The sequence below is a fragment of the Ixodes scapularis genome, unplaced genomic scaffold (assembly GCF_016920785.2).
Source record: "Ixodes scapularis isolate PalLabHiFi unplaced genomic scaffold, ASM1692078v2 PGA_scaffold2__306_contigs__length_199485367, whole genome shotgun sequence".
NCBI lineage: Eukaryota > Metazoa > Arthropoda > Arachnida > Ixodida > Ixodidae > Ixodes > Ixodes scapularis.
In genome coordinates, this window is record NW_024609857.1 from 175089884 (window position 1) to 175161972 (window position 72089).

The 72089-nt window shown below is 44.3% G+C and overlaps 2 protein-coding genes across 3 annotated transcripts in view; one reads left to right on the top strand and one right to left on the bottom strand.

Annotated features, from left to right (window-relative positions):
• Positions 1-18186: 18186 nt before the first annotated feature.
• On the top strand, positions 18187-47470 carry LOC120850302. Of its 2 annotated transcripts, XM_040498522.1 has the most exons (16): positions 18187-18275; positions 22719-22907; positions 23563-23784; positions 23871-23942; positions 24486-24569; positions 40347-40463; positions 41633-41847; positions 42880-43039; positions 44046-44156; positions 44772-44839; positions 45046-45100; positions 45310-45364; positions 45575-45629; positions 45839-45893; positions 46105-46159; positions 47395-47470. In XM_040498522.1, the coding sequence occupies exons 1-10, from the start codon at positions 18260-18262 to the stop codon at positions 44807-44809; spliced, it is 1224 nt and encodes a 407-aa protein (XP_040354456.1). In that variant the 5' UTR covers positions 18187-18259; the 3' UTR covers positions 44810-44839; positions 45046-45100; positions 45310-45364; positions 45575-45629; positions 45839-45893; positions 46105-46159; positions 47395-47470. The 2 variants fall into 2 exon arrangements, with proteins under 2 accessions (XP_040354456.1, XP_040354455.1); XM_040498521.1 differs by lacking the exon at positions 44772-44839.
• Positions 47471-67687: 20217 nt separating this feature from the next.
• Positions 67688-72089, bottom strand: part of LOC115320900 (BEN domain-containing protein 5) — a 6666-nt gene continuing 2264 nt past the window's right edge. Inside the window, exons 4-11 of the mRNA XM_040222727.3 lie at positions 71937-72089; positions 70556-70618; positions 69795-69842; positions 69007-69063; positions 68827-68901; positions 68369-68427; positions 68081-68303; positions 67688-68024 (exon numbers count right to left, since the gene is read on the bottom strand). The exon at positions 71937-72089 is cut by the window's right edge and continues 52 nt beyond it. Of these exons, the coding sequence (XP_040078661.1) occupies positions 67882-68024; positions 68081-68303; positions 68369-68427; positions 68827-68901; positions 69007-69063; positions 69795-69842; positions 70556-70618; positions 71937-72089 (821 nt within the window). The 3' untranslated portion in view covers positions 67688-67881. The remainder of the gene's footprint in view (positions 68025-68080; positions 68304-68368; positions 68428-68826; positions 68902-69006; positions 69064-69794; positions 69843-70555; positions 70619-71936) is intronic.

The following is a 72089-nucleotide window of genomic DNA, read 5'->3' on the forward strand; positions in this document are numbered from 1 at the left end:
TGAGGAATGAAATGCACAACTCAGATAGGCGTCAATCACTCACCTTGAAAACACTTGCCATGCGCGGCAAAGAGCAAACTTCTGGCCTTGATTGGCTGGGGCTTGCCACCAAGACCTGCATGTATAAGAAAGAACCCGGTCTTAGTCAAACTTGGGTGTTTTTGCAGAAGAGAGACAACAAAATACTAATGCAAGACCACTACACATAGGTTATGATATTCAAGAGGAATGAAATACAAAACTCATATAGGCGGGCAATAGCTCACCTTGAAAATATTTGCTCTCGGTGGCCGAGAACGAACTCGTGTTCCTGATTGGAAGCCATTTGCTGCGAAGAATACCTGTAGATATCCTAAAGAACCCAGTCTTAGTGTAACACAGATGCTTTGGCCGGACAGAATACAAAAGTCTGATACAAACCACAAAAAGCAGGAAATAGTGTCTGCGAGAGTTGAAAAAGACCCAAGTGGACAGGCTCGTTCTGCCTCACGTTAGTCAAATAGTGCAGCTCATTTTGCTAAAACGATGCATATTTGCTAAAAAAAGTATCTATATTTTGCCCCATTTAGCAGAGTTTACTGCCAAGGGTACCTGCACACCAGAATAAGTCAGAATTAGTCAGTTTTTTTTCTTCTTTTGATGAGCGACAACAGAATCCTAAACAGGTGATGAAACAAAATATGAACCCAGCAAGACAGGCTAGTTTGCCTTGATGCAAGCACAGTGCCTCGGCCAACCAAATGAGGTTCTATTCTTTATCACTTGTCATATTTGGTGGGAATAGTAAAGTAAATGAAAATAAGGCAATCTCTCTTGCAGCCGACAGCTGCAAACAAAATTCATATACCTCGATGAACGACCTGGAAATAAAATTTGGTGGTGGCTAAGTGGTTTAAGGTGTCAAATTTCAAACTTACAGACTGTAGTTTTGGTTTAAGTCCTCCTGGTGTATATTTTTATCCTTATAACTATATTTACATTTTTTTTTGTATTTTTGAGGCACAAGTACTTAATTTATACGCTAATTCACCTTTAGAAGCGTTTTAATTACACTCCATGCCTTTCTAGTGCTCGTAATTGATTCTTGGTGAAAGCGGTCTTAAATTTTTCTTTTCTTGCTGTCGCTGCTGCTTGCTTTCTCACCTTTAGAAGGCTGACAACTCGACACAAAAGTAATGAAAAATGTGTTTAAAATGTGATGAAGATCAGCATTTCCAAGCTTTACCCCTGCTTCATGCCCCGACCATGCCACCATACCATAGCTGAGTGCAGTGACAAATGGTCCCAGGTTTGTCACCCGACCGTATATGGGCTTACGGTGTGGCGCGACTCATGCAGCACCTATGCTTCGCAATGGAGCCAGTGAGCGAGGTGTGACACATGAGAGCTGTGCAAGCCAGAGCTTTACAGCCTGCAAAGCGTGGGAAGATCCCTCTCCCTTTGCAGAGCTGGCATTAGCTCACCGAGAAGCTATTGCAAGCACTAGAAAGCCACAGAGCGTGAATAAAAGCGCTTCTGAAAATGAATTAGTGTGTAAATTATGCATCTATATGTTAAAACTTAAAAAAGTATATATGTATATATATATATATATATATATATATATATATATATATATATATATATATTTAAATACTAAAAAAGAAAAAAAAGAAAAAAAAATGTTTCCAGGTGGGCTTGCACCCAGAGCTCCACGGCCCTTGAATTCAGTTCCCTAAAGCCCGCTTCAGACGGAACAATTTCGCCCAGCAACTTCATGTCGCAACACCAGCAACACGGGCCGCCCGCGTTCACATGCAGCAACCGAATTGCTACGACTTGCCATCGTCATCATGAAATTTTATTTTTCTTACAGTATTTAGACGCACAGTTATATCCTAAAAACATGTTTTTATATCTTTAAATTGCGCCGAGAATACTAACTCGTCTTTTTGAAACAGTTTATTTTCAAAAATGATCCATTTCAAACCAGAACTAAGGCCTCAGTTCTCATCATCACGACCACAGGGGTGTCACGTGAAAATATTGCATTCCTGATTGGCTACTGCCGCTTCAAACATCTCCGAGTAGTCAGAGTTCCTCGTCCGCTTCGAGCCGGACCCGATATCAGCAATTCATGTCGATCTAGGGAAAACTAGGGAACAACCCACCAGCAGCCCCAAAATTGCTGGAAAGGTTGCCCCGTCTGAAGCGATCCTATACTCTGTTTCATACATAGAGTGCAACGCAGTCAAAGCTAGCGCACCGGTTTGCATTGCTGACCGTGCCTACGTTCGCCCCATAAGATAGTGCGTCCCCTGCCAAAAAATTTTAAAAAGTCGAAAAATGTGCCTCCTCGGGGCTAGTAACTGATAGTGGCGTTATGATTTCAACGGAGCACAAATGTTTTTCAAGAAAAAGAAAAAGATAACGTAAACCACCCTAAATTATTTTCGTGTTCATCCGTGTGGCAGCCGCTGTGGGTTTTCGGGTTGTGTGGCACTGGCTGGTTTTGAGAAGATGGCGTCTTACGCAGCAAGCTTAAGTACCTCTCCTGCTCGGATGTTTTCGAAGATTCGTTGTGCGAAAATCTTGAAAGAGTGCAAGCAGATGATCGCCAATGTGTACGGGAGTATAAGAACACATTCCCCGGAGAATTCGGTCGTGAAGTCCTGGAGACGGCCAATAACGACACTGGAGTGTGCCCCGTACTGTCGCGAAGTGCAATTCGCAGTGCCTATCTGGCAAGGTGGCGTCCCCGAAGCAAAGACCTCGCAACGTGAAAGTTTCGAGCACGGGGACCGTCAAGCATGACGAGTTCACACAGAACGCCATTCGCCTGAAGGTGCATCGCAGGTGCTCCGAGAGGGAGATTCCTACCCTTGACAGCTATTTCAAAATAAACTGTACAGGCCACAACTATTGTCGATTAACGTCTTATTATAAATTTTGGGACAAGGCCGCTATCAGGGCGATTCCTCATTCCACGCTGCACGAAAGAAAAATATAACTCGGTGCTGGAGGCAAATAACACTTGCAAAGCGGCAGACCAGATGGTAGAAATCTGGCCTCTCGGCGACTTATAAATAAAAATGAAGGAGGAGGAACTGAAATATGCACTTCGTCAATGCGCACAATCTTGCACAAAAAGTATGTCTAAAAAGAAAAAAAAAAAAAAAAAAAAAACTTTGCGCTTAAAATGGGTTCGAACCACGGCCACCGAGACGTCAATATCACCAGAGCAGCGCCTTCTACCACTCGTGCACGAAACGCGCGGAGTAACACCTTTTCTATTTTTTCATGTGCACCACTTTAGTACCTTTGACAGCGTTGCACGCTAAGTATGAAACAGAGTATAAGACACCCTATTGTCTGGTACAGAGACCATTTATGAACGCTTGGGTGTTTAAACGATGTACTACATATTTTACAAAAAGAAAAAAAAACATTGGGTGTTTAAACGTTGTACTACCCTTTTTTCAATAGAAAAAAAAAACAGATTTCAGAAGAAAAAGTTAAGGAAAGGGAATGTACTCTTATGTTCAGTGAAGTTTGGTGACAAGACTCGGGACTCGAGCAGGAATGCAGTTATCCTTGGTGTGACCCCATGAGACTGTCTTGCTGCCTTTGCTGGGGTTTATCTAACTGAAGTACCTGTACGAAAAGTAGAACACATGTGCATAACACTCATTATTCACAAGAAGATTTGTCAATGTCCAAAATGACCCATGAAGAAAATAATGCGAGGAATTTTCAGGCTGCGTTGGCCGAGTCACCTCTCGTGGCCAATGTTTCATAGCAACTTTAATTGTAGTGAACAGTTATAGGGTATATTACGAACAAAGTGCAATTTGGTTTTGTAGGAAACTATAACACACAAAACGACACTTGAATACAGTATGTTGAGGTACCTCTAAACAAACTCCTGAGTTTCATGGCGCCTCCTTCAGATACCTGATGTTGAACATGAAATAAGTGCACCATGGAGTGAGCAAACAGCGACTTCAGATTTGTCTCTAACACCAGCGACGTGTCGACAAGGAGTGCAACGTGCAGAAGGTCGTCTAGAAGTGTGCCAAGATGAAAAAGCAAGATGTAACGATATCAGAATAAGATCACACCAACGAGGCACCAGTGTGGTGAGACAATCTACGATGTAGAGACAGTAATCGGGAGTCAACAGACGTACGGCCGCGATTTACTTTGCGGCGACTGAAATAAAACATGGCAAAAAAAAAATTAAAAACTATAAAACGCTTTTTTTTTTTACATTATTTGTTGAGCGCAGCCGGTAGCAGAGTAGTTAGGCGGCGTCACGAAAATCTGACAGACTCGCTAGCTTTTCTCAACTTCGTACGGCGCCAGTCGGCACCACAGATGAATGGTCGGCACTCTTAGTCTACCAGGGAAGAAAAAAGTACGAGCTCAGAGCCCAGCGTCGATCGCGACTTTCGTAAAGAGAAGCTCCGGTAACACTTCGGCGACTCGTGAGCGTTAAACAACGCCTCTTCGAATGAGCCCACGAATCCAACACGTCGAACGGTTTGCGCCGGTAAGCACGCTGGGAGCCAGGGGGCTGGAGGTTGAATATCCGAAAGAGACGAGGCGCTGGTTTCTACGTCTATTTCGCACATGAGATAACAAGATAGCGAAGCTAGCCGAGTGTAAACACTGACTGAAGTTACATCAGAGTACACGCAGTCGAAATGACGTCTGCAACAGAGCACAGCCAGACGCTTTGAGCAGGCGACGCATGCACTCAAATAAGCTGCGATTTCAAAACATCATGTCTCCCTTCTGTCCTTCAGTGTTCACTTTGATCTGTGTATACCAAAGCACTCAATGCTGCAAGTAATAAAGTCGTCTATACGTACTATCGTGGACACTGTTAGCTATAACACGGCAGCGACGGCCGTCCCGTACCCCCGGCGCCCCATAGCAGGCGCCGTCCAAAACTCCGCGCATACGCCGTGTGGAGCACTCGCTCTTCCCGTTTGCGAGCACACCCTCGCTTTGTCGTCTGCTAGGTGCAGAGCATGCGATGCCACAGTGCTGCTCGTTTGGTACCCTCTCCATAGTGAACTGGTCTCAAACTCATTTTCAACCGGCGATTTTTATTGGAGCAGATTGCAGAGTCATTAGAGCACTACCCCTGTTTAAGTTTTTGGTTTTTTTGTTTAGCTTTTTCAGAAACAGGCGTCCGCAATACCTTTTTACCAATATGCGTTCGCAAACCAGTATGGGCGCAGCAGGTGTGATACAGAAATAGACTGTTATGCTCCGTTTCATGTTAAGTCCGACCGCAGCGTACTCTGCAAAACGACAGAGCCAATCAAATAGCGGCAAAGGTGCAACGTCACGAAGTGCATCACCGGGGGACCCAAAAGGTGCAAAAAGTGCTTTTGTCGCTGCTTGGTTGGTCCTATCGTTTCGTAGCGTCCGCTGCGCTTAGACTTAAAGTGAAACGGAGTATAACTGCAAGTTTGTCCCATAAAAAAATTTAATCTACCGTGATGTTACATTTAGTGGCGATGATTTTCCTTAGCCAGCAGAGTCAGGGAATCAACCGTGTGGTGCACCTCTTACGCGGTGGTTCGCTGAACCGTATTCAGCGAAAATGGGCGAGCGCTGTGGTGTCGTCTCCTCTGTGCCTAGCAGACGGCAAAGCGAGGGTGTGCTCGCAGGCAGGAAGAGCAAGTCCGCCACACGGCGCATGCGCGGAGTTTCGGACTGCGCCTGCTATGGGGCGGTGGGGGTACGGGACGGCCGCCGCTGCCGTGTTATAGCTAACAGTGTCCACGATAGTACCTTTCGAAGCGATTGAAAGTGCGTTGATTTCACTTGGAAGTTGGAACCTACAAGCAAAGTGCGCGACGAACTTGACGAGCTGTCATCCGTCGGCCCCGCCATCGCCGCCGTCTCGCCCGGTTGGCACGGTCGCGGTCGCTGCGCAATGGCGCAGTCTCGCAATCTCGGCGGCTCGGGTAGGCTTGGCTGGATCGGCGGATTCGGCCACTCGGCTGACTCGGCGGCTCGCTCAGCCGCCCGTCTGGCTTGATCAGCTTGATCTCGCTCGGCTCGCCTCCTGGCCTCCTGGCCTCCCTTCGGAGTTCGAACTGCCTCCGAAGCTCGGCTCGAGCGCTCGAGCTTTTGCGCGCGCGGGTTGACGATGGAAATTCTTCTCATAAAACGAGTCTGTAACGTATCGTTTGATGGCGCAAATGCACGTATTTTTTCCGTCGTTTTTTTACAGTGCGTGAATCTTGCGAAACAGGCGACGAAGAGTGGTGGGTGAAATGTGCTCGTGTGTGGTTGTGGATTTTATGTACGACGTAGGATTACCCAGAAAGGTGGGTCAATATCGATAAATGTGCGGGTAAGAAGCACGTGACCTGTCAAGCCCATTAATCCTCATTATTTTATCGTGCAAACTGACATTGTCACGTATCGCGTTCGATTTGGGTTCCAACATCGGTAACCTAACTTTTGTTGCATTAAAACTGCAATAAACATTTGTTTGAAAACGATCGCTCCAATGAGCACGTCGTTATTGGGCTTTCTCATTGAAAGGTAGGTCGCGGGTGTCCCAGCTAGTTATTCTGAATGGTTTGGTGGTTGTCTAGCATTTCAAGCGCTCGAGGCTGTGTGTACTGTGTGCCGTACGTACACTTGCGCTTTCGATCAATGTGAATGTGTTCGCAACGCGGAACGTTTTTGTTCTATGTGTATCCACCTCCAATATCGTTCTCTCTCGTATTGCCGTATGGTAACTCCGGGCGATCAATACTGTGTTACGTATCCTCTTAGTCCGCGGTATATGCCGACGTAATTCATGTTGGTAACTTGGAATTCGTTCTGAGATTTATCCACGCGATATTGTATTCTCCTTTGGGCCCGTGATCGACGACCGATATTTATATATCGTGTGGCCGCACAGTATGTCCATGTCGGTCACCAATATGCACGCGGTGTCGTATTCTATTCCAATAACCGTAAGTTCTGTCGGGATATTGTGCTTCGATATCGTGTTGTATACCAATAACCGCAAGTTATATCGGGATATTGTGCTCCAATATTCTGTTGTATACCAATAACCGTATACTATATCGCGATATTGTGCTCCGATATGAATTCCCGTCATGCGTATTAGGTTAATCGGATAACAATAAGTTTTTATTGGTTTCCATCAACTTCATTGGAATACAATATTTCCAATACGCCGAGTTCATATTGGCCTTTTTCAATAGGGTATGCCTCCGAGACGCCGTGTTTCCCATTTCGCTACCTCGAAGAGACCATCAACAGACTCGTTCCCTTTTCAGACGAAACACCGAGGAAACGATACGTCTAAGTGTTTTCACTTCCGGTGGGGGCGGTTCGCCGTCTCCGTTCACATTTTCATAGGGAACTTTCGTCATTCGAGCCTCGACCAATCACACGCGATGTCGTCACTTCCGTTTCTTTTAGGAGAAACGAAACATTTGTCCAACATAGGTCCCCTGGATTATGCCGTGGACTTGGGACACGCTACAAAGCTGTTTCACTTGAACATGCTAAACAAATATGAAGAACGGGAATTTCAGACCTAACAACCGGAGGTGAGCCAGTGTGCGGTGCGGTGGTCACCATTGACAGGGAAGAGGAATGCGGTATGCCACTACTGAACCTCTAAAAGAAAGAAGGCAGCCTAGACGTGGTGATTTCTGACGGACTGACAGCAGCACAAAAAAGACGAGCCAAACGGCTAATTGCTGAGTTCGACACTGTGTTTCTGGACCTGCTTGGACGCACAGATTTGGCGGAAAGCAGGTTGGAGCTCAAAACAACCGCGATCAACGTCTGGCAATACCCGCTGCCTTCTGCCGTGCGTCAGACGATCAAGGAAGTGGAAAGGATGACCAAAATGGGCATCATTGAGGAGATCTAACTCGGCTTACAACTCCCCGTACTCGTCGTGAAGAAGTTGGACGGCACGCACCGGCTGTGTGTCGACTTCTGAGGAGTAAACAACATGCTGGTCTCCGTCGTAGACCCGATCCCCCGGGTCGACACACTTTTCGCTAATGTGGGTTCGAAAAGATATTTCACCAAACTGGATTTCTGCAAAGGATACCGGCAGATCCCTCTGACCGAGGAGTCGAAAGACAAAATCGCTTTCTTCACCGAAACCGGGTTATACCAGTTCCGCTTTATGCCCTTCGGCATCAAGACTGCCCCTGCGGTTTTCGCGAAACTCATGCGAGAACTGTTAGACAAAGTGCCGGAGGTGAAGTACTACTACGACAGAGTTTTGATTGCCACCGAGAAGTGGGAGGAACACCTGTTTGCACTCCGGCGGGGGTCGGAGAGAATCAGGGACCCCGGACTGACGATGGGGCCGACCAAATGCGAGGTGGGCAGGAGGAGGTGGCCTTTCTGGGACACCAGGTGGGCAAAGGCCAAATGGCTCCACTGGAGGGACTCGTCGACAAGATCCTAAAAGCAAAAAAGGCCCGAGACCTAGCGGCAAGTTCGTTCGTTCCTGGGACTGGCCGGATACTACCGGGAATTTGTTCCCGCGGTTACGCCGAGGTCTCCGCCCCCCTGACAGACCTAACTCCAAAGGGCGGCAGCAATCGGGTGGACTGGGAGGATCAGCCAGAGAGGGCGTTCAACAAGCTGAAACAGCTGCTAGCGCGTGCCCCTATTCTCAAGCTACCGGACCTCGAGAAACCATTGATCTTGAGGACGGATGCCTCTGATCACAGCATTGGAGCGGTCTTGCTTCAGGAGGACGGTGAGGCGTTCCACCCAGTAGCATACGCAGGCAGAAAGCTACTGCCGAGAGAGAATGCCTACGCGACAGTTGAACGTGAGGGACTGGAATTGGTATCGGCCATACAGAAATTCCACACCTACCTATATGGCAGACCGTTCGTGCTTCAGACGGATCAACAACCCCTACTGTATATTAATCGTACACACCATGCCAACGCTTGCGTTATGGGCTAGAGCCTCGAGCTGCAAGAGTATGACTTTCGCGTGCAACACATTAAAGGCAGAGAAAATGTGGGAGCAGATTACCTGAGTCGGCTTTAGGCGCTCTAGGCGCCCCGGCTGATATGCACCTCGAGGAGAAACCTTCCAAACTATCGAGTATGTGTATCACAACGTTTTGTCGCGTTTCGCAATATTTCTTTTTTGAGTGTTAAACAAATGTTCTGTGTGCATAGTATTTATCACCGGCAAACTTTGAGCTACAAAATATGTGCCACAATTTTTTTTTTGGAGGGGGGGGGGGGGGCTTTGCAGAGTGCTGTGTTACTACTTTGGCTGCAAGCGTTTCTTTTACTGCAGAGTGCAGAGATGCCGTTTCATTTAGTAGAGCTACTAGTTCCGTAGCATGTGTGGTGTGGGCCGTTTTCTTGTGCTGTTTCCTATATTCACGAGTGATATTTTTTAAGTAGGGGGTTGTGTCACAGAAACCGGCTGTTCCAGAAACTGGCAGGAGTCGTGCTGACATCTGCGGAAGAATAATGTCTAGGACAGTAAACGACCGCCTTCGAAGGATGAACTCGCGGCCAGGCGCGTGTCAGGTTACGCAGGGAGCGCTTCGTTGAAGCGGCCGCATGTTCGGTGTTTTCTTGGTATACACTGGGGTTACACACGTCTCTGCAGCCCGAGATTTACGAGACGAGCTGGCGGCTCGCTGTTGGAATGTGTTTTTCGCCAGCGCTCGAATTGCCTGGCGGGTCTTAGTGTTTCGAAGAACCCTGCTTTAGGGTCAAAGGTCAGACCGAGGGGGCAACAACCTACCGAGGGAGCAGAGAGAGTGCGGGAGCCGCGGGGTCGCCAGGACTGGCAGTTCGAGAGAGAACTCTAGGGCGGACGGACTCATCGCGACGTCGAGGGATGCGGCAAGACCTTGTCGACGGCCCCACGCCAGGCACCGGACGAAGCTTCCAGTGTGTGCGACCGCAAAAAGCGGGCGTGCGGGGCCAGTGAGCCGCGCCCCACGGTGTGCCAAGCCACCCGCCGGAACTTTTCCACCTATTACGGACCGCGCAGGGAGACGCCAGCACCTCTACGCCAGATGAGATTTTTTTGCACTCACCTATCCTCCTATTTTAGTGTACCATTTGGACTCTCTTCAACTTAGTATTTTTCTAGTACTGTCTGGGCAACCGCGAGCCTGAAATTGTAAACCGTTATACTGTGCGTACCTGTGCTCTCCGCCATTTGGTGTCTACGTGATTTTTCGCATATTATATAGCGCCTAATTATCTACTATACCCCTGTCAAATTAAACTTCATTTATATATCCGCCACACGCCTCCGTCTCTCTTCATTGGTAAGACTCTCCACCAGAGCGTGGCCCTATCGCTCGGTCAGCGGTCCACTTCTTTCACATCGTTACTCGGGAGGCCCACCGCCTTCCTGTGACAAATACGCCGATCGCGATCCAGTGTGCTGGTTGACCAGCTTCTGCATGTGAACATGTCGTGGAGCGATTTGGAGAACATGTTCCTCCAGAACCACGTAGATACAAGTCAAGTGGGGGGCTTTTGGATGTCGCCAAACTCGGCGATCTGACTTTTCAGCGTATGTTTCGCTTTGAGAAGGACGATTTTGAACTCCTAAATGACGCCCTGCTGATGACAAAGGTGGTGTGCAGCAGCCAAGCGGTTGTTGTTAGCGGGGAGGAGGCCCTCCTTATGCGCCTGCGCCGACTTGCTTACCCAAACCGCTGGTGGGATTTGGAGCCTATCTTCGGCCATCATTCGTCGGTAATGTCGAGCACCTTCGGTCAGGTGCTCACGCAGATCGACGGCGCCTTTGGCCACTTGCTGGACGACCTGACTGCCCACAGCTGGCTGAGCTTAGGCGACTTGGAACGCTTCGGAAGAGTATGTCTGCTCGTTAAAAGAGCGGCGTTTTTAAACCATTACATTTAAGAAAAACGCGCGCAGCATTTTACGACATTCCGAAAAAAGTCAACAATTGGATGTGCTTTTAAGTTTCGGTGTCCTATCAAAACGCATCTCCGAGCCAGCAGTCCTTTTCCCCGAGGTCAAAGCGCGCGACTATCTCCTCACCTTGCTCTTAGAAGCGTAGAGCACGTGGTCAAATTACGCACGGTAGTTGCTTAATTTGCCCACGAAGAACAGGACCGCCGACGTGCGTTCCCACAGAAAATCAGGACCTATAAATGCGCCCCAATTCCTATTTCAGTTTTCCTTTTCGTTTCTTTTTTTTTTTTGAGGGGGGGGAGGAGGATGTTGCGTGCATTTAATATTTCTATAAGGTACACTGGCTTGATGCTTTTTTTTTTATACCTAACGGTTTTAATGTTTTTTAATTAAAAAGAACCCAAAAGTAATAAGTGACATAGTTACAACAAAGTTTATTAGTCTTTTTAAATAGGCAGAGACCAATATAATAGCATTTTTTTTGTGCGATAAATACTCTTTGCTGGAGTGATTTGGCAGGCATTTTATCAAACGCCATGCAATAGTTAAAGCTTGCTGCGTCACATAATAATACTTGTCATTATTGGTGTTCAGTAGCCTAGCCACACTCTAAATTAAAGGGTATCACCTTACACCCTTTTGTCCCATATAATACACCCCAAAACTTCATTTCGACGTACAGCGCCCTATAGTCGAACAGACGGCCCCAAATTTTACGAGGGGTTTGATAACGGTGCGATATAACTTATTAAATTGCTAAAGTATGTATCAAAGACTAAAGAAAGAAAACACGGAGCTTTTGCAGTACGGCCAAGGAAACTCCGATAGTCTTTTTTGTAGTCGTACATCAGCTATCTTAATAAGTTGTACCACACGGCTATCAAGCCCCTCGTCAACTTTGGGGTCGCCTGTTCGATTATGGGGCGCTGTACGTCGAATTTAAGTTTGGGTGTGTATTATATGGGACAAGGGGTGTAATAAGACACCTTTTTTTCTGAGAGTGCAGTAGCTTTAAGCCCCCCCCCCTCTTCATATCCATTCAACCACATCATATACACATGCATTTCGACTCCCCTCCACCTTTACACCACGAACATGAACTTCCCAGCCCCCTCAGCCTCAGCCCTCTCCTATCCCCACTCCCCACTCCCCCTCCCCCCCCCCCTCCACCCAAACAAGTTCCTGCCGACCGCTGGCATTTCCAGATAAGGAGGTCAAATATGCTACCCAGAACTGCTGAACAGAACTAACTTAGAAAACATGTATAGAATAAAGAGGGATGTTTATTTAGTAAGAGATTTTATTTCACGAAACACTTGTATACTACAATAAACAACACTTCCTGTGCATGGTCGTTAATCTATTAATAAATATGCTACATATGCAAACTTCGGTAACACAACTAGAACGAAACATAACATATTGTGCCTTATCGCTTCAATGCGAACCCTTTTAAAATATTTTCTGTTAAATGTATTGAAGAATAGAACTGCCTATCCATGGAAGCTGTGATTAGTGAAAATGTGCGTGGATTTCTTGAAAACATTTTGAATACTTATGTGAGCTTATAGTTCTCAAATGCCTACCAACCTGATTTGGCCTCATAGCTGGGAATATGTTAAAATAAAAAAAAAATAAAAAGGTGCATTGAAACTTAGCAATATTACAAATAAGGAATACTGACACAAAGCAGTTGAAGAATAAAATTAAATATAAAAACAAGACACTTGATCAAAGCAAATCATGATTTAGACACCATGAGGGTCTCGCTAAGAATGTACCATTATTGCATGCCGTTCATGCCCGGGGTGCACCCCTGCCAAACTGCTGGGGTTTCGTGGAAGGGACAGCGAGGCCCATCTGCAGCCCTTCCACCAACCAGCGGATCTACTTTTCGGGACACAAGAAGCTCGACGCGTTGAAGTACCAGTCCATAATGTGTACAAACGGCATCATCTGCCAACTTGACTGTCCCTATCCGGGACACAGGCATGACGCTGGTGGGTGCGGCTGTTCTGGACCTGCGTGCTTCCATGTTTGATATTATCACTTCCCATTAATCAACATTCCAACTCTGTAGCAACACTGAATAAGCAGTCTTGCTATAGAGATAGCATCAAACCAAATACATATCACGAAGGTAATCATGTGCTCAATACAATTATTAATGCAATTCTTTCAAATGAGCTAGTCCAGTCGCTGTGCTCGAAATAACAAGCCCTGAATGCTGTTTTGCGCTTTATTTTTTGTTGACCTGCAGTGACATGTTCCGATTTAACTATCTATTTCATGCAGCACTTGCTTTCTTTGAGGTTCGCAACAACAATATTTACTTCTTAGCTCCGAAAAAGTGTGCTGTTCTACAGAGGACAAAAAATTATAATGCAGCATTCACACTACATTGCAAAATGGAGCATGCCAAATGAGCACACTGGCAAATGAATACCATGCAACTTTTGTTTTTAAAAGTGGTCGAAAGTACTATGCTTTCTTGTTTCTCTGTTTCATGCAGGCATTTTGCGCGAGAGTGACCTCTGCGAAAAGTTGGAAAAGCTTGCGCAGGGCCGCCCTTACACAATCTACGGCGACCCTGCGTACCCATTACGGCGGCTTCTCATGAGGCCGTACACAGGTACCATCCTCACTCAACAGCAAGTGCTCTTCAGCAGTGGCATGAGTACTGTGCGACAAGCTGTTGAGTGGGGGTCCGGCAAAATAGTATCTGAGTTCGCATTTCTAGACTTCAAGAAGAATCAGAAGCTGTACTTGCAGGATGTGAAGAAAATGTATTGAGTGGGGGCAATTTTTACTAAGCAAAAACAAAATTGTTGTGTGTATGCTTATACAGCCGGAAGTTAGTCTGGCACAGTGGGCGTCTGCTGTCTCAGCTGTAGATGAGCAATTTAGCCAATGGGGTACAACCGCTAGCCTGGGGTCTTTATAGTGCACCACGCAGTAGTGATGCACGGCCGCACGCCGGTACGATGCTCATCCAGATCGAAATGGGCAGGGGTTGGGATTGAACCCAGGATCCCTGGGCCAGTTTGCTGATCTTGCGGCCGCGGCTGCGGCTGCGGCCAAGAGGGATTTTTCTGACACGTGACCAGCTCAATAGGGACAAGGAAGTACCTAGCGTCCCTGCCTAATGGAGGAGAAATCCGTATCGCTTCTAGCACAAAAGCCTAATTTCGCTCGCAGAAACAGACTGCAGGGACTTTCAACTGGCGTCCAATTGACCGCCCCCTTATACTGTAGGAGCGGCAGAAAAAGTTACGGCCAGGAAGGGTAAAAATGAGCCAAAATAAAGGAAAAACCACTCGAGATGAAAGCGGTGGCAGAAAATTTAAATACCTCCGTCCGCGCTGGCGTCTCGCGCTTTCTACTGTGGTCGAGAGGTGTTTTTTTTTTCTGTATTTTTCGCGTGTCTTACTTTTTAATTGTGATCTTTTTTTAGGAATCATCCACTTCCACTACTGCGCCTTACACGGTATTTACTGTTAGTCCCACCTGTTCAATCGAAACACCGATAAGAAAAAAAAAAAGATCGAGGCAAGTTAACGCGCTAATACAATCATTTCATAATGTTCATTAAAAGGAAACCAAAGTAACAGCATCGGTATGGCTTTCACACAAACGGAGCCGAAACAAGCATCCTTTCCCCAGCAACTAGTTTTATGTGTTTTAAATATGCAACGCTCTTGCTACGACTCCTTTCAATAACAGGAGACGCCCGTTTAGTACTAATAAAAACTGCAGTTGTGACAATTAAAAAAAAATACTTTCACAAAATAAGCAAAAAGAAAACAAGACTAGCAACTGTGGATGCATTGATTGAGCGAAATCCTACAGGCAAAGCAGCAAGTCAAACGTCTGAGAAAGTAGTAAAACCGAAATAAAAGAGATCATACTTTTACTTGCATGGAATGTGATAAAAGGTATATTTTTACCCTTTACATTTTGTTGCGGCAATCGTCTTGTAATATTAGCACATTACTCGTTGAATTTTAGTTAGAATAGCAGACGATCGCAACCGAATGCAAAAATGAATCAGGCGTCGCCATCGCAAACCCCCTCTCTAACGCAAATACCTAAAATTACTTTGGATCAACAAATGAAAATAATTAGAGCAGTTGGAAAACGGAAACAACAAATTCTAGAGATATTCAGCAGCACAGTTACCTGGCGAACGAAGAGACGGGCATGGGAAGATAATGTCAACTTTCCGCCGAGTGTACGGCAGATGCATGAGGTGTGGCGGTAAAGGAAAGGAAGCCAGAGATATGTATGCGCTCTTCCGAGGTCATGAACAATGAACTGGTGAGACAGAAGTACCCGCCCAATGATTTTATAGAGTTCATAAGGCCACGTCAACATTCTGAGTAAGAGTGCAGTCAAATAGAAAAAAAAAGAATTACTGCCTCAATCTTTTTTTTTTTTTTTTTTTTTTTTTCTTACCGGTGTTTCAATTGAACAGGAGGGACTAACACTAAACACCGTGTAAGGCGCAGTAGTGCAAGTGGATGGTTTCTAAAAAGGATCACAGTTAAAAAGTAAAACACGTGAAAAAAAATACAAAAAAAAAAAAAGTTCCTAGCGCAATTAGAACCCGGGGCTTTCACGCCGTGACGATAAGTGCCGCCGCTCTAACCTCTCAACCACAGTAGAAAGCACGAGAAGCTGGCGCTGGCGGAGGTATATAAATATCCTGCCACCGCTTTCATCTCGAGTGTTTTTTTCTTTATTTTGGCTCATTTTTACCCTTCCTGGCCGTAACTTTATCTGCCGCTCCTACAGTATAAGAGGGCGGTCAATTGGACTCCAGTTGAAAGTCCCTGCAGTCAGTTTCTGCGAGCGAAATTAGGCTTTTGTGCTTGAAGCGATGCGGATCACTCCGCCATTAGGCGGGGACGCTAGGTACTTCCTTGTCCCCAAGGGTCTTGTCACGTGACAGAAAAATCCCTCTTGGCCGCAGCCGCAGCCGCGGCCGCAAGATCAGCAAACCGGCCCTCGTTCCTGCAGCGCTAGCTTTCGCTCCACGTGCTCCGAGCTAGTGTGCGCTAGACCACTCAGCCACCGATCTCCCCAATTTTTTTTTACAAATTTTTTTTTTGAAATTTTTACTAACTGTCATATATGCCTGTACGGTAGCTAGACTGGTATATTCTGTGGGCTCCGCGCACCCAATTTGGGGCAATACTTGGAACCATCTGTACGGGACAGACACAACCTTTAAGATGCTCTTGGTACAGTGCTCAGAAAACTTATATGGAACATTCAAACTGTGTCTTATTTTGTAAGATCAGTGTTCCATTACATAGCGCTCAATACAACAGCTTGAGAAGGGGAGGTCGCTCGCTCGATGCCAAAATTGTAGCTAGGCCAAGGAAAACATAGCAGCTTTGCTGGCCAGTCAATCTACACTTATCACCACCCTTTCGCATTAAGGTGCTTAGGTGACTGCCTCAACCGTCAGTGATTAGATGACTCAATCAGTGGGCGTTCCATGTTTTCACTGAATGAGCCATTCAATAACTGACGATTTCAGGAGTCACCTTTGGCCGCCACCTGCATCAAGCAGAATCGCCGTGTTGTCCCCGGCCCAGCTGCCATTTCAACTTTGAGCGGGCGACCTCCCCTGGTTGGGCGATTCTACTAAGCACTATATAATATATACACAGGGTGTCACAAAAGAAAATTTACACGGTCTTTTTTACCGCAAAAATAAACTAGGCATCGCCGAACGCCCATTCTCCGCCCAAAGGTAGCGCTGGAGGTCACAACCAGATGCCAAAGTTTCAGCCCGATCTGATTACTTAATCAAAAGTTATAAGTGATTTTCTGAAACTTTCAATGGGAAAATGGCGGCCGAAGGAGTTTTCAAACACATGGGGCTTTATGGCACTAGAAATCGAAAACGGGCAAAAATGGGCTCCATTTTCCCATTGAACTTTTTAGAAATCACTTATAACTTTTGATTAAGTTTTGGGATCGGGCTGAAACTTTGGCATCTGGTTGTGACCTCTACCTCTACCTTTGGGCGGAGAATGAGCGTTCGGCGATGCCTAGTTTATTTTTGCGGTAAAAAAAGACCGTGTAAATTTTCTTTTGTGACACCCTGTGTATATATATATATATATATATATATATATATATATATATATATATATATATATATATATATATATATATATATATACATGGCCAAATTGACAAAGTGCATCTGGCGCGGCCCAGTGCAGGACTGAGGCTTAATTTCAATCATATGGGGATGTTCCGAAATACAACACAAATTTCAATATCACGGCACTTTCTTTGCAATACGCCTCCGTCAGATTACGGGCAGCTTTACCAACATTCAAATCAACTGGGTATCCGTAGGCTGGTGCTTTGCCTCCATGAAACCGTCACAGCTAGCATTCCCATGAAATAAGACACAGTTTCATGTCTCGTATAGGCTTGGTGGGCCCTGTAAATTTGCCTACACGTGGTCTTTCTAGTCTTTTTTTAAGGGTGGCACATTAAGCGCTATTTCATGCAGCACGTCTTTAGTTGCTGTCAAGATATCGTACTCATGAGATTATACAGTTTGCATGTTCTGCACAATTTTGGTGACACTGTTCATTACCATAAAGTGGCCTTACCATAAAGTGGCCGAGTTAAAAGATGCCGTTGATTTTTTCTTTTGAACAAGTTTTCTTTGGCTATTGTAATCGTTATTGGAGCTTCCATTACAACATTCGTTTAAGTACTTATGTTATGGTAATTAGACAAATAAAGGTGAAAATTAAAAGCCTGCAGTCTATTTAAAGTTATTAGCAATTACTGATTGCACGAGCTCCAGCATGGCTTGCTGCTGTGCAAGACAAAAGTGTCTTTCCTGTGCACGATGTCGTTCCCAGACAACACACAATATCCCCAGGATATCCCTACAAGCTCCCAACCTACTGCTTGGGATATGACATCCCCAGTATGTCCCTAGGAGATTCCTATCGGTGCATCGTCTCACGTACCCACCAGATATTCTAGGGAGATCAAACGAGGATATGAAAAACGTACTTTATTTTCGTATTTGTTTAGACGCACAAAACACGTTAAATAAATACAATTTCAGCAATAATAAACATCTTAATCAATTTATTTTGTAGACCTTTAGCTGGAATAGTGTTTAAGAATTTTACTTTGAAATACGCAACTAGTGCCGGTGTATGAACGCTAGCGTTTTGCCGGTCGCCATCTTTATTGAGAACTCGCGCGCGCGGTTTGTTCGTCGTCACCGTGCTCGTCGTCATAGCTTGTTCACTCGTCGTTGGAAGAATTTGCAACTCTAAATAATGAACGACACCCACGGTATGGATCGTATACGTTCTATGCTCACTGTTTTAAATGTCTTGCATGAATTTGGATTTTGCATTTCTTGATGTGCTGTAGCGAGTAAACGGTCGGTACCTCGTAGCCTCGCACTGTTTGGTAATTCGGACAATTTATAAAGGCATTTCGGTCCAAACGGGCACTTAAAATCGACCTCTGGGCTTCAGTCTTTGAGTTAGTTGACGAACAGAGACATAATAAGGATTGTGAGGATTGCAATTTGGGCAAAAGGCCGGATTGAGTGTTGACTCTATGCACTGTTTTTCAGTCTTCTAGAATTCATTTGGTGTCATCAAAACTCTTAGTGTCGTGGAAAATGTGTGTTTGGGGCTACAAATTATCAGGAAAAAGTTCGTGCTTCTCGATATCCTATCTTGGTAATGTAAAAAAAAAAAAAAAAAAAGACGCCGAAGGCGTGCTTGGGCTGTGGCTCGCTGTGTGTGCGACAGCCAGCGCGTTGGTCACGCGCATTTTTTTTTTCGTAGTGTCTAGAGCACGACTGGTCGTGGTCTAGAATATCGTCCGACGGCACTCTTGCAGAGCGTTCAAGTGCTGTCCGACGGTACTCCACTCGCGCGTTCAAGTGCCGTCCGAAAGTCTCGTATAAAACAAGTGGTAGGATCTCTGTCTCATAAGCAAGTGGTCCCGGGTTCGTTCCCCAGTGCGGGCCTACTTTTTTGTTTTTGTTTTCTCGAAAATTTTATTTTGCCGACGCATTTGGCGATATTTACATTTATTTACGATTAACACAGGAAAAGCGAACGTTGTCGTCGAAACTTCGCTGAACGAAACGGTATGGGGCTTCATTTCCGGAGGTGCATCGGGTACAGCGGAACTTGGTCAGCCGGCAAACCAAATGGGTCAATAGTTTTGTAATTAGCTGCCGCATACTGTCGCCGCGAAGCGGCGTGAACGCAAGCCGGCCGGGGGGGGGGGGGAGGGGGGGGGGAGGGAGGGAGGGAGGGGGAGGAGGGAGGAGGAGGAGAGAGGAAGAGTAGGGGGGGGCTGTAGACGAGCTTTTCAGTGATATACGCACCATCCTACTTTTTCGGATGGCACTTGCAATGTAGGCGCGATTGGAGTGCCGTCGGACGGCACTGTAGACACAGCCCTTGTATTTTACCCCTATGAGCATGTTTGATGATATTAATATGGGAAGAAGTTGATGATCGCTTTTTCGTGCTGTGTCGCGGTCTAAACAGTTTAAGAACGCCTCCAATACAGAATGGAAAAAGTTTAGGAACGCCTCCAAAACAGGAGAAAACATAACTATTTCATAAGTATATATGTACAGTCGGGAGCAAAAGTTTGCGGGGCACGGGAGCGCGTGCCGAAATGCATCGCCGCGCCGTGCAACGGCGCCCCACCGAATTAAGAAGTCGCGTTTTGCGCATGCGCGCCCTTCGTGCTGGCAGTCATGTCTCTTTCGCTCATTTCTGTCCGACTCACTCCTGATAACCGGAGTCAGCACCAGGGGCGCAAGTTGCCGTTTCGCTGGCTGTCATGCCTCGTATCCTCTTCAGCTGCCTCGGCTGCCGCGCTTTGTGACGAAGCGCCTGGTCCCATCCCCCCACGGGAGCTCCGTCACAAAGCGCGGCGGCTGAGGAGGCTGAAGCAGACGCGCAGCATGACAGCCAGTAAGCGCTGGCTCGCGCCCCTGGCGCCGACTCGTGTTATCAGGAGTGCGTCAGAAAAAAACGAGCGAAAGAGGCATGATAGCGAGCACGAAAGGCGCGCATGCGCAAAGCGCTGCTTCTTGGTGCGACGGCGCGCCGTCGGACGGCGCGGCGATGCATTTCGGCACGCGCTCCCGTGCCCCGCAAACTTTTGCTCCCGACTGTACATACATACCAGATTCCACGACAGAACATTATCGAAATATGTAGCTGCGCTTTTACGACCGTCTCCAAAGGCTGTTGAAGGCCTTATATAAATCATTGTATCATCCGTGACTTTCAGGTACGTCCTTAGCCAAAAGGTTTGAAAACCAGATAATCTTTGCCCATTGCAGCAGTGCAGCTGCAGTAATCATAGGCTTTATTTCTAGATTTAGAACGAAGCTGCTGCATGTATACATTTCATGTTATTGAGGTGTCTCATGTCGTGTGTGAATATCCAGCCATTAAGGATGTATTTTTGTTTCATTTACAGACAATGCCAAAATCAAAACGTACCCTACGGCGTCATATTTCTAATGCAGTCAGAGATAGTGTCAACTTAGTTACAGCGTCAACTTTTGACAATGAGCTCTCCCTGCAAACAAACCCTGTCCTGTCAAACCCTGTCTTGTCAAACCCTCAGAGAGGTTATCTGAATGCTGCACTCTCCTCCGAGTCGGAGACGTGCTCTGAGCAGGAATCGAGTGAAACAGGCGATCCCTCTTCACAAGACCAACTGGGGTCCATCTCGGATGATTCTTGCATATCCTTTGACTCTAGGGAACAGCAGTTTTCTGCTGACATAAACCACATCACTGAGGAACTGGTGCCAAGCACATCTGTATCAGTGAGTGCTACACAGAAGAATAGTGTTGAGAGCTTCAAAACAATGCTCCAGACATGGGCTATAAGACACAATGTAACTCATGAGTGCTTGACAGATCTTTTGAAGGTTCAGCGCACACACCCTTGCTTTGCAGAGCTGCCAGGGTGCTCTAGAACCCTTCTTCAAACACCTAGAATGTGTATGGGCATTGTGAACATAGGTGGCGGCCAGTACTGTCATTTTGGTCTCGCTACTCAACTTCAGCAAAGCCTTGAGAATGTCCAACACTTTCCCGGAGTTCTGAATTTGCACATCAACATTGATGGACTTCCCTTGAGGAAAAGTACAAAAGAACAGTTTTGGCCAATTCTTTGCCAGGTGGTTAACTGTGGACCAGGCATACCATTTCCAGTTGGTGTGTTCTATGGGCATTCAAAGGCTCTGAAAGCAAATGAATTCCTACAACCACTCGTAGATGACTTAAACGCGGCACTTGACTCCGGCGTGACCATTAGGGATGTGACCGTCCAAGTGAAGCTTACAGCATTAGTGTGTGATGCTCCAGCTAGAGCCTACATCCTACATATCAAAGGTCACTCGGGCTACTCAAGTTGCAGTAGGTGCACTACTGAGGGAGTCTCGCTTGGTAGGATGTGCTTCCCCGAGTTAGACGCCCCTTTAAGAACAAATGACAGTTTCAGGAGCCATGTTGATGAGGGTCATCACACTGGTGTGAGCATACTTGAGAAACTACCAATTGACATGGTAGCACAAGTCCCGCTTGACTACATGCATTTGGTGTGCATTGGTGTCGTGCATAAGCTGATGAGGGTCTGGCTTAAAGGACCAAAAGCCTGTCGGATGGGGTCAAATGTAAAGGATGAGCTCTCCACCAAAAGCGAAGCACTGCGGCATTTTGTTCCATCAGATTTTAGTCGTCGGCCTCGAAGTTTTTGGGATATGGAGATGTGGAAAGCAACGGAATTCAGACTTCTTCTGTTGTACACTGGTCCTGTGATCTTTCCATCCACAGTTCGATCAGACCTTCAGGCAAACTTTATGATTCTCCATTGTGCCATAACAATCCTGGCTTCACCAAGGCTTTCAAAGGAGCTTGTTGATTATGCTGAAAAGCTTCTGCGTTACTTTGTGGAGACCTGCAAGTCACTGTTTGGAACCGAATTTATTTCATACAATGTTCATGGGCTCTTGCACTTGGAAAATGATGTCAGGGCACACGGTCATTTGGACAGGTGGAGTGCCTTTGCATTTGAAAACTACATGCAAAACTTCAAAAAGAGTTTGAGGAAACCAGAAAAGCCACTAGAACAACTCTGCAACAGGCTAGCAGAAAAAAAAAATGCCGTTGCTTTCAAGGACAAGATCCGACCAAGCGAATCAATAAAATTTTCCGGGAAGCATGAAGACTTTCCACTGCCATCACACTGTCGGAGCCCTCAGTACAGAAAAGTCGACATTCCAGGAAGGTTCTGTATTGCAACAAACAAACGAGACAACACATGTACACTTCTGGATGGTGGCATCATAGAGGTTCACAGCATTGCATTTTCATGCTTGTCCAAGAAGCCAGTGCTTGTTGGAAGGAGGTACTCTGTAGTAGAGGATCTGTACACATATCCATGCCGGTCGTCGCTTCTTAATATTTCTCTAGTTTCTTGCCCACACACAGTGTCATCATGGCCCCTACAAGATGTGGCATTCAAATGTGTTCGACTGCCTCTGGGTGACAAGTTTGCAGTCTACCCACTGTTGCATCTCAATTGAGCTATGTTAGACGAGTTCTGGGATGCTATGTTTGGCTTTGCTGTTACCTTTTCCCAAAGGCCACAGGAGCGACGATGTCGCTGCTGACGTGTCCGATTGGTTAGAGTTGCGCACTGGTAGATGTCTTAAAATGCAACATTTCATCCTTCTCAGAGAAACCATTTATTATCGCAAAGTTTCCCGATGAAGAGAATGGTGTGGCACTCATACATGAGAGCTGGTTAGACGGGGACATCTGCTATTGGCCAAAGGACACTGGAAAGATTCAATCCTTGGTCAAAAACGGTGAGCAGCCGACGTCCGAGTGGCGGCGACTTCGATGCATTCCCATTGGATGGTTTGGTGAGTATTTACTCATAGATTCATAGATTATTCCATTTCCACTTAGTGTTATCAGTCACTGTGAGGCTAACAATTTATTTTATCTTGAATCAAGTCTGTATTAGCACAGATGCCAACTGGATGAATATGTTTCTTATGGGTTTTTTTTGCCGCACCCGTGCACATGCTTTCACGAATGAAGCAATAAACTGTTTTTTTTATAATACTTAAAACAGAGTTTTAATAAGGCAGACTTGTGCCTACAAAATAAAAACAAAACAATTAACCCATACATCCTTTGACGGTGGTGGCACTACGCAGCCACGTGAAGTCCCTTTTGTAACCGCACTGCCTCCTGGCAGATTCGGTCTAGAAAGTTCGGTCCTCAAACATTCTGATCCCCAAGAAATGGTAAGATTTTCGATTTTACTAGAACATTACAGCAATGGGAAGAGGTAAAACGATAGCAGGTTTCAGGATTCGAGCCACGGGCGTGGAAGACGGGTTCATGCTGACTCAGCTGCGCTCGCGTCAACATGTTTGCTGTAGGCACTTTCAATTGGGGGCTTTTCTTGGTACAAGATATATAATGCCAAATTTGAACATGATGTATAACCATTGCATATACTTACGGCCTTTATGGAGCGACATCTAACTGCCATTCAATATTCTTCAGCATCATATGACCATGCACGGAAGAGGCTTCCTGAGGCTGAGGAGTTGTCAGACCTCTACAGTGAGATTGAACAGCCGAAGAGGCGGCGTAGGCGAGCCAGGCGCTATAGCACGGACTCGGACTCTGATGACAGCTACCAGTTTGCTGTATCCTTACCACTGCCATCGCCACCAGCATCTGCCTCGCCGTTGCATCCAAAGCAACGTCCTGATCGTAACACAGGTGACATAATTTTGTAAGCAACCGAAAATTAACCAAGTGTAACAGTTAATAGTCTTTTTTAATCACTGATTTTTTTTTTCTTGTAGAGCTACTAAACCGATCAACTCTATGTGGTACTCAAGACAGGAGCCACAACCAGGTCACAAAGGCCCGTCTAGGTCATTATTGCTTTTTATTTAATCCAAAAAATTGCCCTAGTTAAATGGAGTTGCACGTTGTATATCCTATGATTAATGCAGCACAATATATTGTTATTTTGTTAACCCAACTCGAAACAGAAACACCCATCTTTAAATTCTTTAGCTACCTTTATGCATAAAGATTGTTGCTGACAATGCATCTAACATACTCCAGAGGTCTGTCTTAATTTGAGTCGGCCTATAGTGTCAAGGAGGTTAGTCATTCCCTTGGGAAAGGTATAGAACGCTTCATGTGACGTGTGCTTTTTTCTTTATAGCATGACATTAAATATTAGTTAAAATATATTCAGTGTGAATGCATCACGGGAGTATATTTAAAATGCATCACACTATAATAAATGGCATTTTGTGGCCTCTATTGAAAAGGAGGTTGGCAATGTTGCTTCTGCATTTTTCCAATCTTATCAACTTCATTGTATCATGGCATGAATGCTGAGATTCAAGACGTCATGATTTGCTTTAGAAAGGTAAAAAGTTTCTTTTTCTTTGTTTGGCATGTAGATCAGTTCAGGAGACACAAGACTGCCAGATCAGAGTCAGCTCTTCAGTGCAGAGATCCTCAAGCAAGTGACAGCGCCATGCCAAGTATGTATTGGACTGGCCTTATAACCCTTCCGCTGTTGGCCTTCATATTTCGTAGAAATATGCGTTTCTACTGTATTCTGATACAGCAACCAATAGTGTGGCCAGATAGGAATTGGGGATGTGATGGAACACAGGTTTAGTAACTGCCGAGGCAAACAGACAGCTGCAACAAAAGAAACTACAGATAGAATTTAAATAGATCTGCCTGACAGTAGCATAAACTTCTATTCAGGATTAGTAAAGTATATGAATAATTTATAATCTTGAAAATAAAACATTATGCCACATTGATTGGCTTCACACCTTTACAGTCAAATGGAATTCATAATGTAACATAAAAAATGTAGACATTAAGCATTTCCTTTCAAATATCTTAGAAATATATTGATTATGCTGCTTTATGCACCAACAATTTTTCCACCGGAAGCAGCAGAGGTAAACGTGGTTTATGTTACGCTATATTAAAGTGAATTCCAGAGGTCACTGTGCTTAGACAGATTCAAAGTGAAAATGCGACGCCTAGCGGCTTTTATTTATAAAAATGTGAAACTGAATTTCACAATTTCTTGATGCATTTTGAACCTGTATAATTCAATTCAAGAATGCATTGCAAAGGAGGTAGTCCAGGCTGACAAACACTTCAGTTCTTATAAATTGTTTAATAACCTAGATATTGTGCTGCCAATAACAAGAAATAAATGGAGACAGATGAACTAAAGCAATTATTAATATATATAGTAACAAATACTCATGATACAATTTTTTTAACAAACAATGGAATAAAAATAGGTCTGCCACAGATAAACCATTTTACATCTTACAAAGCAATACCTGGAGAAGCTTTTTTGCTATAATTTTGAAAACTGCAGCAGCATAGTTTTTGAACATTGTAGTATATATGCACTAATGTTACGATTGAATTACTGTAAAATACCGAGCAAGCGATAGCTCAAAATTTGACGATAATCACAAAACACTGGGCAATGGCCACTTGTTAGGTCATCAGTTTTACACATAATATATGTACTGTGCACATTTTTTCAGATGTTAAGAAATTTGGGTGTAGCACTTGGTGTGGAATGGGCAGATGCTTGGTATCTTACAGTAGCCGTTTCTCATTTCACGTCTGCATCGAAATTAAATTTTTTGTGTGTTTGCTTAAAAATGCTTAAAATGCTTAAAAATGGCTGCAGCATTCCTACTGGTGCACTTGTGAATAGCAATACAAGAAATATGGTAACCGCAGACAGTACTTAAACCATAAAAATAAAAAAAGCATACTGATAGGGCCAACATTTTGAGTTGCAAAGCACAAATACAAAGACTGTAGTGAGAAATACAATAATTTCAATAGTTTCTTAAACATAAAAAATATGAAAACATGCCTAATGGTGCTCAAACATATGCTTGTGAGTTGCTGAACATGAATATGGGCATTGTAGCAAGAAATATAATTTCTAATGCTTCCTAAGGGGAACGCTAATCCTGAAAAGTGCAAAATAAAAAAAAAAAATCTCAAAATTAGTGTGATTCATAACACACAGACATGTTTTCCAATTATTACTCAGACATGTACATATATTCAGTTCAACGGATTCAAAGTCACATAGCCAGGCTGCTTACAAGCCAAGCCGAATCGTGAAACATACTTTTGCCATAGCTTTTGATGGGAATATTGAAAGATGGTTGGACATAAACATTTTCCACAAAACAAAGATTTTCTTAAGAAGTAAAATAAGAAAGGACTAAAATGAGCTAAATATATATGCTTAGCCCACATAGTTACAGTAGATCTTTTGCCCAAACATAAAGTCAAATCAACTAAACGGCTTTAAGATGAGTGTCTTTCCTTAGAGCATGAGAAAGACAAAATTATACTACCGTAATGTTCCGAGAGAATGCCCGCCCCGAAGAGATCACCCATCCCGTTTTTTTGGCTAAATATCTGTAATAAAGATTACGAAAAATCGCCCACCACCCGATTCCCGCCAGACGTCACGCGATGTCCGACGGGAATCGCATTAACCGTGCAATTTGCTGTACCGGCAAGTCTGACAAGCGAGCTCATAGCGGGTTCCCACGTTTTTGTCCACAATCTGCGCGCGCAATATTGGCTCCCAGTACACACGGGTTGTTCCCGCGTGTATGTTGCACTGTGAAATGCGAATCTGCTGCATCCGCAATCTGCGGTATCCGTTACCATGACTTAAATCTGCGCGCGCGATCTCAATTCCACGCTAATTGGTCCCATGTGTATATTACTTTGTGAAATACGATTCTGCTGCGTTTGCGAACTGCGGTATTTGTTCCTGATACGTACGAGTTTGTAGCAGATTCTCACGTTTTTGTCCGCGATCTGCGCGCGCGGTATCGGTTCTCGTGACAGGCAGGTTTGTAGCGGGTTCCAGCGCATTTATTGCACCATAAATCTTGAATCTGCTGTGTTCGCAATTTGCGGTATTCGTTCCCGTGATATGCGAGTGTTCGGCGAGTTTCCGTGGGTCCTTCACACCGTTGATTGCGAATCTGCTGTGTCCACAACATGCGGTATCCTTTCGTGTGACACAGGAGTTTGTAGTGAATTCCTGCGTGTTTATTGCATCGTGAAACGCGAATTTACAGTGTCCGCGATCTGCGGTATCAGTTCAATCGTCACGTGGTTTGTAGCCGGTGCCAGGGTGTCAATCATTAATTTTTGATAAAATTTTGCTGTGGCATTCCCCAAAGATAGCCCACCCCATGTTTTTCACCATTTGTATCTTCATTTTGGGTGGGCATTCTTTCAGAACTTTACGATAGTAGTGACCAAACTACATCAAATGAAAACTTCCCCCCGCATCTAGTCTCGCTCAAACATATTAGGGATGCTAGACAAACAGTGGGCATGGACCATTGACACGCACAGTCGAGTCACCTGGCTTGTTTCGAGAACCTTTATGCGGGAAGGCCTGCGTGCTGCAGATAATCTGAAGAGGTGGTCTACCCTCGGATCCCTACGGCAGGAAAGCGGAGAGCAACATAACAATTGTTGGCCACTGTCCACCTCCCAGATCTTGTTTAGTACATAGTGGTGGCCATCGCTAGCTGCAAAGACAGAGTTGTTCGTCTTCTTGGGGCGCTTGTATGAAGCAGAGTGGTACTGGTGCCCCCGGATAGAAATACGCTGGTACTCAACAGCTGTAGTAGGAATGTGGCCCAGCTTGTCCCCTAGAGCAGTCTGCTCACTTTCACTGAAGGCTGTGTACAGCCTACCACTTCCTAGAGTGTGTGTGGACATGTCCCTTTGAGGCGGGGCCATTGCTGCACAAAATGCAACTGTCTCCTGGGTCAGCTCTACCGTGCTCATGATCTTCTTGAGGTGTTGTTGCATGACGAAACGTTCCAGAATTTGCAGCGGAACACCATTGCTGCCACTAACAAGCTTCAAAAGCTGCCCATTACCAGACTCAAAAATAAAGGTTGAGTGTGACCACAATGGTCCAAGCTTCTGCACACTCTTTGCCAAATGTAGCAGTTGATGCACATTGAATGTCATTGCTTGTGCACCATAAAGTGATTGCGCGACTACAACAAACTCTGTCAGCTGATCAGAGGCCGTCGCAATGTCCCGGTTCACCACAGTGTCCTTTAGAAGGAGGTAGACCGAATTCACCAGCAGGCAGAGGTGGTCCAGGTACCTCTGTGGCAAAATTCCCGTCAAGCAAGGGACCGCATAGTGGAGAAGCCACCCTCTCCACTCGCTAGCTTTCCAGTACTGCCTATCAAGCAATGATCGGGGCAGCCTGGTGAACCATTGGGGGGGTTTGATCTGCAAGAGGCGCCTGTCGAGTTTAGCCAGTGTTGATGGGGCCCCAACATAAAACTCTGACCCTGTAGAAGTAATCCACAACTCGCACAGCTGTTTAGCAACGCCCTCCAAAACACAATGCATGTAATCAGGGTTTACGCCCCAAACAAGGTCAAACCCTGGCAGGTTCATGAGAGGTGTTGGTCCTTTCACGCCATGGCACGGTGTACCTTCTTGTAGGGCAGCCGCCATGTCCTGCTTGACGCCCTCCGACGTCCTTTCTGGTGGCATCACGAGATTCTTAGCTATCGGGTATTTCACCGAGCCTGAAAAAAAGTTATCATTTTACACGTTTGCATAATGTAGCCCCTCAATCTTTGGAGCATTAAACCTGTTAAAAAAGCCAATAAGATTTCCAAGTTTGTATAAACTATACAAATATGCAGAAAAGATTTAAGGGGCCTTTTGTTTTGCACATTTCATGGCAAATCTGTAAAAAATATTGTTTCATTCTGTTAAAATTTGCAACTACTTTTTCTTCATTGGGCAACAAGTAGATATGCAAGACTGGAGTGTCAGAAGGTACACCCCTGGCATTTTTGTTGTAAACTAAATTTGCTTCAATTTCTGCAAAAACTGACCTTCAATAATATGTCGAATTTAGTCCTTGTGAACTCATTTCACTCACCATTGAGGTAAGTCCCTTCCTGTAGGCAAAAGCTACAACCAAAGTAGCCATTGTACTGCTTGGCGTTGAGGACTGCTGCACGTGCTGGTGCGTCCACACAGCAACACACAACCCGTACTCTTGACTGGACTGTTTGGCCTTCACAGTTCCATGTGATGACGCCCACCTGTCCAACCTCTTGCACAAACTGTTCAAGGTACATGCCCATGTCAGGATGACCAGGCCCAAACCACAACCCACAGAGCAGGACGTTGCTCCACCGCAGGGTGATAGGGAGCTCGTTTATGACACACTGAAGTGGCCACAGAGACGACTTGGAGGAGTTGAAAACGCGAGCTCCATCTGTGTTCATAGTGAGTGTGAGGTCACTCCACGAGCCAGCTGCTGCTCCCTTTTGGTACAAAGCACCATCCACAATGTCCGTCATGGTGCCCTCCGCACGCTCTTTCTTCAGTGCACTGAACAAGCCCTTTGCAGTCGTCTTGTCGGAAAGAAGGATGCCCATCTGCTCCTTGATGTCGACAGTCGAAAAGAAGTTTCCCTGCGTGAAGTCTTTCCGAATGCTTTCACCACAATTGGGGCACTTCAGATCCTCTTGCGGCTTTCCAACGTATGTAGTGCACACCGTGCAAAAGAGGTGATGGTGAATCATTCGACTTTTCAAAGTCGACCAAGTCTTCCGCAAAAGATACGCCGTTTCAGGTAGCGCATCCTTGCCGACCAAAAAGTTCGCCAGCTTTAACAATCCCTCCATTTGGGACCAATTCAGGTCTGACATTGCGCCGTAGGTCACGATACCAACAATCGCTTCTGCAACTGTAAGCACCCCATTAGGCAGGATCACACTGGCGTACTTAGCAAGAAAGTTCTGCCAGTCCTTGTCACATTCGTCGCCACCGCTACCGCCGTCATCATCGCTGCTACATTCACTGCCGCGAACGCTGCCGGAGTCAGACTCATGGCCATCGCGAGGCCGATCACTTGTGTTTCCTTCTTCATCTCTCGCATTGGTAGCACCGCCGGTGTCACCAAGGGTTTCATTGAGAGCGGTTCCCGAACTATCGCTCCGCGAACCACCTTCCCCGTTCTCTTGAGATATGTCCAACTCCTCGTGTTGTTGCACAACTTGGGTGGATGAATCACTTTCTTCCAAAACGGCAGCATCACGTCGTTTTCTCCGGAAAAGCGCAGTTGTTCTGGGAACATTATAATCATTCCCTGGTTCATGATACTGCTTTCTTTTTTCTGCGCGACAGCTCATTGTAGCAGGAACACCAGCCACGCTAGGCTTGGCGGCCATCCTTCGGATCTTCAGGATAGGATTGGATTGGATTCTGGCTTAGGCTAAGAAGCGACTTTCAACTTTTTTGCTCATGTAAGCGATTTGGCGACCGACGACACAAGCGACGGCGACCCGCTTCGCTGTCGCTCGGTCACTCGCGTGTGACAAGGCAAACCGCATGAAAGAGACGGGAACAAGCGACGAAGACGATGATCGACGTTTTCTAGAAATCCAAAAACCGAGCGACGCGACGGGTCGCTGCGGTCGCTGCGAAACCGCCGACTATCACTAATTTTGAAATTTTGAGGACAGTTGAATACCATAGTGCAAAATATTTAAAATATTTTTGAAAAAAAAAATATAAAATCGTTGTTTGCCTTTTTTTTTTTTTTTCGATATTCAAGTTGACTAGGTAGACCGCTAGGTCGCCAGGTGGCCAAGAGCGGCCCATGGGATCCCGCGATCCCGTGCATCCCGGATCCCGCTGACCTTAATTGTTTTTAAGCCTTGTTTCTGCTTTCCCTCCTAGTCATTTTCTTCCTACTTCTTGTAATGTACGCGTTTGTGCGGTTTCAAGACGACGCTAAGAAGCTTGTGGTGCCAGTGGTGGACGTGAAGAATTTCACTCCAGCACATACTAAAGATTTCAACGGTCGGTGCTGGTACGACGTGTGGTGGCAAGACCAGGAAGACGACGAGCAAACGGGGTACTACCGCGCGCAAACCATCAAGCTTTACAGTAAGTAGTAAATTTAATATGTGTCGTGTTGGTCAGTGTTGACGGGGTACTACTGCGCGAAAATCATTAAGCTTTACAGTAAGTAGTAAATTTAATGTGTCGTGTTGGTCAGTGTTGACGGGGTACTACCCCGCGCAAATCATCAAGCTTTACAGTAAGTAGTAAATTTAATATGTGTCGTGTTAGTCAGTGTTGACGGGGTACTACCGCGCGCAAATCATCAAGCTTTACAGTAAGTAGTAAATTTAATATGTGTCGTGTTGGTCAGTGTTGACTCGAATGCCTGGCTTAGCGCATCGCGTGTGGCACGAGCGGTGTCGGCGCGGGTTTGTCGATTTTTAAATGGCGCATTTAGCTTATATATAGCTTGCCCGGGCGAACCAGACCTATGAAGGACCGATATCGCTATGGCGCGCGCGATAAAAGGGCCGCGCGAGGGTGTGATACTAGCGTTTTATAAGGAGTTCATGATGTGTCGTCAGCTCTTTGAAATGGTCGCATAAGACGGCTTGTTAACGTATCGCGCTACCAGGTGCCCGACGGTAGTGGAGTCATTATTTGAAAGTATCAAAGCAACTCCCTCAAATCAGGAAAAAAAAAAAGTTTAATTTTGTGGAAGGCTGTTTTCGAGAAATAATAAAAATATTCTAGGTAATTCTGGTGCTTATAGCGTCTAGAACAAAAATTGACACATATTCACTTCATTTTGCCGCTATACATGCCACTGTGGCCCAGAATGTTATTTCATAGTATATCGCTATATAAAAAATATAGTGTTTTTTTAAATTATTCCCGTCTTACTTAGGGGATGTAACCTTCTAATAATTTTACTGAAAGCTTCCAGCATCTTATTACACCTTTGTGCTAAATCCCGTCGGTATCTATTAAGAAACCATTTTATGCAGTCACTTCAAAGGGCCAAGGAAACTCAACTTTCTATAAAAAAAGCACAGTCTGACGAAACCCTGCAATATTTTTTTAGGAACTCAAGAAGAAGCAGAGGAGGAGCGGCGCACGAAGCGGGTTCCAATCCCAAAGCCCCCATCTGATGAGGAAAGCGACTCAGAGTCGACGAGTGAGGATAGTGGAGCAGCTGTCTCGCAGGTTTGTACAAAAACAATATGTTGCAAAAACTTTCCTAATTTTTTGCAACGCGCACACTTTAAGCATAAGGCTGGAAACAAATTTTTTTTTTTAATTTATGCCAAATTTTCAGTTTTTTGTGTAAACATCTGACAGCTTTGTCTGGTTAGACCAATGTTCAAAGAACTGATAGTGCAGGCCCACGCTTGTTGCAACTTTTCAAGTAAAATGGTGCCATTATGACATACAACAGGAGTGCAACGGTAAAACTATGACATTTTGTGCTTGGTGATTCTTTTCATGCAGTCCCAAAAATCAAAAAGCGAAGTCGCCAAGAAAAAGCGCTCGGAAGCGGTGCTACAAGCGTACAAGAAGCAGCAAAGCGAGCGACTGTATCCGGATGAAGATGTGCAGCCTGACCCCCTGGTAATCGCACATGCCAAAATCAGGCAACTGAAGAAAGAACTGAAGGAAGTCAGGCTGCAGAATTCCAGGTTGCAAACTGCATTGTGCTGCAAAGTCTTGCAGAAAGGTGTGTTGCAATTTAATTAATATGCAACCATCATGCTCACTTGTTCATGCTATTTTAGGGTGTGATGGTGTCTTACCCCTCCTTCCTCTGACCAGTGTCTTACTCCACCCAAAGCTTGTTTTAAGGACCACGTAAGAACATATTGTAAGAGTGCTGCCAATTTCGTTCTAGCGCAGGGTGCAAAACACATGACCCATAAATTGCACTTGGTTTTTTTTCTGCGGCTTGCAGTGTGTCTGAAATTTTCGGGTACTTGCTCCAAATGCATCCGGCATAATAGCTGAAACTAGATTGATTCAGGATGAAGATACGCTTACTTCATTGTACATCATATAAACTTTTTCCAATAGTTTACGGCCATGTGCCAGCACATGCTGTAAATGTGGAGTTTCATTATATTAAAGTGATGTAAAAGTTAAGTCATGATTGTATTCTATATATTTGTTACTTAGGACAGACTCATTAATGACCGTCTAGTCTAGGCTGCCTGAGAGAGTCGGAATGTGAGCAAGCTAATGCCCCCTGTCACATGTAAATTCTTTGGCTAACGTCCCCACGCCATCATCAAACAAGCTGAGTGGGGGGTACAAACTTCTTTCTAAGATAGAGTCTGTCAATACTCGTATTGATACTCTTTAGACTTCATTAGCAGTTTCACAATAGAATACATTTTCAGAACATCAGAGGAGGAGATCACATAGTGGGAGTGCACTGTAATCCATAAAGCTAAAAGGTTCTTGCACAGTCTGATTCACCAGCATCATTTCTGTTGCATATCCAGCAGACAGTCAAAGGGCTGCACAAGTCAGCCCAATCTCACTGGGGCAAAGAATATTCAATACTCTTTATGTCTGGCTCACAGTGCCTTATACATCATACAAAAGAAAGTCCACAGTCTTCATTCAAAAACCCAAGTCATATTAACATCCATACTTTGATTGCTGCCTGTGAAGCTACTCCATGAATTGTTTGCCATGTGGCCTGCAAAGCACGGGCATTGTGGTAACTTGCATAAAAATCTGTGCACACCGTCCTGTGTATGTTTAAGTAGTGTGGCCATGCGACTCCAAACTTTAAAGTTTCTCATATGTACGTAGGGTTCTAAGACATTTTACTCTGTAGTATTTGTGAGACATTATCAGACTAATCTGAAAGTAGCATATCTTTTCTTCATATCTTATGGTGACTATAGCATTCCTGGACATGTAGAGTGAACTGAAGACAGTCTTGGCAGAGTCAAATTGTCAGCGAAGACAGCTGCATCATTTCGCGTTATGTGCGGCCTGCAAGGTTCTGAACTAAATTTCCTTTGACCCACAACATTTATGAGTTGTGCAGCCTTGTTCGAGTGTATGCAAAGGGCTTTTTCTTATCTTTTAGAACGGGAACAAGAGCGGGGCTATGCAAGGACAACAGGAGCCTGCAACAATCCAAGGCCATTCAGCCCTGCAGTACAAGGTTCTGGTGCTCCAGTGCCACTCGCTTCTGGGGCAGGTTCACAGGTGCAGGCATCTCCTTACATTCAACGTCCAGCATCGGTGCCCGCAAGCGTGCACTCAAGCCCTGAGGAGCTGCCCATTCCCGCCAGGGATCCATCCCCCCATGACCTTTTCGAGGTTGAGGAAGACCAGGCTGCTCCACTTGGACAACCAACCCTCTTCCAGACCGGAGGAGAAAAGGTAACCTTTCTCTTGAAGTGGTAGTTGCCAAACGCTGTTAACTGCATAGCCTTTCCCTGTCTCACTGTTTTTGTATGCGAGGTGGCATAAAAAAAGTTTCGAACTCGCCTTGTAGAGCCAGAGGGTATTTAAATTTTATATGACTGTCATAAACCTTGAAGTAGTACCTTCTCGAGCAAATAACACGGCCCCGATGATTTTGTTATTGTTAGAGCGCCTTCTAGAAATGCTCTTTCTGGCTCTTCGGCGAATCCTCGTCTCTTTCAGAATCTCTTTATCTGACCCGAGGTTCATTTAAAAAAAAATAAGGAACGATAAAATATTTATGTAGGGTCCAACAAGGAGAACATCAGAAGGACATGGACAATAACTAGACTGTTCTGGATCAAAAAGTGCTGCAGCTGCATCGATGTTTGGGCTGGGGCATTGCCATGTTGAATCACTCAGTTGCCAGCAGCCCACTGATCTGGGAGCTTGAACTCCACACGAAAATTCGTCTTATATGTCAAGACCACCTGGGCCCGTTTGCTCGAAGCACTAACCGCGGCTAAAGTTAGCCGCAGTACCTAGGAGAGGGATTTTGAAATCACGTGACTGGCTCGGTAGGGATGCGGGGAAACATGGCGGCGCCCCAGCGAGTGAGCGCCGCTCGCTTTGGAAATAATATGTCGTTGTAGCTGCAATATCGAGCGTGTTAATCAGCAGCGAATGGTGCAGGAGGCTTTCGCTTTGCCTTACCTCAATTAAACCGAAAAGCATGGGCAATGACATCGGCGCATTTTTTAGATGGTGTTTCGATTCTGGGCATTCCTAAGCCTAAATGAACGTGATAATTGTCGGCATGGCAACGTCTTTGGAAAGCGGATTGCCTCGACTCAATCGGCCGGGTACTGATAGCACACAAAAGCAGACAGCGTCCCAACAGACTTTCTTCTAAATTATCCAAGCATCGCGAGGAGAACGCTGGAAGTGTAATTCTACGGTCCACGCGCGCTGGCCTTCCTCTTATAAAAGATTCGAAGTAAAAAATCATAATAAGGCTTTAATGAACATGCGTGCAATGCAAAATTTGTTTTATACTTTTTGCTTTAGAACGGTTACTACTGCAGACGCCAGCATGTGCGACGCGTGCAACTACAGTCATAGCATGCACCTCGGTGCTTAGATAATTTAGAAAAAAGGTCTGTTGGGACGCTGTCTGCTTCTGTGTGCTATCAACAATCTGCTTTCCAAAGGTTGCCATGCCGACAATTATCGCGTTCATTTAGGCTTAGGAATGCCCAGAATCGAAAGACTATCTAAAAAATGCGGCGATGTCATTGCCCATGCTTTGGGGTTTAAGTGAGGTAAAGCAAAGCGAAAGCCTCCTGCACAATTCGTTGCTGACTAACGCGCCCGATATTGCAGCTACAACGACATATTAGTTCCAAAGCGAGCGGCGCTCACTTACTGGTGCACCGCCATGTTTCCCCGCATCCCTACCGAGCCAGTCACGTGATTTAAAAAAATCCCTCTCCTAGGTACTGCGGCTAACTTTAGCCGCGGTTAGCGCTTCGAGCAAACGGGCCCTGAGCTCATCCTAACTTTTGTCAAGTTCAGAAATTTCGGAAATCCAGCTTGGTCGGTTTTAATAAATTGACAAGTGGTCTTTTTCGTACATCTTCAGGGGCTGCTAGTGTCGGAGGGCATCTTGTTTGTTCAAACTCAAGGGAATTTTGGGCAGATAAAATGTCTGTGCGATTCCCCAAATTTGTGCTTTTTTCTAAAACACGGTCATCAAACAATTGCTCAAGGGGTTTCTGAGTTTCTGTCACGCTCTTTATAGTTTTCACACAATTTTATGCAACACGTTGTTTTAGATTTTTTTTAATCTTAAACAGCAGGGAAACACCTTCCAAACAAAGAAGTACAGCTCGGATTATCTTTAACTCTGCAAAAAGCAACTTTGGTGCACTGAGTGCCAGACCTGCAAGGAAGTGTCATTTGACATGGCACTGCATTACCACATATTTTTTTTTTTTCTATGATGCCACTTTGAGAATTTTCTGATCCCACCTCGTAGTACCACTCCAAGCTTCTTATTTGTCTCTATTTTGACTTTGTGCAGTTCTGACAAGACAGTATGACATCTGGTGGTTAGGAGTACTCTCTTGATACAGACCACTGATCTCAATGTCATATTGTTTGTCAATGTAGCAGTTTAGCATTGCTGCAGCTGCTGAGCCACCAGATTGCCACTACCAAATAGCACATTAACATGGACAATATAAGTTTCATTAAGTTGCTATCAGATGAAGCCACAACTGCACTACATTGTGCATTTTTACCAACTTCTCAGCTTTATATCAACATGGTCCTTACATGACAAATAGATATGGAGGTAATAGTAAATATTGAATTTAAAGTTGAGAATATTTTTTTTGGTGGTGCCATACATGTCCTGCTTTTGAGATGACTGGCAAACCAGAAAATAAACAAAAATAAACTTCACTGTTGATGTGTATTTTTGTTTCAGGTGTATGTCGGTGCAAACATCTGGGTACCAAGCAAGAGCTACTCGGACTTGCTCGCACGCACCAGAGATTCGCTGTTCGTCAGAGAGGCAGCAGTGATTATTTTTTCTACATCGGGCCTGGCAGGAAAGAGCGTCACCGGGATATCCTCCAACCGCACAAAGAATTCGCCGAAGCCGGCACTTGAGGATTTCAAGTTCAAGGCTCTTGGCAGTAAGAATTACTTTAACTCATTTCTTCTTTGTACTAGGGTATTTCTGCAACCAGGGACTAGTCTGTTAACATTCACATATATTTACTTGATTGAGGAAATGGCTGTAGTCCAGAGCTCATCTTGTCTGAATAAGATATGCTGTGAGCCATTGTATAGTGGTGCCATCGACTTCCAGAGGAAGCCTGCTATAGTGCAGATTTTTATTCTATGGCAAGCCTTGCTTTGCTTAAAAGAGAGTTGTCATAAGGCAAAGTAGTGCCACTAGTAATTAGAGGCATCTTGCTAGAGGCACAATATTATTGGAGTTTTTGCTTCGAGTCCTGGATCAATCAGTATCTGTTTTGCAGAAAAGAAAGCATACACCTCTTTTTCTACATCAGCTGAATTGAAGTATGTCTGTTTTTTGTAGCATTCTTCTTGCACTACCTGGTGCATCGTTGCAAGTGTAATCCCAAGTGCGCGACCACGTGCAAGTGTAAAGTCAAGAGCGATTGCAAGTGTGAGGCCCAGCATGGATGTCAGATCCCCAAAAGGCTGGCTCTTCTCAACAAGCATGTGGCTTCAAAGATTATGGATATTGCCAGACGGGAAGGTCGTAAGTGACTGCCCTCTCTCACAAGCTAGGGATGCAACTAAGCAGCTGGGCTATGTCTGTTAGTGATGGCAAATGGCAGCCTTTCAGTGTCCTGATTCGAAAGATCACTTTAAATGTTTAACCTTTTGCAAAATTACCCAAGCATCAAGGAGCTTGCAGGGAACATAGTTTGCACGTGCTGCGTGCGCCAATTGCCTTACCTGTAATAAACATTCGAAATAAATCGCAACAAAAAGGCATTTGTGGATGCACGTGCAAAGTGCCACTTGTTTTAGATTTTTGTTTCCAAAAAGTTCTGGCACGTACAACGTACAGCGCCTGTAACTATGTTCCCTGCATGCTCCTTGTTGCGTGCATAATTTTGCAGAAGGTCTATTCGCAGAACATAGGGGGGTAAAATATTTTGCAGTCTGTCTTGCCACAGAGGTACTTCCATTGAAGTTTGAGTATTCTGTAATGCGCAGTTTATCTGTGGGCTGCAAAAAACCTCTGAATGTTTTCTTTGGCAAGCCTAGCTGTAATGATGGTAGAAATGGGACAATATGCAATTCACTAGCATACCTGCCAACTCTTTCGAATTTTTCGTAAAATGTAAGAATTGGGACTAATTTTACGATTTTACGAATCTTGCTTCAAATCTTACAAAAAATATACTTTTTTTTTTTTTTGTTTTTGTAACTCCGTTGTTGGCGGTATCTTGCACCGCCACAAGAGGACGATAGGTACCGTCCACAGCAGCGTCGTGGTTTTTACTATCCGTCTATTCGGTGGCCACCGATCGAAAACCAATCCAAAGCTCAAAGCTTTTGTTTGTGTGTTCGGCGGTGCACGGGTGCACGTTGGTTCGGCGTGTTCAGACGTTGGGCCTGGTTGTTTTGGCCAGTTTCGAGGCGAGAAGTACGGCGTCTGTGTTTGTTGCATGTGTAACTGTAGCATCTGTAGCATTCTCCTGGTCACTGTGGCTTTGCTGCGCAATGCCGAACTCCAAGCCTCGAAAGAGGTACTTTCAGGTGTTCCAGAAGTCCTACACGTGGAAATTTCTGTGCTTCGTGCCGTCCAAAAAGCGAGAGAAGTTAGGATTCTGTAGCACGTGCACGTGTGATGTAAGCGTTTTGCACGCTGTGCAGGCTGACATTAAGCTGCTCATCGCTTCGCGTAAACCCCCCCTGCCACGGCCGCGGGACTTTTACGAATTTGAAAGTCCACAGGTTGGCAGGTATGCACTAGTATCTATTCATTTATATCCATTTTATTTACGAACCGAAGAAGAACATTAAAAAGGGAAAACAAGACTTGACCTGTATTCTAGTGCCCAATTTTATTTAGTCATTTCCCAACCATTGGGCTACCATCCTATCTCTTGAAATAATATTTACATTTGAATGCCCTGACCTGTATAGATCTCTAATCAGAGTGACACTGCACCTCCTCAATGTTTTTCAAGAGTGTGTTGTGACCTCCTTTTGCTCTAATGTTTGTAAACGACCAGATCTCATGTGATATTGATGTCTCGTAAATCTCAGTGCTGATTTTTATTACCCTGCCCTTTTGTTGGGTGGGCCGATTTTGTATGTGATATATATGCAAATACCCTATTTATGAATATTGCCTGCATCACTCATTGATTTTGTTTGCTAGTTAAATCAGGGCTCTAGTGCATTCCCATAGATTGGAATTTGTTGTCAGGAATGCACTAGATAAATATAAAACATGTAAAAAGTGTTATTAATGTGCATTGTTTATACGACCAACTTTCAATGCCTATTTTATTTGGTTCCTGTTAACAGTTTTCCTTATGCCTTCCTCCAATACAAGAGCACAGTGTGATTTAAGCATACTTTATTTTTATAGCGGTAACAATTGAGTTGGGCGAGCCTCTTCGTGTGACAATATTTGGGTCCTGTTTGTCTTGGTGCTATGCTTGAGCTGCTTATGTCAGTACCTTGTGTAAGCCTTTTTTCTTTATAATTGAGCTTACAACCTCTGTTTAATCTTAAATAGTTTTGTTTTATGCGAGCCATTCAAAGGGCTTTTGTCCATGTGCAATTTTTATTTGTCTCAAGTTTCTTCGTTGTGTGTGCGCTCCTGATTTGCTTAGTTTTCTGTGCACCCATTATTTTCAAATCGAAGCATTGCAAATGAGGTAGTTGTTTTCGTGGACGTGAATGCGGACATTATTAATATATTTGAAGTGTATTTGCAAGGATTGCAATAAAGTGTACAATGGCAGACTATATTATATGCCTATCGCCTTTCCTTTAAAAAGGCCCACACTAACGAACCCTAAGCTTATCGACTAGTATGGTAATACGCCAATATAGCAATAATCAATAGACGGATAGATCAATACGCTGATAGGCCAATACGCCAATTGGCCAATACGCCGATTGGCCAATACGCCGATAGACCAATACGCCGATAGACCAATACGCCGATAGGCCAATACGCCGATAGACCAATACGCCGATAGACCAATACGCCGATAGACCAATACGCCGATAGACCAATACGCCCATAGGCCAATACACCGATAGGCCAATACGCCGATAGACCAATAGACCGATACGTGTCAATAAACCGATAGCCCTATTGGTTTTCTCTATTGGAATTTTTGTTAGGGTCGAGCTAACTAAAACTATGGTCATTTTGTTTGTTTTCTTTGCAGGCTGTTCCACAGCAGGAAGTGATTTCAGGGCAGGAACCCCCCATTTTAGTGCTGCAACAGGGTTGGTGCCACTCCAAAATGAGCCTCAGGCAACTCGTTCCGATCATGTCACTCCAAGTAAGCAAAATGAGAACTTGCTGTTGCTGTAGCTCCTTTGTGTTCTGAGGATTTGCAGTCATCTAGGCCATAGCACCATAAAAGTTAAAGATTATTAATTAGTCTATCCCAGCCATGCCCTGCTATATAATATCTTTCTGCTCAGTCAAGGTTTTACAGGTATTGTCTACCCGGCCATGTCCTGCTTTATTAAAGGAGCTGTGCAACAGTTTCAGTGCTTTGCTTAACTAATGTGGAAGTTGGTGTCTCGGCATTTCTGAAGTAAAGAACAAAAAAAACGCATTCGCCTGCATGCCCTAGTTTTAATTTTAAAAATGGACAAAGATTGAGGTTTTCGGCGCCTCTCAACTCATTCACTATCTTCCGAGTCAAGTGCACTGTGACGTCAATGGGAAGGCGCGGGGTTCCGGTGAAGCTCTCTTTAGAGCCATCAGTGAGCGGCGAGAACTCATCCGCTTGCTCGTGACCACGTGCTGACGCGCGCAGAGCGAACAATATGGTGAGAGGAGGAAAGTTTCATCACTACCCATCCCGCCATGTCCCCCTCCCCCTCCGGCTTCTGGCGGCTGTTCGCGGTACCAGGTAGAGCCGACGGTTTTGTGGACCTTGGATAGATGGCGCCACTAAAGCTCCATATAATAAAAGTTTTGTCGATGATACGAGGGTTTTGGCGCATTTATATTTATGTTGGAACAACAAGATTTATAGAAAAGTTACCTTTTATCGAGCAGGTATTCGCACAACTTTCTATCTTTCTACAAGATTCCCCATTGACGTCATGCCGCGTGTTTCTCATGGCCGCCTCAAGCGGCTGCAGTTCAGAAACATCTTGATTGTGGTATCAGAATACTTTTACCTTCGAACAAAAGATTCCTTCGTACCAAATTTGCAGCAAAAAGTGGAACTGAGAAAACTGCATTCAAACATTGAACTCTTTTACTTTGTCACTGCCTCACAATCTGTTGAAAATATTTTATATCAACGGAACTATTTGGCACATAGTTATGAAATTTAGTGTACGGGTGTATAATTAGTTTCTAAAACCAAAAACCTCGAAATTTAAAAAGGAATTTTTTCAAAAAAATTTTGAAACTTAGGCCCATGTCCCCTCTTAAGCTTTTCCAGCTCTTCACTGACTTTCAAAAAATTTAAACCCCTCATTGTTAATGATTTTTTCAAGGAGATCTTGCGCCTACTGCACATCATCCAATTCAAGCTGAATGAACATGCACTGAAGTTAGAGTTGCTAACCACCCTGGTCTCGAACAGCAACGACGAGAACATTCTTGTCTCAGGCGAATCCTTTGGGCCCTTCAATGAACTCGCAACGTTTTTAGACTTTGATGCTTCTGTGGCAAGCTCCGAAGAGAAAAAAAAACGGCTGGTGAGTCTACTTATATAACTTAAGTCTGCTCTTCGACTGCTATTGACAATTTACCCTATATAAAGTGAATAGCCACTTGCACTAACCTTCATTTTAACATATTTGTAAGCACTAAAAACATATCTGCACAGTAGGAGCGTTAAACGGGTTAGAGCAGTTTTAATCAATAGGCCAATTATGGTTTTAGTGGCTTTGAGTATACTGCACGTGGCATACAAGTGAACAAAAATGCACCTTGTGCATGAGAATGTTAGCACGAGCTCGTAAAAGATGAGAATATAAAGAAAAGAAGGCATGCTCAATGGGAAATGCCAAGAATGCTCAAGAAGTGCGCTTTCAGAATGCACCATGAGTAGTGGATACATGGCCAACTAGCGGACAATCTTGCTCACTGTATTGATTGTATTTATTTTAGGGTCCAGCTCTATTGATTCATAGCTTTCATTTTGTAAGATTATGCTGAAATAATGTACGTTAACAGCCGACGACCAGACTCGAGGTTCTGCAAGGCAGAAGATCCTCCTCACCATGGGGAAAAAGAAACCGGCAGCAGTGGGCAGGGTAGAAGGGTGGAGAGGAGCAAGCGGGGCAGAAGTGGAAAGCGCGAACTGGTCGTCGGCCTTTAAGCAAGAAAATTATTTTTGAAAGATATTGGGGTGGTTATGCCGGATGTGTAGTCAAGACGGAAGGGCGTTAGTCTCCCATGTTTGCTACTTGGAAGAGACCTTGTGTCCATTCATTCCGCTAGTAGATTGTGCAATCGCTTCATCTTTTGCCTAGCAGCTAACATTGAAGCAGATGGATCGACTACTATTTGTAATGTGAATGCATTGCAGTGTAGCGGAAAAAGCAGTGGTGAACTAGAATACCTTGGGCTTACAATTCAAATAAAGTCAGAAACTGAACTTTTATGGGAAGTAAAACAACCATAGAACTCCTATTTTAGACAATTTTAAACTTATAGCTGAATACTAATATGGGGTGGAATTCCGTAGTTTTTCATGCTGAAATTACATGGTTGTTCAATGTCAGATGGTCTCCTGGGGCAAGTACGGGGGTTCTTCTGGACCTGACATGACAAGGAGAATTCTCGTTGGACTGCTTTCCGACGACATCGCTGTTCAGTACAGCTTCAAGGGGGGTAAAGGCAAGCGCAAGTTTAACGAACTCGCCTGCTGGGAAATCATTAAAGGTAGGCCTTTCAAAACCATCTTTTCCATTGTGTTAGTATGTATATTAACAGTAAGCGTGCACAATATGAATGTCAATTTACCTGCAAATGTGAATGCTTTGTTACGGAAGTGTTACTGTTGTGCTTTTAAGCAGGATTCACACAAGGGACAAGTCCCCACCAACTGTGGGGAATGTGTACCGCTTTACGAAAACGTCGCCCTTTCCTGCACTAGCGTGGTGACATTGGCACTTCTCCGGGGATGGAAGAGCATTTTATTGGGCGGCATGAATGATACCCGCTTGATGATGGAAGTCGTCATGCTTAGTGGTGTTTGGTTAGTTCATCTGACAGCATGACACAGCATGTTCTCTAGGGTGAGAATGGCTGCAGCAAAATCGGTGCTGAGAGGAGCCGACAAATTTGCTTCTCAAGCTCCCCGTTTGGTTTCCCGACACTGTGAGGGAGAGGCTAGATGGGATAGAGCACTGCATATGCTACTGAAGGTAGCAGGGTTGCGCATTCCTTTAATCAAGGGCTTCGCTGACGGATCGACCCTGTTCCTTGCCTTCTCCAACAAAATTTGCAGACATCCATCAGTTCGAGAGAAATGAGCAAGGCAAGCGCTCTTCGTTGGTCGAAGCTGGTCACGTGTGTGAAATTGTCTACTGGTCACGTGTGTGAAATGTCTACTTGAAATTGTCTACTCGACCTGGGTCGTTTTTAACTAAAAATGCGGCAACTGTATTTGCACCAAGATTTAAGTTTAATAAGACTGTGTTTATAAAACATCCACATTATGTTAATATTAGTCTTAACACTGCACATTTAGTAGTAACAAGGGAAAGAGGTTTTTTTTTTCCCGATTCCCCATGCATTCCCAAACGGAGTTCTGTCTAACGTGGCAGTCGCTGAGATGTCGAACTCAAGTTTGCGCTACTCACTTCCTTCAGGGGCATATATGGTGGTGGCTCTGTGGTTCGGAGGTCCCGACGGCTGTTGACTTCATGCTTTCGTATTGTTTCAGAAACTGTTAAAGCGCAGGGTAAGCTTTCTGGTGCCACGGATTATGATGTCGAACAAACAGTTAAGTCATGGTTGGCCCATTCAAAGGAGAGACTGGACAAAGCAGCCAAAAGTATGTTAAAATATATTTTTTTGATATTAATAATTATTCAATCAACATATTAAATGTGACAAGCATTTAATACAGCTGTGATATTAATCTGTAAACTCATCTTTCAAACATATTTTTTATGACGGATAGTCTTTGGTTTTATCCAGTTAATTACAAGTTAGATTAATGTAAAATACTATTTGCAGAATTATCAGAATCAATGCTTTTAATGTTTTGTAATGGAAACAACAAGAAAGTAGATCTGCAAGAGTATCAAATCATTCTATTTGTTCTTTAAGTGTTAGCTGTATACTGGAACATGTTTGAAAAATAAGTCTCTCAAGCATAAAGACACTATATCGCTATTGTTAATGAATGAATCCTCAAAGTTTACTGGAATACTGATATGCAGTACTGATTAAAAATTGCAGCCCAGCATTACGTGAAAATGTTTCAAAAATTTGTTTCTGGAAATCATTGTTTTGTTTTTAAGTCACTCGTTTTCCAACTGCAACAAAGACAACTTTTGAACCTCATATTAATCAGTTACTTGACAGGTTAGTTCCAAATGTTTCTGGGAACAAAGGGTACAGGGATAGCCCACTAAAGGTTCCTTTGTCCTTCCTTACTTTAAAGAAGTTGGTATGTCTGTGCCACCAAGCCCGACTGCCTAGCATGTCTTCCGCAAGCAGGTAGCTCCAGAGGTAAGGGATGCTTTTGACAGAAACTGCCAATATTTTTGTTTCTCACGCGAGAGTTCTAGTCACTGTGCAATATGTTTATTTGGAGCCAAACAGTCTCAATGGTTATCTATAAGTTGGCAGGTCTATGGAAACGAAATGATTGATGGAGATTAAGTGTTCGGTGATGTTCTGTTTAAAAGTCCTTTCTTCGCTTACTTTCTTTTCAGATTTTGGTGTTACTTCTTCGCCATTAGCCCAATACAGGAGCAGGTAGCTCCAGAGGTAAGGGATGCTTTTGACAGAAACTGCCAATTTTTTTTTTGTTTCTCACGCGAGAGTGCTAGTCACTGTGCAATATGTTTATTTGGAGCCAAACAGTCTCAATGGTTATCTATAAGTTGGCAGGTCTATGGAAACGAAATGATTGATGGAGATTAAGTGTTCGGTGATGTTCTGTTTAAAAGTCCTTTCTTCGCTTACTTTCTTTTCAGATTTTGGTGTTACTTCTTCGCCATTAGCCCAATACAGGAGCAGGTAGCTCCAGAGGTAAGGGATGCTTTTGACAGAAACTGCCAATTTTTTTTTTTGTTTCTCACGCGAGAGTGCTAGTCACTGTGCAATATGTTTATTTGGAGCCAAACAGTCTCAATGGTTATCTATAAGTTGGCAGGTCTATGGAAACGAAATGATTGATGGAGATTAAGTGTTCGGTGATGTTCTGTTTAAAAGTCCTTTCTTCGCTTACTTTCTTTTCAGATTTTGGTGTTACTTCTTTGCCATTAGCCCAATACAGGAGCAGGTAGCTCCAGAGGTAAGGGATGCTTTTGACAGAAACTGCCAATTTTTTTTTTGTTTCTCACGCGAGAGTGCTAGTCACTGTGCAATATGTTTATTTGGAGCCAAACAGTCTCAATGGTTATCTATAAGTTGGCAGGTCTATGGAAACGAAATGATTGATGGAGATTAAGTGTTCGGTGATGTTCTGTTTAAAAGTCCTTTCTTCGCTTACTTTCTTTTCAGATTTTGGTGTTACTTCTTCGCCATTAGCCCAATACAGGAGCAGGTAGCTCCAGAGGTAAGGGATGCTTTTGACAGAAACTGCCAATTTTTTTTTTTTGTTTCTCACGCGAGAGTGCTAGTCACTGTGCAATATGTTTATTTGGAGCCAAACAGTCTCAATGGTTATCTATAAGTTGGCAGGTCTATGGAAACGAAATGATTGATGGAGATTAAGTGTTCGGTGATGTTCTGTTTAAAAGTCCTTTCTTCGCTTACTTTCTTTTCAGATTTTGGTGTTACTTCTTTGCCATTAGCCCAATACAGGAGCAGGTAGCTCCAGAGGTAAGTCATGCTTTCGACATTGCTGGCGCTTTTTTCCTCTCGTGAGAGCCCCAGTCACTATAACTCAGCAAACGTTAATAGGGAGACACATTTCCCAAGTATATAACAGTATTGAAGATGGTTGCTCCATCGTCAAACTTTTTAATAAGCCAAAAATTTACATTTTGTATATTTGTTTTGTACTGAGTATAGTATTCACAAGCAAAGCTGAAGTATCCTACTCATACTAATAGAGGGGATACTTATGATGCCTCTGCAACCTCCAAACCCTAATGTTTATTAAGGTGGCGATACAGGCGAGTTGTTTCATGGCAAAAACAAGGAACTGCACAAAAACACAAGACAAGTGGAAGAAGTAGACTGGACAAGTGCTGACTGACAACTAAAAGTTTATTGAAAACACAAAAAACACACGAGCAAAAGAAACCACCATCAAAAACACAAAAGCAATCAAACAACCAAAAAAGCATGCAGTAAAAGCAAGCACGATAGACCATCATCAATGAAAGCTTGAAAATTATAGCTCTTTGTTTTTTTGTTTGTGTTTGCTTTTGGATTTTGGATGGTGGTTGCTTTTGCTAGTGTGTTTTGTGTTTTCAGTGAACTTTAGTTGTCAGTCAACGCTTGTTCCGTCTACTTCTTCCACTTATCCTGTGTGTTTTTTGCGCTGTTTCTTGTTTTCCTAATGTTCAGTTGTAAACGCGAAACATTTCTGGTCGAACCCTGTAAATGTCGATCAGTGGGTCGGTCGTACCACATAAAAACAATATAGCAGGCAAAATATTAGGCTATGGTTATTAGGCAAATTATTTGGCTATGGTTATTAGGCAAATTATTTTCCTAAAACTAGCGGGCAAAAAAGAGTCCGTAATCTAAAGGGAAAAGAATTTCACAACACATAGCTTGCATGTAATCCGCGCCAGTTATGGTACGAATACCAAACAGACGACGGGCGCTGTATATTTTTTTTAGAACCAGAGACGCGCTAAATAATTTATACAGATTCCGCAGAGCAGTTGCACGCACTAATAATACCATTGCCCTAGGTCTTAGGCACGTGGCTATCATCTTAGTGTAAGGCATGAATTTGCAATTATTGTACTAAAACTGTAAAATGGTTTGCATTTCAACGAAAATCTAAGCAGCAATTTCGGCAGATGTTTTTTCAAGTGGTTATATTGACATAAAACCAAGTGTGAGGAAATGTCATTAAGAGTTTTTTTTTTTTTTTTCAGCGACATCTTTGAAGAATTTTTACGCCTAAGACGTTGTTACTAGTCATACGTTTAATAAAGCAACTTGGGAAAGATCGGTGCACTGTCCTGGTATTTCCTTAAAATGTACTACAGTCATCCGAAAAGATTTGTCACGTGGCTCCATAGGATATGCTGGGACCTCCTTAAAATGTCCTCCAGTCATCCATAAAGATCTGTCATGCAGCTCCTTAGGATATGCTGGGACCTCCTTAAAATGTCCCGCAGTCATCCTTAAAGATTTGTCACGTAACACCCTGGGATAAACTCAAAGTGGCCATTTCGATATCCTGAGAATGTCCCTGGATTATCTTTGCATATATTCGCATTTCCCAGGGATATCCAAATATCTTGAAAGGATCACCCAGGGATGTACGTCGAATGTACTTGTGTTGTCTGGGTTCTCTTTCTGCCCTTTCTTGAGCTCTCTACTTTTTTCTTCCTCCCACTAAAGAACTTGTTGCTCGTGCTTGTCTCTGTCGAGGGCCAGGCGCCTCTCCTCGAGGACGAGGCGCTTTTCTTCAAATGGAATGCGCCGTTCCTCCAGGTTGTTCTCCCTTTCTCGGGTGCCCTCTTCAAACCGCAATTTTGTTTCTGAAAAAGTATTAGATTCTCATTTTGTCTTTTTTTTTTCTCTAAAAACACGTAAAGTGCATGTTAGACAAATGTGTTTTTTTCAGAAATGTGCACAAACATTTCCTGGAGGTCTACATTGTGCTCACTTTGCCCAGCTGCATATCTGATTCGAAAGAATAACACCGGACAAGGATATCACGGAGTTGCAAATCGACATGAAAATATTCAGCAAGTTCATTTACGCTTCTGGAGCCTCCTTTACTTCCTACAAGAAAAGAAGCCCCACAGCGACATACGCAGGCACAGGAAACATGATGCAGTCATGAAATAGCCGGGAACGCGCCAATACAAAGAACATGAACGTGCACAGAATGATCGTAGGAAGCACAAAGGCAACGTGAAGATCAGGCAACCTAGGCCTTGAAGAACAGAGGTGAGATCAAGATGCCCAGATAGTTAAAGGATTTACTGTAGTCGTTTTTCTTTCACTGCGCGTGAATTACATTAAGTGGTAACAACAAATATTCTACTTTTCTTCTTAGATGCAGATGCATGCATTAAGATAGATTTGTCTTCTTTGTAACAGGATATCCCTGAGGTAGTTCGGTAAAAACTGTAAAAAAGGTATTTCAAAATACAAACATAGAGAGCAAGATTTTTTTTTCCGAACGTTGTCAGGCACTGGGGTTTCAGTTCGTGGCGATTGCAAATGGTAGTGCTTATGTTTCTCTCTTTGTGTCGGTTCATGCACCTCCCCTTACCTCAAGCCCTTCACCTAATCACAAGGAATTTTCTGTGGAGGTTTATAGAACATTTGAGCCGCTTGGGAAGCCTCGAACTTACCCCTCTGCACCTGACGGCTAGCTTCAGATTTCATGGTCTGCTCGGGTGAAGCTACAGGTACATGGCCTCGAACATCGATCGTGGCAGCTGCGGTTAACTCTCTGCTCTGGCCATGAGCCACAATTTTATATGTGTCGCCCACAGCTACCGTCGAGAGGAGCTCTGTCGTATCTACAACAGAAGGAGTCCCTCAAAAAATATGAAAAGGAGCACCTCTGAAGATCTTAACTTTTGGATATTGTCTTTTCTATTGGTAGTTCCATTAGTGCTTCCATTAATAGTTCAAGTATGCAGCACTGGCCACAGCATCTATGATAATGAAAAGCGTAGGCATACGTTTTGTCTTGCCCTACGATAAACTAAAGTCGAAAGCCTATGGGCTTTCAATCGACAAAATACAAAAAAACGGATAGAATAAAATGTGACTGTACCATGTATTTAAGCTAACACCTTGAGCTTAAAAGCTCTTCCACGTTAGCGGTGCTGCGACCACTAGCGGCAGTGATTTTGGCCGCAGAATTGGTGACTCCAGCGAAATCAACGCCGCATAGCGGCCACGCTGAGAAGAGCAAGAAAGGAGGTCACTTCGACTCTGTCGTCTGCTATCGCTGCTTGGTTCTCGCAGGCAGCACAGAAACATACATCGTTTCCCGTAATCATTTTTATGCTTCCACCGTGTCATTTTTACGCACTGACTATAAGAAAGTTTCTACTGTCGATAATCGCTTTGCTTTCATATGTAACACCGATTTTTCATCATGGTGGAATACGACAAAACAACGGGGACAAAAAACGAAGGGAGAACTGGACAGGACTCCCTTCGTTTTTTTGTCCCTGTTGTTTTGGCGTATTACACCTTATGCAAAACCAACTAGCCCAACTAGCCATCCTTATCCAATTTTTCATTTCATTTCATTTCATTTATTTATTTTTTGTGCTCATGAACAGCTTGACGCCTTGGTAATGATGCACAACAAAATGTTCACAAATGTTCACGCTGCAGAGCAAGAAATTTACGGTGGTCCACGTGCTGAACGACGAAAACTACCTCCTTTCGTCCGCCATTTTTCCTCAAAAGCGCGCTTTCTATAGTTCGCTGTAATCCCTAATTGCAGCATGCAAAACATGCTTAAAGGGCTACTTCGGCCAATATATTCTTGAATTTGGGATTACGACTGTTTTTAGCCTAAGCAGTGTCTTTGAATTACAAGGTATAATTTTTTTCTCGACATTGTGTGTAGTTTTATAAATATAACGGCTCAAAATTTTGTTTCGGGAATCTACGGAAAAACCGAAACTATCTGCTAGAGGGATGGCAACGCTGATCATCAGCCTACGGTCGCGTTGGGACGTCAACGTGGTGCTGCGGTGACCGCCTTGTATTTGTAGGTAAATTCTCTTGTCAGATCGGCGATCTCCTGGAGGAGGTGTTCTTTTTCGCTATATTGCTCCTCGGTGCCTGACCTGCGGCAGAGTAGCATCTGATCTCGACCTGGTGCTCAGATCTACGCACACACTTTAACGCCACATTGCTTTAAAGAATCGTTAGCAGCAAACGGAGCAGTACACTCACCTTCTTATGTCGGCGTGATGTTCTGCAGCAAACTGCGCGAGCAGCAAGTTGAGGCGGTCGCGTACTGCTCGCGCGGAAAAACTTTTGCCGATGGCTGAAAGAAGGTTGTTTGCGATTTGGGCCCATCTCGATGGGTCCTCAAACGGGTTGAGGGCGTAAACTTCCTGTAACAGCGAAATGTCACTTGCGCAGAAAAGCGCAGTCGCGAGGAGGCTGCTGCCGCTACTGCTGCCATCTGACTCATCATTTGCCTACTCCCGCCAGATTAGAACATGTTAGCCCTCTCGCAACTTATCGCGCATCACGAGCACGACGCAAAGACCCCATGCGTACGCACGCAATTTTTCAGAAATAGCGCACGCTAAAATTGCGCACGCGAACCGCAAAACCTGGTTTGCATTCGGAGCAGGAGCAGTGGCGACGACGCTATTCTTTGCGTACACACAGCTTCAGCGTGCCCAATTCTAAAACTCCCTAGTGAAATAAACGCAGGCTCCTTTCAATGAAACATGCTGTTGATGAAACGATCTGTTCATGAAATTCCGTTTGACAAACCGACTGCCACCGTTCGATAGGGTGTGTGCCCAGGGTGTGTGTTAGCCACATTAAAATAATGTATATTGTATGCATGAAACACTGTGGTACACATAACAAATTACCTGCGTGAGCTCCACATTTTGAAGGGTGCTTAACTCCACGACCACTTTTGCAAATTATATTTTTTTGAACGCTGCATATTGTGAAGACGGGAGCTGTTTGTACTACAAAACAGTCATTATTATAGTGAAGTACGCAATTCTTTCGCAGATAATATGTCTTATAAATACCGCCATGGCGCTTTGAAGTTATATTTCGGTTAGGGTATTTTTTTAGGACTGAAGCGGCAACTCAAGCAGTTTAGGGTGAAATAATGCAGTGCCTGGAAACGCCTTCTTAAGGGAACCGGCAGCAGTTTTTGGACATGGGTAAAATAATCGTGGTGGTTGTTCTTTGACACGTCTGAATTAAAGAATTGAAGATACATTTTGCCTACTTAATTTTACTTTATTAAAAAAGAGTAATATAATTGACGTTTGGGTAGCCTCGAGTCCACTCCCTACTCTTGCCTTCCGAGTCAAGTGCGTAGTAGCGTATTCCGGGGTGAACTATGGATACGAAGAATCCGGTTGGGTTCTCTTTCAGGGCTTCGGCCTGACGCGGCCTCTGCTAACACCATCTGGACATTAAGGCCCCGTACTCTCTCTCCCCTCAAGGGGCACCTCCATGAGTAGGTTGAACTGGTAGTGCGCTTCTTCGCAAGGCTTCCGTGACAGTTGGTTTCTTTGCAATGCACGTTCTCTATTACTTTCCCTCTCCCTCTGCTAGAACCACGGTGGCGCATATTTTTTTATTATTATTATGTTCTTTAGCCGGTGTTTGCGAAGACCCGGGAAACCCGGACCGCCACGGGTTTTCTCAACCTCCGTCCACCGCGTTCAAGGATGCGTTCAAAATGTTACTAAGCTGGAGCCGCGTTTACATGAATGCGACTTAGGTGCATCGAATCTAGTTGTCCCAATTAATGCATTCATGCAAACATAATGCGCTAAAGAAGCGCATCGCAATCAAGTCGCTAGACTGAGGTGGATCGAGACGGCGTATGCGCATGCATTCAGCCCATGTAAATGCAGGGCGCATCGCATTTTGGAACGGGGAGGATTATAGCCAGGCGCTCGCTGCGGGACCGCAAATTGCTGTGGGATCAACATAAAACATGGCGGCGGCGGAAAGCGGACTGGCGTCTTCCCGCGTTGTTTTCTCACGCGATGCAACGAGAACTTATTTGCGGTTCTAAGCAAGCTAAATATCGCGCAGCTACTTGACTCCCGGCGACAGCGAAGTTAAGCCGTCTTTCGGACAGTTAAAGAAGCAATGGAGCAGATAGGATTCCACTGGATGCATTTTACTAAGTTTTGAAAAACCCAGTTTTGATGCATTCTCTGGTTTTATTTTTTTATCCACGCGCACCTTGGCGGCAGCCGCCCTGCCCTCCTGCGGTTGAAGCGGGGAACTAAGTCTAGGTGCTTCGCCCATGTCGCTTTTGCCTGCCTCTCCTCTCGTAGAAAAAAGATAAGAGTAGTGCGTGCGCACGTCCATGCGAAATGCTGCAGCTTGCTCTTCAAATGAACATGGCATTTGCAAGATTGAGCTTTGTCTTTTGGGTTCACTTCTAGCATGCTGAGAATGATTTGAGTTTCAAAGTGCAATGTGACTGAAAGACGTCAAACACTCCAGCTCCACGCTTTTGCTGCGGCAGGGCAGGATGGCTGCTGCCAAGATGTGTTTGAATACGTCAGAATTGAAGAATTTTTCGAAACTTGAAATGAGGGGTGTACTTTATACCTGTCCAAAAAAGCTGATATGGGTGTTTTTGATTCTGCCCAGCAAGTTTTCAGATTTCTAAAAAAATATGTATGTAAAAACTTCATTTTTCTGAACATGGAAGTTTTTTCTAAATAGGCCCTTGGGTGCACATCAACACGACATCAGTCTTTCTTTTGTGCGACGCATAGTTTTCGCAGGAGCGATTTGGCCTGCATTTCAGAAACAACATGTATTGTTAGGGGAACATTAAATACGAACAGAGGAGAGTGTGGCTTGCGGTACAGGCTGCGCTGCCTGGAAGTGAGCCTAGGGCAAGGGTGTGTGGCCTGCCCCGATGTGTATATGTCCCTCGCTCGGCTCTTCCCAAGCTCCGGCATTGCGCCTCTAGTGTGCTGAAAGCGCGCGCTCAGCCAGCACGCGCTTTAGCTGCCTGCTACTAGTGGTGAGCTTCCTTGTGCCGCACGCGTCGAGTGAGAAAAGATAGTGGTAATAGCTTTCAGTGCACTAATAGGCGCAATGCCGAAGCTTGGAAGCAGCAAGCGAGGGGCATATACACATCGGAGAAGGCCACGCACCCTCGCCCCCAGGCCCACTCCCAGGCGGCGCGGCCTGTACCGCAAGCTACGCGCTCCTCTGTTTGTATTTCATTTTTCCCCGATAGTACGTCTTTATCCAGGTATCAACGAAAGTCGGGAATTTTGTTCCAAATATTTGAAGGACAAGCAATGAATTTCAGCTGGTGGCGTTCGCTCTGCACGCGACACCCTGCAGTCAGGTGTCTAAAGTCACGCACAGAGTGAAAGCCGCCAGGCAGAGTTCTTGCTTTCTCATCAACTATTCACTCCACAGAGTCCAATGCAAAAATGCCACAGACATAGACAGAGAATTACGTTAAACTAATGTTTTATCCTGGCCAGTATGGGAAAACACCACGTTGCATGGCCCCTGGTACTACCAACGCCACCTGCCAGATGCTTAAATGCTGGGCACGAGAGTTTGTTGCGCCTCAGCAAACTCCCTCTTCATCTAAGATCATAGCGGCTGCCGTCTGGCGTCCGCACCGTCATGAGTCCACCGCTCCGCCCGGTGTCCAGAGGGTAGTATACATAGTGCCGTTTGTTTTTGCATAGCGTAATTTATATTTATATCGCCACAACAGTAGCTCGTCATGCAGAAAATGCGGAATGTGAATCCCAAGTCAATTCAGATTGTTAGTAGGTGGTTCTATATAATTTCTTTTTCTTCTGTGGTACCGGCCACAAACCCTTCCATAGAAGCATGTGACATGGCATGCTGAATCGCCCTTCAAATATTGGGCAGCGCAAAACACCGACCATTAACCATTACAGTGGATGCACGAGATGCTAGCAGTTGATATTAGCGGTCGGTCAAAATGTGGCTCGCCATAATGGATGCAAACTTCGTCCCCAGCATGCATTCAATTTTTGGAGCATTTGGCAGGTGGCACTGCCAAATGCTCCTTGTATCTCACATTGGCCAGGATAGTAGAGTTACCACAAACAAAAAAATTCAGTTTCTACTAAATTTTCTTTCGGTGTAGAATAACTTTAAAAAAGTTATTATTGTTGTGGGGTCTATACGCGGCTTGCACATGACACACTTCCATCCTTCTTGCTGGTGTCTCAAACCTGCTGTTAATGCAGTGGATGCTGAGCTCACTCACGATGCTCGTTTCCTGTTTGTAGAAGTAGCACAGTAGGGGCTACGCTGCCAGGCACTTGGCCACCAATGTCTGTCTTAAAGACATCAGTGCAAGGTCCCTAGTGAATTAGAGCACCAATTTTAAGGGGTAAAATATTGTTTGCCACTGCCTTGTTTGAGTGAAACCTAAAAAAGTGCTGATATCAGCTATGTTGCCGTGTCAGCTATGCTGCACACTTCATGTTTGGAAGAAAGTCATTGAAGACAACATACAATTTTTTTAAAATCCTACTTGAATGTTTTTGTTTGAGTGTTTGTTTTGAGTGTTCTTAAATGCTCTGTTTTATCCAATTTCTAGTGGCTAGCAATGTTACACTGCAATTTATTTTGACCTTTCGGGCAGCACCTTAAAACTACTGGGTTTTCCATGTCATATCGAGCAATGATAGCTTGAGTCATATTTCTTTTTTATTCTGGTCAAAAATATATATACAAGCCACATCCTTGAAGGAACAGCCAGCTAGATATGAAACCTGTAGTTATTTTAGTTTTTGCAGAAATCTAAAATGGAGAAGCTTAGGGTGAAAATTGACATTATTTCAGATGTTATTTTGTATCTGTTATTTTTCGACAAACATATTCACATCCTTTTAACTTTAGTGCTGTAATATACAAATTGACGACATTAAGCTCACAAAGTATTAAGAAGATTAGACTGACTTTTGATGGTAAAATGACAATTAAACATGCCAAGAACATCTTTAAAATTTTCTGAAATTGTCAGATGAAAACGTTTTACGTTACATAGTAAAACTTAACAAAATGTGTGCCATCAATGAACTTCACGAATATATGAAGCATTGTCTTCCATCTTCTATTGTACTTTCAACTTAATTCGGGAATACAGCTATTTTCTCGAAATGTGGCGACATTGTGCTTATAAATTTAAAATGAAGGGACATTGATTGATTGATTGATTGGGGTTTAATGGCGCAGCAGCGACCAAGGCTATAATGCGCCAACAACTAGGACTATTGCTGAATCAAGGTTGAAGAGAAGAAAGAGCTATAGTAGCTTGTAATTTAATAAAACAATGATCATGAAAGTGCAAGTGCATAAGATGTGGCAATGAATACGATGAACTATTAAAATTATAGCTGGTCCAGGAGCCTTATATCCTTAAGAAAGTTGAAAACACACTTGTGTGGAATCAACGGCTCATCACTGAGTAAAAGGGCGAGATGTAATGGTGTATGCTCTTGGTAAACCTTAGCAAAGTGTCTGTGGCGTTCTTGGTCATACAAAGGGCATACAAGTAAGATATGTAGGATGCTTAACGGAATGTAGCAGTGTTCACACTCCGGAGCATCCTCCCCACGCAAAAGATGCCCATGGGTTAGACGGGTATGACCAATTCGCAGTCGGCACAAAACCACCTCATAAAAACGCTCGCGGTGACGTGCACTCTCCCATTCCTGAAGTAGTGGTTTTACTGCGCGCAACTTATTGTTTATTTCTCGGTCCCATTCCTCTTGCCACTTGCGTCTTATGGAAAATTTCAGAATATGCCTATACACCGACACGCGGGCTTGACGTCACGGAGCTGCGGCGGCGCTGCGATCGCGCCGGAGCCGGGGGTGTGGGCAAAAGCGCGCACGTTTTGCATGGGCGTCATAGCATTTCAGCATGCCGCAAAGCTGTGTTGCCGTTAATTGCACCGAAATGTACAAGAAAAGCAGCGGAGTGAGTTTCCACAAGTTCCCGGCAGACTCTGAAAGGCATAGAAGGTGGATAATATCCGTGGATCGAAAAGAATGGTCGCCTCGCGCGAACGACCGTTTGTGCGGCAAACACTTTCTTGGAGGCAAGTGCGGCTTCCATTTCAATCTCCATCCCGAGGCTTGCTTATGTGCAGGGAAACCGTTGTCTGATCGAGACCACCCGGATTTTGTCCCCACGGTGTTCGCGCACAACGCACCGGCCAAGCGCTCGTCGGAGGCTCGCTACGCCCGTGCTACCGAGTAGAAGGGGATCGGCGACAGAACGGCAGTGTTGTAGGCGTTACCAAAAAAAAAAGTAACGAAATACGTTACTCGTTACTTGCAAATAAAAGGTACGCGTTACTGAGCTGCGTTATCTAAAAATAAAAGGAACGCGTTGCCGCTACCGATAAAAAGTAAGGCACGTTACTTGTGCGTTATTTTTTTTTTAAATAATGATTTAACGCATTTTACGGTTTTGACGATGCAGGTCATATATCAAGAAACATTATGTTTATGCAGAAACTGAACATAATTACTTTATTTCGTTTTTACGGTTTCACTTAAATACTTACGAGAAAAAAACGCAAAGAAAAACATGGCTTGACGCCTAAAACACGGAAACAATTGAAGTGTAATTTTTTTAAGACTTGGGAAGTAGTAACGACTAACGTAACTACGTTACCTGAAATAGTAACGTAAGTACGTTACCCATTACTGTATCGAAAACGTAACGAGTAGGTTACTACGTTACTGAAAAAAGTGACGCGTTCCTGGTAACGCCCTTACTTGTAGCCTGTCACCGCCAAGACTGCAGAACGGACAAACCTTTACTGGTTGTAATGCCTTGTGGTCATGAGGGTATGAAAAATATCATACCTTGACTTGCAGACGCTCTGTGTATTTAATCAATTAATGAATACACACACTTCCGCAGACCCACAGTCTGCTGATCCCGCCAGCAGTGCGGAAACCAACTCGATGTAATCGTAGACCTCGAGAGACTTGTACGCCTGCACCGTGTCAACCGTGAACTGGCTTGGTGAAAAAACTAAATGAACGACGACCTGAGCCGTCGACTTCCGTGGCCGCAACTTTACGTCGGTAGTCCAGCAGGCCTTGTTTATGGCGTACGGATCCTCGTAGGCAACGCCGTCCACGCACAGTTTGTTTCGATACCTCTACCGTTCAGGCTCGGGCAACGAGCTCAAATAGTCGGGCATAGCATACGACATACGCTATGAGGAAATACGACGCACAAATAAAGATACAAGCGTCCCTACAACGTCCACAACGAGCGCACGCCATAGAGCGCAATGGCGCAAACACGGAGAGCCGGGCTGCTTTTGCCCACATAGCTGACGTGCATGCGCGGCCTCCCGGCCGTGTTGGTAAACAGAGCCGCTCCGCGTGTCGGTCTATAGTCTCTGTAAGGTATTTTCCACAGGTCGACTTCTCGATCCTTAGCAGTACTTGCTGCTCTGTCAGCATCCTCATTTCCGGCAATTCCGACATGTGAAGGAACCCAGCATAGTATTATTTTCTTTTTCCGTTTTGCGGCTGAAATTAGCCTGTTCCTTATTCCTATTACGAGTGGATTGCGATCATTTCCCACTCTGGCAAGAGCTCGTAAAGCACTAAGTGAGTCGGTGTAAACAATTGACTTGTGAAGCTTTTGTTTAAGGATCTTATCTGTGGCGAGGAGTAAGCCATAGAGCTCTGCCGTAAAACTACAGGCACTGTCATTTATTCTCCGGACAAGCTGCATCCCAGGCCCGATCACTGCGCAACCCACAGAGGAATCAGTTTTACTACCATCAGTGTAAAAGCTTATAAAGTCGTGATACTGTACTTGGAGCTCAAGGAATTCTTGTCTCAGGACTTCGCGAGGAGTGTCTTTTTTGTTGAATTTCGTTAGCTCCAGTTCGCACTGAATGGGAACTAGGTCCCAAGGGGCTGCCGAACTCAAACACTGTACAACTGGAGGCAACACGTCCAGTCCTACAGACTCCGCAGAATTGCGAACCTTCATAGCAAGAGGTGGAACAACTGAAGGCTTGTTACTGAAGGTTCGCTCGTAGCGTATTCGTTCCATACAGTGTAAGGTTGGATGGTTAGGAACCGATCTAATTCGCATAAAATATGTGAAGCCCAGTTCAGATCTTCTTTTCTCTAGAGAGAGCTCGTTTGCTTCTGCGTATATACTAAGAACAGGAGATGTGCGAAAAGCACCGGTAGCAAGCCGCAACCCCTGATGATGAACAGGGGCCAGCATTTTGAGAACCGATGTCCGGGCAGAACCATACACAATACAACCGTAATCAAGACGGGATCGAACGACCGACCGATAGATACGCAAGAGACAAAGACGGTCAGCACCCCAGGACACATGCGACAGGACCTTAAGTATATTAAGCGATTTAAAACATTTCATCTTCAGGCTCTTGACATGCGGAACAAAAGTTAATTTAGAATCAAATATAAGACCTAAAAACTTGTGTTCAGTTTTCACTGGGATAGGAACATCATACATAGTCAAAGAAGGTTCGTGCAAAACTCCGCGGCGACGTGAGAAACTCACACAGACGGTCTTCTCAGGAGAAAATTTAAAACCGTTGACATCAGCCCATTTGACCAAGTTGTTGATTGTGAGCTGGAGCCGACGTTCACATATGGATGGATTACAAGACGATACAGAAATCTGCAGATCATCGACGTACAGTGAGTAATGAACAGATGGAGCTATTGCGCGGACAATCGAGTTCATCTTCACAATAAAAAGGGTGACGCTAAGTACACCACCTTGAGGTACTCCATTTTGCTGCGAAAATTCTCTAGAAAAAGTTGTCCCAAGCTTCACGCGAAAAGTCCGGTTTTGAAGATAACTCTGAATGCCACTTAACATTCGGCCCTGTACACCTAAGCTGAACAGATCCTGCATTATGCCATGGCGCCAGGTTGTATCAAATGCCTTTTCCAGGTCAAAAAAGACAGAGACACAATGCTGCTTATTTACAAATGCCTCTCGCACAACAGTCTCAAAACGAACTAGGTGGTCGACCGTGGATCGTCCTGAACGAAAGCCTCATTGGTACCTGTCAAGAAGATTATTACTCTCCAAATAAAACATCAGCCTTCTGTTGATCATCCTTTCTAATGTCTTCGAAAGACAGCTAGTTAATGCTATAGGCCTGAAGCTGGAGGCACAGGCAGGATCTTTTCCTGGCTTTAAAAGGGGGATAATAACGGCAGCCTTCCAGGACAATGGGAAAAGACCCTCGACCCAAACTCGGTTGAAAAGATACAAGATGAGCTCTAGAGTAGATGGATGAAGGTGCTGAAGCATTTGATAGTGGATACCGTCCGGTCCAGGGGCAGTCTGTCCGGACAAATCGAGAGCCATCTGCAGTTCGTGCAGTATGAAAAGAGAGTTATAAGGCTCTTGCAAACCACCGGTCGTAGGCACAATCTTTTTTTCTGCATGTAGCTTATGCCGCCTAAATGATTGCGTATAGTGTTCGGAACTAGAAACAAATTCGAAGTGCTCACCAAGAATGTCAGCCTGTTCGTCAAGGCTTGCAGGACATATTCCATTCCGGCACAAGAGTGGAACAGAGAAAGCGCCGTAGGAACCCTGAATTTTATGCACGCGGTCCCAAACTTCCTTTATAGATGCACTGCTATTGATTGAAGAGGCATATCCTCTAAAGCTTTGCCGCTTGGCTTGTCTTCGAATAAACCTTGCCTGGGCCCTTTTTCTTTTAAAACCAATCAGATTACTTGAAGTAGGGTAACGCCTAAAGATACCCCATGCACGATTCTGTTCCTTTTTTGCCTGGCGGCAGTCTTTATTCCACCACGCCTTCGGCCTTTTTGGGAGATGCGAGGACGTCATGGGAATGGCGATGATTGCGGCCTGTAATATGTGTCGAGTGATATGCAGAGTGACATCATCGATGGAAAGATCATCAAGTGATGAACAAGCTAAAACTGAAGAGCTGCTAAAAGTTGCCCAGTCAGCCCTCTCAAACTTCCAACGAGGGGTACGCGTTTGAAGACCAGCAGGAGGACTGTTAAACTCTAAAATAATTGGAAAATGGTCACTTCCATATGGGTTTGGGATGACCCTCCATGAAAACAGCGAGAGTGAAGGATGGCAGATAGAAAGGTCGATGGAAGTAAAAGTCCTGGTTGCTGAACTAAAGTGTGTGGCTTCTTTAGTGTTAAGTAAGCACAGTCCCGTGGAAAGAAGAAAACGTTCAACAAGTGCTCCTCCAGCATCCCGTTTACCACTCCCCCACAATGGGTTGTGTGCATTAAAATCGCCTAAAATTAAGTATGGAGCCGGGAGCTGACTAACAAGATCCTCTAGCTCTTCGTACTGCAGCTGGTATCCCGGTGATATGTACACTGAACAAACAGTAATTACCCGGTCTAGCAGTATTCGGGCAGCCACAGCCTCGAGAGTGGTGTAGAGAGCCACTTCGGCAGATGGGGTTGTGCGCTGGGCAACTACAGCAACACCACCAGACGCCACAGAGGAGTGCAACCTATCTTGTCTAAACACTTGATAATGGCGGAGTACATTTGACCTAGTTTCTTTAAGATGCGTCTCCTGCAGACAGAAGGCAGCAGGGCGGTGTTCGTCTAATAAAAAAGTGACATCATCATGATTACAAAAAAGCCCACGACAGTTCCACTGTAAAAACAGAGACATGGTGAAGATTAAAACTGGAAATTAAAATTAAAATTATAACTGGCCTTTAGGACACCGCAAGATAACTAAGTGGACACTTGCTTATGATTCATTTCTAAAGGGACTACGATCCCTTTGGGGGCAAAATTCTAGGAAGTTTATTTTTCTTTTTCTTTTCTACGACTTGAAAAGGTACTGATGACTCAGCACCTGAAGGGACCAGGTCGTCGTCAGAGGGTGGCATGCTCTCATCCATCATTTCATCTACTGACTGCTGGCTTGCGGTCGAGTATGCCTCGTCCAGCTGGCCAGGCTTTCGAGAGCTGGTCGAGGCGGGAGTGGGCAAAGCCCTGCCTCGGCCTGAAGAGCGAGCAGACGACGAGGGTGTCCGCTCCAGCTCCTTAGAGGAGTTGGTCTGCGACGGACCCTCTTTAAGGACTGAGGGTGGTGCGAGAGGCACCACCCCTGATGCCTTTGGAGGGGATACCTCCTTTGGTGCCATGGTGTCCATTGCCTCCTTTAAGAGAGGTGCGGCAGCACCATTCAGGCACCGTGAACCTTTTGGCTCCAACGACAAACGTGGTCGTGGAGCCGACCTTGGGGGGGCAGGGGGTGTCGGCGGGGCTGCCAGGTCTTTGGGACAGACCTGGGTTCCCACCGAGGTTTTCGGTGACACGCCCCCTGTGCGTGTTACCGTAGCAAAGGATCCTTTCTGTAGAAAAGAAAGTCGCTTCCTGGCCTCAGGAAACGAGATGTTTTCTTTTACTTTGAGGGTAATTACTTCCTTCTCTTCTTTCCATTTTTTACAAGAACGGGAGTAAGCGGCGTGTGGTTCGCCGCAGTTGACGCAGTGTGGTGGGTTTGCGCAGTTGTCTGACGGGTGATCGTTCTGACCGCACTTGGCGCACGTGGTCTTGCCCCTGCAGCTCTGGGCACTATGGCCGAACCTCTGGCAATGGAAACATCTCCTGGGGTTCGGCACATATGGCCGTACTCTACAGTTCAAGTACCCAGCCTTGATTGACTCGGGAACTTTGCTCAACTCGAAAGTCAAAATAACATGTTTTGTTTTGATCTCTTGCCCCTCTCGACGAAGGGAGATTCGCTTTGCAGCGACAACTCCTTGGTCACTGAGGCCATCTACGAGTTCATCTTCTGTACTTTTGAGGAGGTCATCTTCAGAAATCACACCTTTTACTGTGTTCAATGTACGGTGGGGAGTGACTGTCACTTTATAGTCAGAAACTGAATTTAGTGATAGGAGTGCTGTGCTCTGTTCACTGGTTTTAATTTCAACGAGCAGATCTCCGGATGTCATTTTTTTGGCAGAGAAGTTCTTTCCAACAATGGACTCAAGTGTTTTGGAAACGAGGAATGGTGACATTTTCGCCAAAGGTTTCTCACTCTCAGAGTGCATCACAAGGAATCTTGGAAATTTTTCTGCAGATCTAGTAGGATTAATCGCATGTACTTCGGTGCGGCCCCTTTTAGGGGGCTGATCAAGAAAGGTTTTTTGTTTAGTACCCATAGAGATGGGAGAGAATTTCGGTGCCCCGGGTGCACCACCCACCACAAAGCCCAACACGGGGGTAGGCAATGTGCCATAACAAATATGGCTTTGCTGACAACATTACACTACCAGTGCTGCCCAGGCACTATAACCTAGTGTGGATCCGGACAAGGGGTCTATCGCCACCCAAGGTTAGCCCTTGCCGCCAAAGAAGGTGAAAAGGAATAAAAGAGCAGAGAAAAGAGAAAGATAAGAGGGGATAGTAGAAGATGTGGCGACTGACTGAATCATCCTGGTCGGGCCAAGCCAGGACACCCGTCTATAGGAAGCAGGGGCCAAAGTGGTGTGTTGCCTCGCCCGGGGGGCCCCGAAGGGTCCAAACCTACCCCGGGCTCAGCTCAACCACCAGGATGCCCTTTTCCCTGGACACGGGCTCGCCACGCACAGCCAGACGTGGGTGGGTCTTAGCCACTTTTACTCAGGGTCTGTGGTGTCGCCAAAGTGGCTGGGGTCCGTGGTGACGCTACTCACCAAGCACCTAGCACCTAAGGTGCAGGCGCCCCCTGCGGAGCTCGGGGTCCGTGGAGACGCCACTCTCCAAACACCTGCTTTCACAGGTGCCCCCTGCGGGGAAAATGAAGGGACAGTTGAACGATAAATTCACTGGTAGCTCATTGCTATTTGAAGCGAGACGGGGCTAAGAACAAAAAAATATAGGGCTAAATTTCAGGGAATAAGCACTCTATGTTACGTATGCAACCAAGAAAGGGGACCTATGGAGCATGTCATTTTAAAGTGCACGGGGGCTTTGTCCCATCTTCTTATGGGGGTGACATGATGATGGATTCGGAGGAGGCACTGAGATTTGTGGACATGGATGGAGGAATGGATAGGGAGAGAATTGCGGTAACAAAGAGGAGATTGGAAGATTGGTGGAAAAGATCTAGGGAGGGGTGAAAAAAAGCAGGTAAAAATAAGCACTGGAAACACTTCAAAGGGGAAGGGTTGTTTTAGAACAATATTTACACAAAATTTAAAAATGGATGATTGTTGGACTAGGAGTGCAAGCTGGCACAAGATACAAAGGGTATAGCCATTGCCATCCATCCATCCACCCAAAACATCATCTTTATTTGCTTTAATCTTTGTTAAACCATTCTCAATAACTTGGACAGCTCAGTATGGTACAACATGTCATAGCATCTGGCCTCCAGATGAGAAAATAGATCACAAGCCTTTGCCGAAAATGGGCAGACTTGTCCTCATTATAAGGGCTGTGCTACACAGCGTCACCTCTGATGAGGTACTTAGAAGTGCAAAAGGCAGGGAATGTTTTTTATAGTAATCAAAAACTGCGCTCCATAGAAGTCTCTAGGTCAAATTTGCACTTGCCATTTGAGAATGAAGGAGTCAATGAGCCCTAAACTGGTTGTAAACTGTTGTTGACACAGCATTATCTTAAAATTTTGTTACATGCTTGCTGATAACAGCAAGCCTTTTTATGTCATATCACTATTGGTAACATATCTATATTTTTGCATTTTCAGAATACACCTGCAAGAAATTTCACCTTTTGAAAGAAACCACAGTGCGGTCGTCACTGTCGTCTATGCTAAACAAGACGAAGGAGTCCAGCCCTGAGTAAATCCACATCATGAGAGCTTCGACTGCTTTCAAGAAAATAAAGGTGATTGAAATGTTGCTTTCATGTTTTATCATGTTTATCATATATATGAATGTGCCTTTTACAAAAAAGCAGGCCAGCACGGGTATAAAAGGCTGGTATATTATCCCTTTTTATTAAGAGCTAAAGAAAAAAAAAAACGAGCATGCCTGCTAAAGGAAGAAATTGATCAAGCCATATGGCTCCTGTGCAAAGAGCTGAAAAAAAGAAGGATGGCAGCTATAGCATGCTGGATAGACACACATAGAGTAAACCATAGAAATAGCTATAGCAGACCATACAGGGAGATAGGCGGCTAAGGAAACCAAAGGAAAAGCAATAGCATACTGGTTAAAGAGACCCATGATGCAAGCTACAGACATATTTATAGCAGACCATACAGAGAGCTATGGATAGCTAAACAAACCAAAGGAAAAGCTGTAGGCAGCTATAGCATGGTGGTATAAAGAGACCTATAGGGCAAACCATAGAGGTATCTATAGCAGACTATACAGAGAGATATAGGCAGCTATAGCGCAGTGGCTAAAGAGACCCATAGGGCAGGCCATATAAATATCTGTAGCAGACTATACAGGGAGCTTCAGATGACCAAAGGTAAAGCTGTAGGAAGCTACAGCAAGCTGGCTAAAGAGACCCATTGGGCTAGCCACAAAAATCTATAGCAGGCCATACATGGAGCTATAGATGGCTAAAGAAGCCAAAGGCAAACCTATAGGCAGCTATAGCACACTGGCTAAACAGACCCATAAAGCAAGCCATAGAAATATCTATAGCAGGCCATACAGAGAGCTACAAGTAACCAAAGAAACCCAAGGAAAAGTTCTAAGAAGCTATAGCAAGCTGACTAAAGAGACCCATTGGGCTAGCCATAGAAATCTCTGTAGCAGACCATACAGGGAGCTACAGAAAACCAAAGGAAAAGCTATAAGAAGCCATAGCAAGCTGGCTAAAGAGACCCATAGGGCAAGACATAGAAATGTCTATAGCAGGCCATACAGGGAGCTACAGAAAACCAAAGAAACCAAAGGGAAAGCTATAAGAAGCTATAGCAAGCTGGCTAAACAGACCCATAGGGCAAGCCATAGGAATATCTATAGCAGACCATACAGGGAGCTACAGAAAACCAAAGAAACCAAAGGAAAAGCTATAAGAAGCCATAGCAAGCTGGCTAAAGAGACCCATAGGGCAAGACATAGAAATGTCTATAGCAGACCATACAGGGAGCTACAGAAAACCAAAGAAACCAAAGGGAAATCTATAAGAAGCTATAGCAGGCTGGCTAAACAGACCCATAGGGCGAGACATAGAAATATCTATAGCAGACCATACAGGGAGCAACAGAAAACCAAAGAAACCAAAGGAAAAGCTATAAGAAGCTATAGCTAGCAAGCTGGCTAAAGAGACCCATAGGGCGAGACATAGAAATATCTATAGCAGACCATACAGGGAGCTACAGAAAACCAAAGAAACCAAAGGAAAAGCTATAAGAAGCCATAGCAAGCTGGCTAAAGAGACCCATAGGGCGAGACATAGAAATATCTATAGCAGACCATACAGGGAGCTACAGAAAACCAAAGAAACCAAAGGAAAAGCTATAAGAAGCCATAGCAAACTGGCTAAAGAGACCCATAGGGCAAGACATAGAGATGTCTATAGCAGACCATACAGGGAGCTACAGAAAACCAAAGAAACCAAAGGGAAATCTATAAGAAGCTATAGCAGGCTGGCTAAAGAGACCCATAGGATGAGACATAGAAATATCTATAGCAGACCATACAGGGAGCTACAGAAAACCAAAGAAACCAAAGGGAAATCTATAAGAAGCTATAGCAGGCTGGCTAAAGAGACCCATAGGGTGAGATATAGAAATATCTATAGCAGACCATACAGGGATCTACAGAAAACCAAAAAAAAAACAAAGGAAAAGCTATAAGAAGCTATAGCAAGCTGGCTAAAGAGACCCATAGGGCGAGACATAGAAATATCTATAGCAGACCATACAGGGAGCTACAGAAAACTAAAGAAACCAAAGGAAAAGCTATAAGAAGCCATAGCAAGCTGGCTAAAGAGACCCATAGGGCAAGACATAGAAATGTCTATAGCAGACCATACAGGGAGCTACAGAAAACCAAAGAAACCAAAGGGAAATCTATAAGAAGCTATAGCAGGCTGGCTAAACAGACCCATAGGGCAAGCCATAGGAACATCTATAGCAGACCATACAGGGAGCTACAGAAACCAAAGGAAAAGCTATGAGAAGCTATAGCAAGCTGGCTAAAGGAACCCATAGAGCAAGCCATAGTAATCTCTATAGGTGACCATACATTGAGCTATAGGTGGCTAAAGAAACCAAAGGAAAAGCTATAGGAAGCTATAACAAGATTGCTAAAGAGACCTATAGAGAAAGCCATAGTAATCTCTATAGGCGTCCATATATTGACCTATAGCCGGCTAAAGAAACCAAAGGGAGAGGAAGCTATAGCACGCTGGCTAAAGAAACCCAAAGGGGAAGCTATACAGGGGTCTTTAGCAAACCATTCAGAAAGCTATAGACTTCTGTAGCTAGCTAGTGAGAACCATAGGAAAAGCTAAAGGCACCCATAGGCACGACTGTAGAATGAGCTAAAGACACCCATAGAGGTGGCTATAGCTAATTGGGCCAATTTTCTATAGCCAGCCATACAAAGGATTTTTTATAGCCGACCATAGATCCATAGCGTAAGCCATACAGATCTCTATAGCAGACCATACAAGAAGGTATAGACGGCTAAAGGAACCAAAGCAAAAGCCGTAGGTGGCTATAGTGTCCTTTCTAAAGACACCCATAGAGTCTATGGGTCTCTTTAGAAAGAGGCTATAGACAGCCATAGGGGACACCATAGGAGAAGCTATAGACAGCTATAAAAACGGCTATAGCTATTTGGGCCAATTTTCTATAGCCGGCCATACAAAGATTTTCTATAGCCGACCATAGACCATTTTTGTGTGGGCTTTCTGCGTGCTCAAGTGCAAAGAGTGAGGTCAGGTAAAAGCCTGCCACTTAATGTTTGCGGTGAGCATGTAGCTTCAACCACCCTGTCAGCTTAGTGGTGAATGGAGTAACCGATCAGTAGGTTGCAGCAACTCTGTATAGAAATCGCGCTGCAAATGTTAAAGAGGCCCTGAAATAAAACTTACTGGCCACGATTTTCCATTATAGCTTGAACGTAAAAGGGAGTCCACAGCTTTCTGTTGACGAAATGTCTATAGCCTTTATTGGGTGCCAGGATTGCGACATGAGTGCCATCCCCAGGTGAAAATTCAAAGTGGTTCCACTTTGAAGTGGTTTATTGAACAGGGACCACTTTGGAGTGGTCCCACTTTCAAAGTGGGACCACTCTAAAGTGGTCCCTGTTCAATAAACCACTTTAAAGTGGGACCACTTTGAGGTGGAACCACTTTGAGGTGGAACCACTTTGAAGTGGGACCACTTTGAAGTGGTCCCACCTTAAAAGTGGGGCCACCTGTTTGCAGGCAATAGCCGATGCACTCGTAGCCGTGTGTACATAGATTGCTGACGACCAAGCTTGTTAGTATTATGTTAATATATGTATAAAAATCTGCAGTCTTATGATATAATAGTTTATTGAAATCTCTGTGGCAAAGGTGACAGATTGAGTTCAGCCAGGAAGCAGCTCCCCACCTCTTTTCACTTTAACAGAGTGAATGCTGGAGAGGAAGCAACCTCCTCTCCAGAATTCATTCTGCTAAAGTGGCAGGAGGTGGAGAGGAACTTCCCCTGCTCTTAACCTATAGAACAGACTATGTCTGGACACTTTTAGAAAGGTCGATGCGCTTGAGGGCCTTCCTCGTATCTTGAATTTTCTCGGACAAGATGGTATTCATGTTGACCAGAGCACTGCTGACATCCACTTTCTTCGTTTGACCCCAGTATGTGACTGTTTCTAAAAAAAGAAAAAGAATCAGCATCATATTTAAGAATAATGCCACTCTTACTCACCAAAGACAAGGGCAACTTTTTCTGGAGACAACTCCTTTCTTGCTATGGCACCAGGATTCCTGCGATCCTTTGGTGCCAGTCGCCCTCCGTAGGTTCTCTGCGAGAGCTTCTCAGAACCCCAGAGTGCCTGGGCTGTATCTTTAGCCACTTTTGCTGCCCTTGTGTTGTTAAAAATGGTTTGTCTTTGATCCTCCCTGATAGTTACACCTCCCTTGAGGTGGAACTGCAAAATTGGTAAAATTTAAGCAAACATTAGAAAAGTAAAATGAAAGAAAAGCTGAAACGTACCCTGCCACTGTCCAAGGTGCTGAAGGGTGGTGCACTTCTTGGCCCACTGTACTCCGCAACTGTACAGGAAAAATATGCGTGTTTGTGTCTGATCACTTTCAACATTTGTGACAAGACTAGGAGGGTTTTGCTACTGTTATTTTGACCCAGACCACTGATAAATAACTTGTAGCAACAAATTACAAGCCTTTTTGTCAAATAAAGTGTCATTATAAAAAATATTTTGGCAAAGCAGCCTTTCATGGAGAAAAATTAAAAGCTTCCATTAAGTTTCTTTTTTGTAAACATGTATGCATTTCAAAAACTTGTCCTACAGCCTTTCATTTTTTCGAATGAACTTAATATTTTTCACTTTATTTAACTTTTAATCCAGGAAATATCAAATAGAGCAAGTAATTTCATTGAGTTAGAAATATAGTCCAGAGGCACTACATGGTTTAAATAATTTGAAGTGTTACCATCAGTGGACAGGGGCCGCCGCTGACTAGTTGGGTTGGATAGTTTTGTCCTGGCACTGGCTCCCACAGTAGCACCTGAAACGACATACCTTGAGCATGCTATTTTGCACAATGATGCAAACCAAGCCGAGACTACATTTGAGTCAATCAAATTGCTCTGATGAATGAACAATTGTTTACCATTAGCAGGAACAGTTTTGGAAATGGCAAAGCTGGTGCTGGCTTCCATGATGACATCTGAAATATAGATGTGCAACATTCTGACTTTAACAAGTCATTTACATAAAGCACTGTCCAGAGAAATGGGTATCAGCATAATTGCAGAATTGCTTGGAGGTTGTTAAATTTGTGACATTGGGGGTGAGCAATAGGTGGTTCTGAAACCCAAACTATTGGCAACAAAGTAGAAAGTGATTGGAGAGAGCATGGAGCGTAAGTATAAAAAAAATGATAACTGAAGGATCTGCAAACATTGGCTCAAAAGATGTTTCGAGGCAGACATGGCAGTTAATATTCAATGAAACAAAGACTAAAGAAAAGTTTGACTAGAGAATGCAAAGGGAGGGATAGAGAGGAGAAATGGATAGGGAGAAATGGGAAACATGGTAGCTGAGGTTCTTGAGACCACAGGAGGCTTAAAAAAAACTTTCTGCAATCCACACTTCTGCTAGTATTTCTTACTGTTTTTGAGAATCTCCTAGAAGCCCGAGAGTGGCAGGTTGCGTCTTGTGTTGCTCCTGAAAACCTAACTCTTCAGCCTCTTCTAAACCTTAAATTAGTTTGCGTTTTGTTTTTTAGAAAAACTTTTGCTGACATTTTCAGGCTTTCAGGATATTCATTTTTAAATTCTTACCGCCTGTGACCACCTTAATGTTTTGTTTATACTTACCTTAATGTAAAACAACTTAAGGAAAGAAAAGGACGTAATTTGCTAATTATTCAAACAAAGTAAGCAATGATTTTTTTACCTGCGGTGTCTGGTGCTTTCGAGGAAGGACTTCCTCGCGGTGCAAAGTCTGCATTCAGAGAAAGAGCCATGTCATTTTAAACACAATTATTTACGCATATTGATCGATTGATTTGGTGTTTATGGCGCAAAAGCTGCTAAGGCCATAAAGTGCCAAAAGCAAGGCTATGTTGGAAGAGATTTAGAGAGAAAAAAAGAGGTTTTAGTAGCCGGTGATTAGTTTTTATTTATGCATATCCAGCACAACTGTACAAACTGAATCAAAGAAGTGATAAGGTTCAGACAGAAATGAAATATTCTGCTTAATGACATAGAACAAAGCACAACATCCTTTGAGGACGTATTCTATGAGTCAGCCAGTAACAATACTATGGTCATGCATATTCTGAACTGCTGATTGGTATTTAGATAGATGCATACATTCCAACAAGATAGATCAGTGGACCTTTTTAGGTAATTAGTGCCGTCTGGGAGATTGACTGTGAACCACAAATGAGGGGAGCCCAACCTGTCTTTGCCTAGAACCCATTGGCATTATGCTGCTGTATTTGTTCTTATTGCTCTATATGCCCTCTACATCAGACACTTAAAAAGAGTATTAAAAACAAAAATGAACTATGCACAATGATAGGTGCTGACAATGTCTGTTGTGCGGGACAGTGCCCTCCAAAAATGGCGACACCTGGAAGCAAGGCCAGGGGAGAGGGCATGCACACGTGCAGAAGCTTACTGATCTTGTGAGGAAGTATTCCATAACCTCACCATGACTGGGTTTGAAGATCTCTGTTGGCGGAGCCTGAACCTGTGCCTCAAGAAGCTGCTGTACTAAAAAATAATTGACAATTTTAAGAACGCTGTTCATACTCCATCCTTGTCCACCTATGCTATGTTCTCAAACTTATCATGAACTTGTGCCACCATGCAGACCAAATCAAGGCACTTCTTTGTAAGCACCCCTAGCAAGTTATAGTTATCTTCAGGGCACAGCAATCTCATCACAAATTTTCATGAGTTGGCTGCCCAGCGAATTTGGCCACAGAGCTGCCTGGATACTTATGTACTAAGGCTGTCCCAAACAAAAACAAATTGCAGTTTTTTTTTTTTATTGCAACAATAACCTACCATATTATCCCGAGATACCCCACCTAAAATCAAAAGCAAATCGGGGGTAAATAAGAAAAAAACTCGTTTACAATGCGCAATAAACAAAAAGTAAAACATGCTAGTTTGAAATTGATTGGAATGAGGGCAATGAACCAAAGACGACTGTCCCAGTCAGCAATGTTCGCTTATCACCAGCCTTGGTTAAGTAACAATTTCTGCCGATGTCATCATTGGCCAGGGCTCTGCAATTACTAGAAGTGGGCAATCTTTTGGTTTTTTCGGGAAAAATTGCAAATTATGCCAAATTTGGGGTCGGTTATCTCTTGGGATATAACGATATGCATCATCAAACGCTCATTCTCCACCCAAATGTAGCTTTAGAGGTCCGAACCAGATGCCCAGGTTAAAGAACTAACCGTTATCTTATTCAAAAGTTTAATCTTTAATGAGTTTGACAAGCAAGTTGGAAGAGTATTAAATATAATGTGCGATTTTCTAAAAATTTCAATGGAAAAATGCCACGAAGCTTTCGAACGCATGGAGCTGAATGCCGCCAGTTACCGATAATAGAGCCCGTTTTCCTGTTGAAATTTTCATAAAATTACTTGCTACTTACAAATGAACAGTTAGATCTGAAACTTTGGAACCTGGTTCGGACTTCCATCGCCACATTTGGTCGGAGAATAAGCGTCCGGCGATGCATAGTTCACTTTTGCAGTGAAAAAAACACTAAATGTTTTGGGGGGACACACTGTATATGTATTGTCTCCCGCATTATAAAAAGCCCACTCAAAGCGAGTGGCTGAGATAATGGCATGGCAGATGTTGTGGACAGTTTCATATTGCTCCTTGGCAAAGGGAGTGCTATAATACGGCCAAACTGAATCAGCACATGCTGACAAAGTGCACTGCCTTCCCCAGTTAGTTATTTGCGGACTTTGTAATGCAGCACTTCCTCCCCAGAAAAATTAGAAAAAAATCTTTTCAGGCAAACAAATGACATAGGCAGCTTAAGAGATTTAACAGGAATAATGCTCACTTGTATCAAGTTTTTCATCAATGCAGCTTTGCATTGAAGCAATAATGCCGTGCAGCCTGGCATTTTCTTTGTGTTCCTCCTTGTAACGCTGGTGCCAGTGCCTTGCATCCTGTTGTTTTAGCTGAAGCTGTGATAACGGAGGGACCACAAGAC

Excerpts from the sequence above, each read along its gene's own strand:
- LOC120850302 (XM_040498521.1), top strand. Across the intron at positions 22,908-23,562 it reads CATTCCCATTGGATGGTTTG|CATCATATGACCATGCACGG; the intron begins GTGAGTATTTAC and ends AATATTCTTCAG. Across the intron at positions 41,848-42,879 it reads AAGAGAAAAAAAAACGGCTG|ATGGTCTCCTGGGGCAAGTA; the intron begins GTGAGTCTACTT and ends GTTCAATGTCAG.